The following is a 61,156-nucleotide window of genomic DNA, read 5'->3' as shown; positions in this document are numbered from 1 at the left end:
CGGGACAATCCCGGTTTGGGCGGTGCCATCCCGGTCCCGGTCCGGTTTGGCGCCCAAACCGGGACGGCCCCGCCCACCGTGGCCACCTCAGCCCCCGCGGCGGCTCCAAGGCCTTGCTGAGGCCTGGGAAGGCTCTCCGCGGTTGGAGCTCCAGCTGCGGAGACGCTCCCTCCCGGGCCCCAGCAAGGCCTTCGAGGTGGCTCCGCGGTCGGAGCTCCAGCCGCGGGGTCCTCCAAGGCCTGCGCGAGGCCAGGGAGGAGGAGGAGGCCGCTTCCCACCGTGGCGATCGCCGCGATGAGGAGCGGCCCCTGCCTCTTTCCTGGCCTGGGAGCCTGCTGAGGTTTCCTCCCAGACCGGGAGGAGGAGGAGGCCGCTTCCCACCGCGGCGATTGCCGTGATGAGGAGCAGCCTCCGCCTCTTTCCCGGCCTGGGAGCCGGCCTAGGCTTCCTCCCAGGCCGGGAGGAGGAGGAGGAGGACAAGGTTTAAAAATCTAGGACTTTTTTTAAAAAATTTCCCAGCCAGGAAATTTTTTAAAAAAATGTCCTACATTTTCAAACCTTGTCCTACATTTGTCCCGGTTTGGAAGTCCTCCATTATGGCAACCCTACCTTTCCTCAGTTGTCCTTGAAAGCCGATACAAGAAGATCCCCTTCTCAGATAGATTATGCTCCTGTGATGCTGGCCGAATAGAGACAACAGAGCATGTGTTACTCCAGTGCTCATACTATAGGGACATCCACCTCAACCTTATTTCATCTTTATTGTATAAACATCAAGGAAACACCGGCCAATTTTGCACGTCTTTGTTGCTTTTGGACACCAACTGTGATATAACATATAATGTTTACAAATTTTTATCACAGAATCATAGAATCATAGAGTTGGAAGAGACCACAAGGGCCATCCAGTCCAACCCCCTACCATGCAGGAAATCCAAATCAAAGCATCCCTGACAGATGGCCATCTAGCCTCCATTTGAAGACCTCCAAGGAGGGAGATTCCATGGTTCAAATCTGTCAGGCAATGACCTCCACAGTAGGGTATTGCCAATCCTGCCCTACCACACAAGATTTTAAAATGATATTTTAATTACCGTTTTTAATGTGTTGTTTTTACCTTGCTTTTACACTCTTTTATTCTGTATCCCATTTTTACCTGTGCTGGTCAATGGACCTTATCACACAGAGAAAACTGGGGGAAAACTGGGGGATTAAATAGCAATTATCCCATGCAAAACACACTATCGCAATTAAGATTTTCACACACATCACTATTAAACAGGCAATAAGCAGGCAATAAACAGCAACAAATCATTTTCAGGACTCCCCCTTGAATGATTTGTTGCTGTTTATTGCCTATTTATAGCCTGTTTAATAATGACACCATGTGAAAATCTTAATTGCGATATCGCATTCCCCACCCCCCACCCCGATTTTGCCTGATTTCCCCCTTGTGATAGGATCCTTTGACCGTAATAAAGATGAACTGGACTGAATTGACCTGAACTCTGTTTGCATGGTCTGAAAAATGTTTATTTATCCTAACAAGGCCATGCTGTTTCACTGAAATATTCTTACCAACTGGTACATTTCCAATTTACATTATTTGGACAGGAGGATGAGTTTGCAGTATCTCCATGTTCTACCTGAGAGCCTAAGTGGTCTGGATGGTTTGTTCAGTCTGTCTAAAAAAAAATCTAAAGATGCCAAATCCCATTTCATTTTGGAAGCTAAGCAGGGTGGGGCCTGCTTGGAAGAGAGATTCAAAGGGAATATCAGATACTGTGGGCCATATTGAAAGACTGTATTGAAGAACAGGAAATTACAAACTTCCTCTGACTAAATCTTGCCAAGAATAAACTATGGTAGGGCTTCCAAAAGTTGAGGTTGACTTGAAAGCAAACGGACAACAACAACAATTTGTCAAAGTGAGGGGCTAAACAGACTGGCACTAAACGCTGCATCGGGCTGGATTGCAGGCGTGGCAACCACACACTGGATGCCCTGTCTCCTCCCCAATGCCAGTGTCTTGCCGCCCACCCACCCACATGGCGGGCGGTGTCTCGCCCCTTCTTTGGTGCAGTGTTTAGATGCAAATCAGCTAAAAGCCGCTGCCGCCATGGGAAAGGCTGCTTTTTGCCACTTTAAGAAAGTGTTCTTGCTTAGCTCTTGTTAATTTCACTTGGCTTTGCTAAGAATAATTTCCCCATGGATGGTGTTCCATGGGTCAGATTCCACTGTCTCCTGCTCTGCTGAACTGAACAGCGGCTGGAATCTCCAGCCGGAGATGCTGATTCATATCCCAACATGGTCGCCTGGAAACACAGTCAGGTAGCTCAGTGAAAACCCCACAAAGTGCTTTATCAACAGCCCTGCAGCAAGATATTAATATCATTCCATTTTGTCCTGTCCTTTTTAGAGGTGACCTTGCATTCTATAGACACATGATGATCTCATCACTCATTCTTAAAGAAGTGTAATTCTTTTTATTGAACACACATTTCAATCCATAACACTAAAGGATGACTACAAACTAAACAACTAGAAGCTGTTGGAATTATCTCTTTGTCTGCTACATGGTAGTACATGTCCAAAGTATATCATCATTCTTTAAGACAAGTGAGTGGGTTGAGTTGTGGCCTCCCATATTTTATTGGACTGCATCTCCCATCAGTCCTTGCCAACACAACTAGTAATGAAAAGTAATCAGAGACAAAATCTCACAACATTTGGAGAGCCATGCACTGCTCATTTTGCTTTTTAATAAATGCATTTTAAACTTCCCACATAAGGTGTATTTTTAATATCTACTATTTCATCACACTTGATCACTGGCAATATTGTCTGGTTGTTTTTCACTGACTGTTTTTCACCAGTTCTCTTTAGGGAAGAAAACCTTTGATTCTCCAGTTGTTTTGGACCTCAATGTGAAATTGCCTTACACCAAGAAACGTTACCCACAAACATCACTACAAGCATGCACTATGCATGTATTATCTACAACCATAAATATAAAAATTACATTGCTACTAATACTATTGATATTGATTTTATTATAAAGGCTACCCTCTGCTGGTTCTATTCCAGATGAAGGAATAGCATGATAGTGGAACATGAGAGTAGCTAAAAGCTCACATTCTAGTTTCACTTTTGGGTGGGAAAATCCTAGCATCATCATGCTTATGATGAGGCTTTCTTCCCCTCTGTGTTACTTGAAAACCTGCCCCAAAACGTCTCTCAGCTCTCTCAAGCAATAAGTGAACATGATGGGTCTACAAACAGAAGGAGAGGGAATTGTCCCAGACCTGATTCTGCTGATAGTTTTTTTTTTCCCATTAGTGGAAGAAGAGCTTTGCATCTTGGCTCTTAGATGCAGTCAGCTAGTGTGCTGCTCCATTTCTCTTTTCATATCACTTAGCAGAATCATGGTTTTACATGTGGTTTTACAAAATAATCCTTAGAATTTCTTGGCAAAAATTTCAGAGATCTCAAAATTATACTGCAAATAATTTTATTCTGAACTCAGATTGCATCATGTTGTCTACCATATATTAGCACACAGTGATGGCATATGATTATAAGAGCAATGAAACTGTTCTGGGTTTTAGTCCAAACTTTAAAGGACATGTCCAAGGTATTGGTCCTGCTTTGGTGATAATGCTCAACACCTTACATAGCTCCTTTAAAGTTCAGAATAAAAGATGGAGGGGATACACCATACTGTCATAAAAGCCACCAGCCTCCACTGACACAGAGTGTTCTCAAATTGTTGCAGGGCTAAGCATTACTTCTTCATGTTTTCATAATGATGCCACATTTTTTCTATGTCTCCAACACAATTATATACACGTCCATCTTTGTGTTTGCCACATCCAGGATCCCCTTCTGTATTTTTGTGGCAGCTACCTCAGCAGATTCCTATATGACTTCATGATTTTAAAAAAAAAATCACTCTCATCACCACCAGGATGCAATGAATCATGTTTGGTAGTTTTCCTTGGTAACAAGATGAAGTCACAGGATGAAGCCTGACTCTATTGCGGAAGTGTCTGTAATTTTCTTCCAAAAACTGTGTCATCAATGTTTGCTTCTCCTTCATTCTTTAGATCTCAATTCGTTTTTAGTCTAACATAGCAGCAGGCAACTGTAGTGGGTCCAGGGGGACAATTATCTGCCTCTGGGGTTTTCTAGAGGTATCAAAGGCCCGGTACAGTCGGGCCTCGTGGCACATCTTGACGACATGCTAGGGTTGCCTCGGGATGTCACTTACAGACACCCCATAACCCTAGCACGTATTCCATATGTCAAAATGGCAGCGCCCTGTACAGATGGGGGTATGCTGTTTAAATGATGCATGTGTCTAAGAGGTCAGAAGCCATGACAAACCCTAAGGACTGGAGCGCAGCATTGGTGCAGCTTCTGGCCTCTTAAGATGCATGTGTCGTTTAAACAGCATGCCTCCAAAGTGACTTGAAGCAGCTTTATTTCGGCCTGTCTGTTCAGGCCCAAAGACTGAAAAAAATGCCAATAAATACAATGTGGAAGTTGCTGGAAGTCGTGCAAAATATTTAAAAGATGATTTGCCACTCCTATTTAAAATATGATTTGCATTGTTAAAGACTGCCAGGAGATGCAGTTTCCCCCCTTTGTGTCAGAAAAAAAAGTATGGACCGGGGACTCTGGAGGAGCTGAGGACCTTAAAACATTTTTATTTTAATACCGGTCAAAATCTGAGCAGGCAAAGTAAATACCATGCCAGAATTGCCTGTTTGAGTCAAGATCACCTCAGCAGTGAATTTCCCTTTAGTTCACTGTCCAAAGGAAAACTTGACATTATAATTCCCTCTCTGTTACCTTTAAACCCATAATCTGATCCTGCAGGGATTATAGGAATACTGATCAGCTCCTCCTGACTGTGGAAATATTGCTGGAGCTTGCAGTATTCATTACTGTAGCTTGGGGAGGTCTTGTAATATCCACACGCTGTATCCATTGTCCTGGACTAATATCCGACAATCCATGGCACAAACTGTAACATTTTATTCCCATCCTGAGACAGGTTTCTTTTTAATTCTGAAATTGGAACAAAAAGTTATTGTCATTGTCTTTTTTTTCTATCTCTCTTAAAAATGTAGTTTGGAGTCACTGTTGCACTACAGCACTATAACTTGGGGGGGGGGGGGTTTCAGAGAAAAGAAAATCTCCCCTTCAAACCATAGGATCACCTCAGAAAACCAGGATCTGATTTTTAAAAAGTTTGAAGAAGCCCTTGTGTAGACCCAAGAAATTCCTCCAAACAGCTGGTCAAAAACATGGAATGAATGAACATGGAGGTGATCATAACTGGCACAGCCCAAGAAACTATACTGTGAGAGGTCACATTTCTTTGCACTAATCTAGAAAAGCCCCTTCTTATTCAGAAATATCAAGGCTACTTCTGACCGGTGACAGAATCACATAATAATATCTCTCTGATCACAGGAATGGTTAACAAGTATTCACTAAGATTTTATCTGAAGATAGAACAGAATAAAGAGTGGGAATGATTTTCCTGCTGTTTTGGAAAACCGTTCCAGTTACTACTCAAATGGCAAATCCCATGGTTTTTAAATAAGCAGAACATAGGAGCATTGTCAAGGCTACCCTACTTCCAAAGGCTGAACATGAACTCCAAGGATAACAGGGTGAACCCTAAATAACAAGAATTATGAATCATATATCTATGAAGTGCCCTTTGTCCTGTCTTCCAAGCAACCCCTTTCAACGTTAAAGGGACTCTCAAAAACTCTCGTACAATGCTTTCATGAAACAGGCAAATGAATCAAAAGCTCCACAGCTTTCAAGAGCTGCCACCCACTGGGTGGCCACCTGTGGTAACAAGCAAGAGACTGGGAACAGTTGGTGCCACAAGGGGAGCTGTTTCCAAGACACCAATTCATGTGCCTAAGGAGACTTGAACGTTCAGTCTCTCAGACACTTCAAAACAGGAGATAATTGAAAATATAGGTTGGCACCCTGTCAGTGCTGATGCAGACATGAGTCCCCAGGAGGACCCAGAGGATGACTGTTGCAGTGTCTCCAGTTATAAAAGCATAGCCAGGCACTGCTCAGTCACCATTCAGTGAGGTCCATGTCAGGTGAAGGGTTCTTTTTAAGCAGTAGCTTAAAAGATAGTTTCAGAGTGAGGGGGAGACATGTCATAATTCTACCTGTGCTTAACTTTACAATATGTCTCCTGATCCAGGATCATGGCCTTACTCTTACATGAGTGGGAAGCCATTCATACAGTTGGCTGTGATCAAGACTCCCTGGGCCAAGTAAAGATACAGCTAAGGATCTCACGAACTGCTATACGTATCTGTGGACAGTCCCCCTTGCACCCCTCTTAGCATTGGTGCCACTTGTCTTCTGCATTTCCCTCTTCTGTCTGCCTTGGTTTCTTCCCTACCTCCTCCCTGGAGGGTTTCTGGTCCAGAAAGCAAAAAGGAAGCTGTTGATTTCTGGCAAGTCTTCTCTGCTTCCTCAACCCAAGTGGGGAGATGGGGAGCAACAATGACCACAGGTGAACTATTAGGAACACCACTGCAGCAGCAGTGCTTAAGGACACTGGGAAGGGACATTGGACAAAGCTTAGAAGCCCTGGCATCTACTGTCACCTGGCTGTTTCTTTAAAATGAAGCCTGGCTCATGGGCTCCTGTGTATACTGTGACAAATAGATTGGCATTAGCGATGCTTATAGAAGTAGCTTGTTCTCCATAAGTGAGGGTATAACAGTATGGCACTGGAGTGACACCAAGCCTAGTGATGCCACTGTCTCCATCTCTGCTGGATTGACCCAGATTTTGAGATTCTGCTGCAGCAGAAATATTGAAACTGATATCATAATGTCAGAATCTATAATCCTAGCGTCAGCCTATCCTAGCCACAAATTCTTAGTTCTTTTTCTCTTAAGTTAATTTTTTTAAAGTGCCCAAATGGGATTTCTCTTTCATGTACTCCCATTTCTGCCTGCAGATGAATTGCTCATTCAGAAAACCATTCACAACCATCAAGAAAACATTAGTGGTCTTTTGATAGGCCCCCAGCTACTCATTCAGACCATCCCACCTCACAACAATACAAAGCAACATAATGGAAATGTGATCTTTTTATGAAGACTCTGCTCAGTCCACCTTCATGTGGAGAAATGGCCTGAGTAGGATATAAAACCTTTATATACCCACCATCCTTCTACAGCCTACACATCACTGTGTATATGAAGAGAAGGCAGATCAATTCTTTACAGTAAATAGATGGTTAGATGCTGTTAAACCTAATTGAGAAGCTGCTGGCAAGATTTTTCTTAGAATGAACTTTTTGAACAACTATTCCATCATCCCACCACATCAGGGAAAAATTGCTGGCATAATGAGAAGTGAAAGGCCTGAGATGTTCCATTACAGAGATGCCATTAGACAAGACAAGAATGAAATTGGTTAATTCTTAAAAGCCTTTCAAAATTTTTAAAGGCCAGCGGAAGTAATGATTTCAAGCATGTGCGCTCACAATACCTGTTAACAATAGCTTAGCTTCCCAATACTGTTAAACCAATTACCAAAGTTTGTCCAATGGGGACTAATCTGTTAGTTGACAATATTTGAATCAATGTCTTGGTTTCTACCTTTTCAGTGAGTAAACTATGTGGAGAAGCTTTGGCTATTACTGCAGGGGTTGTTGTTCTTGTGCTATATGCTTTTGACTTATGGTGACCCAGCCTAAAGCGATTCTACAATGGAGTTTCCTTGGCAGAATTTGTTCACAGAGGTTTGCCCTTGCCTTCCTCTAAGTTTGAGAGAGTGCAACTTGCCCAAGATCACTCAGTGGGTTTTCACTGTTGTGAGGGGATTCAAACCCTGGTCTCCCAGTGTCCTAGTTCAACACTCAAATCACGACACCATTCTGGCTTCCAGAGATATTACTAGTCACTTGTACATTGGCTGATGATGCCTCTTATAATATTCACTAAAAGAGCTACAATTTAGGCACCATTATTACACCTACCTTACAAGGCTGCTATACGTGTAAAATCGCACAGTGCCACATGCACTGCCCTGTACTCCTTGAAGAAAAGGTAAGATAAAGATGGAGCTAGTGTGATGTAGTGATCTGAGTGTTGGACTAGGATCTGGGGGATCAGGGTTCAAATTGACAAGTCACCCACAAAAACCCACTGGGTTACCTAGGGTAAATCACACTATCTTAGCCTCAGAGTTAGGCAATGGCATAGAATCCTAGAATCCTAGAGTTGGAAGAGACCACAAGGGCCATCCAGGCCAACCCCCCTGCCATGCAGGAAATCTCAATTAAAGCTTCCCTGACAGATGGCCATCCAGCCTCTGCTTGAAGATCTCCAAGGATGGAGACTCCACCACTCTCTGAGGAAGTGTGTTCCACTGTTGAACAGCCCTTACTGTCAGGAAGTTCCTCCTAGTGTTGAGGTGGAATCTCTTTTCCTGGAGCTTGCATCCATTGTTCTGGGTCCTTTTCCTCTAGAGCAGCAGAAAACAAGCTTGCTCCCTCCTCAATATGACATCCCTTCAAATATTTAAACATCATATTTTATCATAGTATATTATATTATATTACCTCTTAACCTTCTCTTCTCCAGGCTAAACATCCCCAGTTCCCTAAGCTATTCCTCATAGGGCATGGTTTCAAGACCCTTCGCCGTTTTAGTCGCCCTCTTTTGGACACATTCCAGTTTCTCAACATCTTTTTGAATTGTGGGGCCCAGAACTGGACACAGTATTCCAGGTGGGGCCTGACCTGGCAGACTTCCTCTGAATCAATCTTGCCAAGAGAACCCTATGAGATAATTGCTGTTGCTGTTAAGTCAGAGTAGACTTGAAGGCACATAGCAACAACAGTGATGTAGCTATGATGAATCATTTTGTAAATCTACAGAGATGCTATAAGAATTGCCATCAATTAAACATGACATTGAGTTGAGTACTTGCTTGGTGGAGCTTTGTATATATATTGAAATCAGCTCTGTTTTAGAGAAAGCTGATTCCATTCTCTGCTTAGTCATGAACATTTACTGGGTGTCCTTAGGGGAAATCACACACTCTCAGCCCCAGAAAACCCTGTGATAGGTTTTTAGAATCATAGAGTTGGAAGAGACCACAAGGGCCATCCCGTCCAACCCCCTGACATGCAGGAAATCTCAATCAAAGCATCCCTGACAGATGGCCATCCAGCCTCTACTTAAAGACCTCTAAGGAAGGAGACTCCACTACACTCTGAGGGAATCTGTTCCACTGTCAAACAGCCCTTACTTTCAGGAAGTTCCTCCAAATGTGTTGAGGTGGAATCTCTTTTCCTGCAGTTTGCATCCATTGCTCCAGGTCCTAGTCTCTGGAGCAGCAGAAAACAAGCTTGCTCCCTCCTCAATATGACATCCCTTCAAGTATTTAAACAGGGCTATCATCACCTCTTAACCTTCTCTTCTCCAGGCTAAACATCCCCAGTTCCCTAAGTCATTCTTCACAGGGCATGGTTTCCAGGCCCTAGACCATTTTAGTTCCCATCCTTTGGACACGCTCCAGTTCCTCATTGTCCTTTTTGAATTGTGGTGCCCAGTATTCCAGGTGGGACCTGACCAAAGCAGAATAAATTGGCACTATTACTTCCCTTGATCTAGACAGTATACTTTTATTGATGCAGCCAAAAATTGCATTGGCCTTTTTAGCTGCCATATCGCACTGTTGACTCATGTTCAATTTGTGGTCTACTTGGACTCCCAGATCCCTTTCACATGTAGTTTCATTCACCCAGGTGTCGCCCATTCTATATATGTGTGCATTTCATTTTTCCTCCCTAAGTGCAGTACTTACATTTCTCTGTGCTGAAATTCATTTTGTTAGCTTTGGCCCAGCTTTCTAGTCTATTCAGGACGTTTTGAATTTTGATCCTGTCCTCTGGGGTATTAGCTACTCCTCCTAATTTGGTATCATTTTCAAATGTGATAAGTATGCCCCCAATTCTGTCTTCCAAGTCATTGATAAAGATGTTGAATAGCACTGGGCCCAAGCCAGAACTTCATCTGCTTTATCTCTTTGTGCAGCACACTCAACTTGGTCACTGGTGAAGGTAAAACAATGTCCCCCAGGAAAGGACCATGATAACTATTTTGGCCTCCAGGTGGCAACAGTTAGTTGGATGACAAGATACCAAGTTAGCTGGAAGGATGGGCTGCAGACACAAGTGGAGATTATCGCACTGCGTTCTGAGAACGTTCCTATCATCACGTGATGAGAACTTTCCTGGAACAGATATTACTGCATTAGTAAACTAGAATGTGATCAGAACGTGATCAGAACTGCATTTTACCGCACAGCGAAACCGTTCTCAGAACAGTTTGCTGTATTACGTTTTGTGGGCTGTGTTCTGATGACGTCGCCACTCAGAGGTTGGACGGCTCGGGAGAGGCGCTGCTCCCAGGAAAGAGGAAAAAGGGAGGCTTGGCTTACTGAAATCCCTCACCTCCCTTCCCCATAGGAATCAATCCAAAAACGGAGGTTAAAAAAGAGCAGAGAGCCCTTATGGGTCTTCATCTGAGGAGGCAGAGGTTGCTTGGCTATGGGGATGTCCTGCCATCTCTCCCTCTCCCCTCTTTCCCCATAGAAATCAATCCAAAAACGGAGCTTAAAGAGCAGTGAGCCCTATGGGTCTTCATCTGGGGAGGCAGAGCTTGCTTGGCTATGGGGATGTCCTGCCATCTCTCCCTCTCCCCTCTTTCCCCATAGAAATCAATCCAAAAACGGAGTTTAAAATCTCTCCCAGATGCAGACCCAAAGGGCTTGCCTCTGCTCCTTTTAAACTCAGTTTTTGGATTGATTTCTATGGGGAAGGGAGGTGGGGGATTTCAGTAAGCCTAGGGACTCTGGCTGGGAGAGTGCTTCTCAGCCTCACTGAGAAGTCTTCCCTCCGAAGATTCTCTTGGGAGGAAAGGAAGGCAAGCATCCCCCCCTCCCATCTTGTCTTCCCTCCGAAGGGAGTCCGAGGATTCTCTTGGGAGGGAAGGAAGGCAAGCATCCCCCCCTCCCATCTTGTCTTCCCTCCGAAGGGAGTCAGAGGATTCTCTTGGGAGGAAAGGAAGGCAAGCATCCCCCCCTCCCATCTTGTCTTCCCTCCGAAGGGAGTCAGAGGATTCTCTTGGGAGGGAAGGAAGGCAAGCCCCTATAAAACGCTGGGGCTTCATATGCTGGCATATGTTTGAAGAAAATAGGATAAAACTTATGTAACTTGATGGGCCAAGGGCAGAGTCCCCTCCTTGGCAGCCTGGGCTTTAAGGGAGCTCCACGGAGGTCCCTTCAAGCGGAGGGAAAGGGAGGGGACTGGACCAAGGGGAGAGCCCCTGCAGCCATTGCAGCTCTTTAAACCGGTTAGAAAAGAAGAGTCCTCTGCTGTCATCCCATTTCCTCCTGTGTGTGTGCATGTAATGTGTGCCTTCAGGTTGTGAGCTTCCCTCCCCGCTTTAACTCTTGTCTGGCTCTTTGCTATGGAATTCTGGGAGTTGTTTGCTTGCTTTTGTGTGGTGCTCCAAACAGAGGAGCTTTTGTGGGTTCCTTCCTGGAGGGAAGGAGGAGAAGGTCCTGGGCATCCCTGCCATCCTTGCCTCCTGCAGGCTGCCAGCACAGGAGCCCCGCTGGACATGACACTAGAGCCCCCCCCGCAGAAGCAGCCAGACCGTCTCCCTCTTGCTCTCAGCTCTGGCCCCCCTGTTTCCCTCTCTCTTTCTCTCTCTTTCCCTGCTTTCCTCTTCTCTCACTTGTCCCAACTTTCCTCCCTTCCCTCCCTCCTTCTTTCCCCCCTCACACACACACACCTTCCCTCACTGCAGTCGCTCGCCTGCCTGCCTCCCTCCCTGCCTGTCATTCTTTCAGCCAATCAGGAGACGGAGGAATGCGAGAACGGATTTGAGAACACATAAGAATATCGCACACACCTCTGTTGGAACGTTCTCATCCCGTTCCAGCTCTCTGGGAACACATTCATATCTGTACCCTCCTGGAACACATTTGGAACACATTTAAGCGTTCTGAGAACCCGATTGGAACACATACGGAACACATACGTGCGGTATACTCAAATGCGTTCCGTTCTCATCACGGGATGAGAACGTTCTCAGAACCCAGTGCGATAATCTCCAAGTGTTTCCTAAGGTATCTCATGGGGCAGACTGACAATTGTTCCTCAGGGGCTGAAACTATATTCATGCCATATTATTACTATATGTGCATAGCTTCTTGGAGACTTGCAGTGATCCAGCAGCCCATGGGTCACAGACCAGCACCTGTCCAAGGACTGCCACTTTGCATAGCACTGTTTTTGGAGTTTATCACACAAAGGAGATCGGGAGTTTATCCCCTGAATATCCCAGGAAAATAGTGTAATTACGTAAAATGATTTCACATGACGTTGCACAAAACCCACCCTTAAAGTGGTCGCCAAGAAGCATTAAGGCACCTCTTTTTACTTTCAGGATTTTAGCTTCTGACTGCTTCCAATGTCGCTTTATTTGCGCATTTGCGCATGATGATCATTTGTGCAATGTCTTGCCATTTTTGCTTTATTTACGGGATGCTTTACATGCGCTTTAATCTCTCTTTAATGCCGAAATTAGCCCCAGTGTGATAAACTCCTTAGACAGACTCCCAGCTAACAACCTGTTCCAACAATGATCAGGGCCAGAGCCTTGAAACTGAAGCCTGGCTGTTCCCTCCCTGGTTGATTCTCAAGGGGTGCTTGCTTGAATCTGGACTGTTCCTGCAGCTCTAGGTGATATCTTCTGGTGATGTCTAGGTGATATCACCTTTGCAAGGAATCTGGGGGGGATTAAGAGACATAACAACAGTCTTTGCGCAGAGCACTCTATCATCCCTTGTCCTATATGTTGGCCATGCCTTTACAGTACTAGGAATTGAATATAATCCTCCTTGGAGTCTGTGTAGATCATGCTTTCTAGGAGCAGGGGCAAGCATTTAAAAGGTTGGCAACCTTATTGGTGGTGATTAGTAAATAGGCATATATGTGACTGAGAAAATATAATGGCTTAAAGAAATTACAGAGGGACTGAGAGATGGCTGGAATACAGAGACTGAAAAAATGTATTTTTGCTGTAAACAGGAATGCTGCATAACCGGAGCATGGCCTAAAGGTAAGTGGAGGCTTAGACAAATGATACAACAAACATCCTGGTACATATTGTATCAGATCAGTTTATTTAGATGATTCCAAAAGCAAGAGATCTAAATTATTTCCCATATTGATATGGATTCCCTATTCTTGCTCCATCGGTTCTCACAGCTCTTTATTACTTATCAGTTCATGCAAGTTTCTCTAGATGACACAATCAACATGTAGCTTTTGACATGGCAATCACATATGCTGCTGCACTCAGACTGTGAAGAAATCTTGCCTTTCACAACACCCACTGTTTCAGAAGTAAAAAATATGCTTCCCATCATTGTGTGCTGGAATGTGTCTGTATTCCTGAGAAACGACACCTAATTTCCAAGAAAATAATTTGAAGAAATAGCAAATCATTCTTCTCAGGTTTTTATATTATATCATCTCTGCCTTTTCTTTAGCCTTCAAATTGGGTTTAGGCTTCCATTCAGTTCATTAATTATTTAGACATGGGTTGTCATGACCCACAATGCAGATGCAAATTTCCTTTGGAGACTCCAGATATGGAGAATGAGGACACACTGTGACAGTTTTGTAGATTAAAAGCCTGTTGCTTAGTGTGTGCGTGCATGTGTGTGTATAAATCTATGTCAAAGCTATGATACAGAGAACCTCATAAATGTATTTGGCCAAGGCAAATTTCTAGCCAGTCATCAATGAGAGGAATGGAAGAAAAAATGTTACATTCCATAAATAGCCTCAGGTAACCAATATAATGCAGTTTACAGTTATTGCAAAGGCGTCTGCTACAGTTAACTACAGCAACATAGGATTTAATAAATCCATCATGAAATTAGTGGACATTAAGAACTTTAACATAGTTACATTAATTCAATTAGATACCTGCTTAACCTGCTTGTAAAAGATAATGAACAAGGAGTAGTTTTTTGTGGGGTCTGGGGGCTATGTGGTTGTGTTTTGGAAGAAATTATTCTTGATGTTTCACCTGCATCTGTGGCTGGCATCTCTAAAGAATGGTGGCATAGAGGTTTGTGGGGTATATATACTGCGTGACCCTTGGTTGAGAAGAAGTGATTTACATGTTAATCTGTGTGTTGGTCTGTTAGCAGTGTTAGTGGCATTTTGAATGGAAGAGTGGTATGCTATCTGTTATCAACCCTGGAATTGTTTTTTTTAAAGTAACAAACAATAATGAATGGCATAAGTAGTAATATTGCAGTGTTGCTGTTTTTTTAATAAAAAGTAATCCATGAGTAACAATTCTCTGAAGATGCCAGCCACAGATGCTGGTGATATGTCAGGAATAAACTCTTCTAGAACATGGCCACATGCCCGAAAAACCCACAAAAAACCTATGGATGCCAGCCATGAAAGCCTTCGACTTCACAGTAACAACTAACTTTTATTAGTTCCCCTTTTCTCTCCCAGAAGTCTTGGGATGAGGCTTTCATAAACTGCCAAGCATGATAATGACATCATATAGAAAAACAAACAAATAAACAAACTAACAATAATAAAAAGGGAATTGTCAGACAGAATAGCCCCCATCCCCTGTAACCACTTCAAATATACAGGTATCATTAGATCTCTCACTGCTGCAGGGAAAGAGTATTATTATTATTATTATTATTATTATTATTATTAACCTTTATTTATAAAGCGCTGTAAATTTACACATTTAATTTGTAATTTGATTTCTTTCAGCAAATTCCTTCCACAGTCTTGTCAATCCCCACAATTGAGAATCCTGGACTGAAAGCCCTACCCAAAGTATGCAATAGTTTTTAATATGTTGTAAGACACCCTGAGTCCCGTTATTGGGGGGAAAGGCAGGATATAATAAATAAAACAATTATAATCGTAAACAGGAGGAGGGATGCTGGGAGTTGCAGTTCAACAATATCTAGCAGATCATACCATTTCCACTCCTGGTGTATACAATACAATACAATACAATGCAGTACAAGAAAGGCAAGAACCCCTGCTGAAAGAGCAGGTGTTAACACTGTCCAATATTTAACAGATGAAATAAAGGACTGCCTACTGTACTTGTAAGAGCCCGTGTGTTGTAGTGGTTTGAACATTGGACTACGACTCTGGAGACCAAAGTTAAAATCCCCAATCAGACATGGAAACCCACTGAGTGACCATGGTTTGATTACAGCTTGGCCAAGAAACCCACTGGGTGACCTTGGGCAAGTCACACACTCTCAGCATCAAAGGAAGTCAAAGGTAAATCCGATCATAGCAAATCTTGCTCTGAAAACCTTAGGGTTGCCATAAACTTCAAATTACTTGGAGGCACACAACAGCAACAACTGTTCTTTTAGCACCCTTTCGCAGGCCCACCCTGCCACTAGACCAGAGATTGGAATCTTACCATTAGTCTCAAGCAGAGTAAACCAACTGAATAAATGGGATTTGTGTAAGTGTTGACTGACCATTCATCAGGTCTACTTGGGACTACCAATAAGATTGGGACTAGCAAATGCTGGGATATTTTGAAAGGGCAGCAATTTTTTTAATTATTTAATTTGCTGTTTTACTTCTAAGGCTGGGAAATGTGCTTGGTCTCATGTACCAAAATAACCTGTCTTGCTTTGCGTTCTGTGCACATTGAGTGACATATATAATTTGCTGTTCTGTCTCAGCCATCAAAATGTTTTGGGCCTGCTTGTATTATTTATTCATTTATGTTCCACTTTTCCTCCCAAAACTGAGGGGGGGAGAGGCAAGGTACCAGAAAAAGTTTTTGTCAAGATGCGTTTAAATTATCCATAGAAATAAAAGCATTGAAAACAAATCTGTAAAATCTAAAGCTGCTTCGATTGTCCCTGACAGAGAAATGGGGTATAAATAAAGCTTTTATTTTATTTTTTATTATAAAAGGTTAAACTCACTAAAAGAGCACAAGTTCATACACGCTAAAAAGGTAGGAACCCACTCCCTAGTTTATTCAGTTTCAGGTATTTAGCTAACACAGGACTGCCGAATGCCAACCCATTAACATGGTGATGGTCAACATGACCATGAATTCTTCTTCCACATGGCAATTATTAATGGCACTGTCACCATGAAAGAAACTCAAATGGGCCTAAACTGTGATGTGTGATTGCATGTCAGTCAGCAGAGATCTGGTTCTTTTCTTTTAAGTAACCATTCTCTGTTTTCCAAGCTGACAAGAAGTTGGGTCCAGGGGTGCAAAATGTGTTTGTCAGAAAGTGTGACAAAGTTGTAAGCCTTTTCTTCTAGTACCAGTTCTGTGTGTTATTTTCCTCTGGGAAATTTACAGAGCGGTTTTCTTTTCTGATTTATTATGTATGTTTTCATTGCATAACATTTTTTATAAGTGGATTTGGTTTTTAACTCAATAATAAGCTGCCTCTCCCTATGGGAAAAGCAACAGCCCTACATATGCGTAAATTTCACTCAGCAGCCTTTGAAAGTAATGATTACTTGCCACAAGTGTGGGAAAGAAAGGCTGGAATTGGATTGTGTTGGGTGGGGAAAACTATTGCCTCTTCCTCCCCTTCAGACAAATTGGAAGCAGGTGATAAGGGAGGGAGCAGAGATAGAGAGAAGAAAGGCAACATGCAAGGAGATTTAAAAAGGGAGCAAAATATCAATAGCTAAGTGATGACTTAGGGAACAAAGCAAATGTTGCAGCAGGTGATGTAGATAGGACTAGCTGGGAGTAGAAGGTGGTAGCTGCAACCCTATCATGTTGAAGTTTGGGATAACCTCAGTGGAAGTTTTCTGTTTTGGCTGATGATGGCAGGTCTTTGGATCATACTGTCTTTTTGCTACTTTTGCCAACTATGCGTGGGTAAGTCGTTGCTCTTGATTTTGTTTGCCCTAGCTGGTAATGCTTTTTGACTACACAGTTGCCTTCTTGAAAACTTTGTCTCTGTATGGGACATCTACCTTTTCCAGAATTTAAAACGGATACTATTTTCTTCCTGAAAGAACCAATTTTACAGTTGGCACTTCTTTGGCGCAGTCTAAACTGTGTGTGTTTTAAGAAGCTAGCCTAACTGAATTCTATGAGACTTTTCACATAAATAAACTTGGAAGTGGTCATTTCTCTACAGCCCAGAGAACTAACTTAGGCGGTTGGCTTAGATTGTAAACCACTTAAATATGAAGTCGAAGGCTTTCATGGCCAGCATCCATAGTTTTTTGTGGGTTTTTCAGGCTATGTGGCCATGTTCTCGAAGAGCTTATTTTTGACGTTTCACCAGCATCTGTGGCTGGCATCTTCAGAGAATGCTGACATGGAAGAGTGGGGTCTGTGTGACCTTGTGTAGGGAGGAGTGATTTCCATGTTATCTGTGTATTGTTCTGTTGTTGAATGGCAAGGCCTCAGGGTGGGAGGATATGCAAAGAGGATTAGTGTCTGTTTAATTAGTGATCATTGTCTGCTGGGAAAATCCCTGACCCTGGGCGGTTTATTTCATTTGCATTTTGCAAATCTCTTCCATTTTGTTAATCTCTTCCATGCCAGCATTCTCTGAAGATGCCAGCAAATCTCTTCCATGCCAGCATTCTCTGAAGATGCCAGCCACAGCTGCTGGCGAAACGTGGTCATATAGCCCAAAAAACCTACAAAAAAACCTATGCTTAGAGACTGCTGACTTCACTGATAAGCAGTATAGAAATGTAAATGTTATTGCTATTGCTTGGCTTCCCCCTCCTGCAGAAGCATTTGCTATATGCTCCAAGATTATCAAGTACTTATTGATGGGATATAAGAGGGTGACTTGGTTAGTGTTAACCTAGTCAGTACCTCGTTCCAATGCTCTAACTAACATTCTGTTCTCTTCTAGCAGCATGCTCTCCTTTTTCACTGCATTTATTTTCTGTTGGGCCATAATATGTTTCACTTAGTAGGACATACTTCAAGTACGTGCGCTTACACATTTTCATCTTACTAGTCTTTTGGGCCCATCCAGACAAACTGGAAAAACCAGAAAGTCCCAGGTTTTGTTCCCATTCTTTCTGTTTGTTTGCTTAGATCTACATGACATTTTCCACAACCCAAATTATTTCCAAGGAGCTCCCAGGATTACTTTCCCACTCCCCAGTATTTCCTGAAATGTACCTCTCCATGGCTATACCAAACTAACTAATACGGCTGCTGCCAAGAAACAGCAATTTTTGTTATGACTCAGATTCAACTCAAGTGAGAGAAAGAAGAATGCTAATAATAGAAGAATGTGATCATAAGGTTGAGAGCCACTGTTGCACTCTGGAGACTAACCTTTGATTCCCAGCTCAGCCATGAAACCTACAGGGTGACCTTGGGCATGTCACACTCTTTCAGCCTCAGAGGAAGGCAATGGCAAACATCTTCTGAACAATCTTGCCAAGAAGACCCTATGATAGGTTCACCTTAGGATCACCATAAGTTGGAAGTGACTTGAAACACCCAACAGCAAACAACAAGCTTAACTACTGTAAAGCACTTTAATAATTTGACTAAACTCTTGAATAACAATTAAAAAGGGCTCAGTGGAAATTGGTGAAAGTCAATTTCTGAAACATTGCCTTAGTCTAGATGTGATGTGTGATCAGTGGGAGGAAGAGGAGAAAGAACACAGAAAAGGGAAACAGGGTATTTCAAGGAAGAATTTGGGTGCAAAACCATTAATATGCAGGTAAAATTAAATCAAAAAGAGCTGGAAAGTCTTGATACTTCCAGGGACTTTTTTTTCCTTTCTGGATAAGCTCATTGTTGCTTTACATAGTGATACTCCTACATGTTTGATAAACTTGGATAAACAAAATCTGTTCGGTACTGTAGCTAGTATTTTTTTTTTTTTTTTGCAAGATAGTAATATTTGCTAGTGATTTCTAACACCATAACAATAATTGTAATAATGCTTGCCTTGAGGCCTTGTGCAATTGTCCACAGGAGCGATAAGTAGCATAAGCTGCTATTGGTTGGTTATGATGCCTTAGCTTAGTACCAGTATTCCCTTCTGTGGTGGCCACAGTTGTGTGTCTATAATAGTTATGTAGAAGAGCTGTAATGGTGAGAGAAATGATCTCCCTAGTTCACAATGGGCAGCCGCTACTGTACTGCTGGATTCCTAGGTTTGTTCAGCATCCCTCTAATTTGGTGAACCCTATCAACCTTCATAGGACTGAGCTACAGCTATATTCTGATTACCAAACCATATTGCACACAGTAGCTCCTAAAACAACAGCGCCATGGGCTATAAACCAATATGAATTTGGATGTTCTAACATTGTGATAGAAGTAAACTTAAGGAGCAACAAAGAATGAGAAAAAGAACTTCACATTGATACGGTGCACATGAATATTCAAAGTGGTTCACATATATTTTGTTATCCTCCAAAACAGATCATTATTACTATTCTAATAATTGCAGGGGCAGAGCTGAGAGACATGACTGGTCCTGGCAGAGAGGATTTATAGCTGGGGGTTTCCTTGTCTCTTGGGGTCTAGTAAAATATACTACAAGTATTATACCTGATCATATCTGGAGATAGAAATGTAGACGGTCAGAGCATTGCTAGGTGATGATTTTGGTAGCAAAATTATCTAATACACTTTAGGACAGCTGGATCATCATAGTACATGTATATGGCAAAAAGTAAGTCACAAGTTTCCAAATGCATGTTTGGATTAAACGGGGGTGAGGTCAGAAAAGGCTGATAATTGCTAGCTAGAGCTAGTGGTTGCAAGTTTTTATTTAAACTTTGATTGGCAATAACTGCTACTGTAGTTCCAATATATGGGAGAACTGTTAACTGCTAAAATTTGATTGTGTAAATGCTGGTTAACGACAAGTGCTGCAGACATATTCTCATCATCTTTGATTTTAAAAAAAACCCTCTGCTTTGGTGCTTCTCTGTAAGGCTATTTTCTTTCTTTAAAGTGTGAATGGATGCATTTCAGAATGCATGGCAGGATACAAACCGCCGCTTTGCGGCGCTTCCCTGCCACCGCCGTTTGCTCCGTGCGGGAGCTGCAGCAGCCAAACCGCGCGGCTCCCGCGCGGAGCAAAAAAGAAGCTCCATTTCGGAGCTTCTTTTTGCGGCGCCTCTATGACGTCGCGAGGCGCCGCTGGCGCATTCGCGACGTCATAGGAGCCGCGACACGTCTGGACGCTATGGGTCCAGTACGTAAAGATGGCGGCGCCCATGTGGAAGGGGCGCCGCCATCTTGTACGTATAGGATACGTACTAGGGTTAGGGGGGTGCGGAAGCACCGCCCCTTCCTAACCCTAGTACGTATCCTATACGTACTATATGGCGGTTTGTATCCCGCCCATATGAACTTTTCCTTTACTACCTATGAACAGGTGTGGCTTCTGTCACAGAAGCTGAGAAAAACTCCACCTACCAAAGTTATCATTTCTAGCTAGCTGTTGAGGATAACAGGAATCTTGTCCTTAGCTGCATCTGGCTAGTCTAATGTGTGTTTTTTAAAAATATTCAAGATACTCCACAATCCTACTTAAAATGTTAAAAGTAGTTTGGGGAGGTTGGTTTTACTTCTCAGCTGTGGGGCAGGAAGAAGATCAGGAATATTGGTAGTTCTTCTCTAAATCAGTTCTTGTATCAAATGTATCAAACTACTTTTTAAGAAACCTTTGAGCTTTTAAGAACCTTTTGGGGGAAGCTGTGGTGACAGAGAATACCTATGCAGGGGATCGGGAGAGAATCATAGGCGCGTTACAGACCGCCAAAAACAGGCGGTCTGCCAGCACCGTCATTTGCGGTGGCGAGGAGCCCCAGCGGCCAAACCACGAGGCTCCTCAGCGCTGCAAAAAAGAAGCCCCAAAATGGTGCTTCTTCTTACGGTGAGCTAATGATGCCACAAGGCACCAATGGTGCACTCGCGATGTCATTAGTGCCGTGCGGATGCTATGTGTCCGCTATGTAAAGATGGCGGCGCCTGTGTAGAACAGGGGCCACCATTTTGTACGTCCCCAGGACGTACTAGGGTTAGGGGCGTGCGTAAATCACGCCCTTTCCTAACCCTAGTACATCCTGGAGACATATTTACACCCGTGCGGAACGGGCCATTGTGAGTTTTGATGTATCTGTTTAAAACTGAGTGAAAATAATGACAAATGGAGATTTTAAAATGTATTTAAAAACTCACCAGAAAGTGTTCTCTGCCATATATAGATAGACACACACACACAGGAATGTTGTCTCCCATAATGTATGAAATAATTCAGCGAAAGCATTTCTATAAGACTAGTTATGTGTGCTGCCCTTCCATCCTGACCTTATATTGTCTCCATAAATTAAGAAAACACATTTCATCTTGCTTGTGTGGATGAGTCTCTCTTGTTTGTTTTAAAATTGTGATCAAATTATCGTAAAGATCTGTTTTTTCCTCCACTAGCCCAAACTGTAAGACCACAAATTGCAAACCCAAAATTTGCCACAAACAATCCCACCCTGTCAACAGTGGCTTTAGAGAAACCTTTCTGTGCATTTGATGACTTGATGTCAAAAGGAGCATCCTATGAAGTCTACCTCTATGTCACAGTTGTTTCTGGTGAGTGGCTGTTCTTTCCATTGCTCATCCTGTCTTTCATGTCTATGAACTAGTTCCATATACCATATATCCATATATTCAGAGGTTCAGAGATAAAGGTGTGATGTGTGTTTACAGATGCACAAGGTGCTACTGAAGATACAATCATAATGACAAATATGCACTCCCAAACTCTCCTTGAATTAAGTCCTAAGCATATGCTGCATTTGCTTATTCAATCCACTGTCTGAACATGTTTGCTACCCTAGAGTCACATTTTATTTTGGAATTCATGTAGCCCTAAACCAGTGGTTCCCAACCTGTGGGTCGGGGCCCCTTTGGGGATCGAACGACCCTTTCACAGGGGTTGCCTAAGACCATCGGAAAACACATATTTGCATGTAGCAATGAAAATAATTGTATGGTTGGGGGTCGCCACAACATGAGGAACTGTATTAAAGGGCCGCGGCATTAGAAAGGTTGGGAACCACTGCCCTAAACTAACAAGGTAACCATTTTATATCAGTGTCCCCAAGCTTCATGCAAAAGCCAAGTACAGATTTTGTTGAACAGATAAATTTGTTATAGTGATGTGAGTTATATTTTTGCAAACAAGAAGATCTGACAGCTTCTCAGAAAACAATCTTTTTACCACATGTGAACATGCCAGGTTTGTGGTCATACCCTTGATACTGTGCCCACAAACACTTCTGTGGAAATGGGGGATTTTAATAACCTGCAATATATAAGAATTACCATGTGGTCACAAAACACCCCAGATTAATTCTTATCCAGACAGATTGAATGTTTTGAGATATTGCTGATAAACAGGCTTGAGGACATGATGATCTTCTTTTGTTTCCATTCATGTCCTCCTATAATGCTTCCTCCTCACCTCCAAGACATCAGAAGAGATTCCCACTGAGACCATACATGTGTCCCAAACTACCCAACCAGCTATCCCAAGGCCACAAGAGACTATTGAACTAGAAATAGCTCCTGAGTTTTACTGGTTCTTATTGTTTCCACATTGACTCATTCTACAGGGAAGGAGGGCTGTTTGTAGTTATTTCTTTGATCTGCAGTAGGGCTTTTTCAAGAGTTGTTTTTAAAAACTGGGATGTGATTTGCTGTGTTCCTATGATTTAAAGGGCAAATTTTCCCCTCTGGATTAAAAAAAATGGTTACAGTGCAAACATGATGTTTTACTGATGCAGTGAAACACTATTGCTTTATAACTCTTTCGTTTATCTGTGAGTCTCCTTGAGTCCCTTTCTGAGAGAAAGGGGGCATATACATTAATTAAATAAAAATAAACTCTTCAAATATTTTAAGAGATAAAATAGGAGAAGAGGAGGGAACATACAGCTTCAATATATCTTGGAATAAAAAAGGTGCCTATGCCAGAAAATAGTCTTAAGAGTACATCTATGCTGTAGAAATGATGCATTTTGACACCACCTGAAGTGCTGTAGCTCCAATCTATGGAATCCTTCCATTCCCTTGTAAAGAAGTCCAAGCACACATTTTACTATTGGAGTTGGTTTGGCTTATGATATTCCCCTCCGGTATATCAGCAGCATCAGAGGTCAACAGTCAGCTCATTTCCCAGTGGAACAAGCCTCTCTGTCAGATGGCTATGGTGGTCAAGGCTAGATTAATGGGGTTGGTACCCCAGCTTGTGTGACCAAGAAGTGGAATCTCAGAAGCAGCAGTCCACTGCTTCACCCTCTCTAGAGCTGGAAAATGGGACCAGAGAGGGTGCTAAGTACTACCAAAGCTTTTTTTGGGGAAAGATCTTCAGTCGTCCCCCTAGATGCATTTCTCTTCAATAGATTCAAAATAAGATTGTGTTTGTGTGGCTCCAGCAGCCGCCTTGGGTCCCTTGCCACCTCAAAGATCTGCTCTAGTTACAGAACTAATAATCCAGCCTTGGTGAAAGCATTTTTTTTTAAATTACCCAAATGGTACAATAGGTAACTGTTTACAAACCTGGTAAATGTCTCTTGTCTAGCAATAAGCAAGTCATACTGGTGAGTGACCCAGGGTAAACACTGTCATGTAAACATGTGTTAATTTCTGTTGCAGCAAGAACTTCAAGACCCTATGTCACAGACAATAGTAGTAAACCTCTAAATGCTACTTTCCAACAAACCAATGGAGGACAAAGTGGGTCTTACAGAGCTGCTGTATTTAATGTTCCCAACTGTGCATCACTTCCCAATTTGTCTGATGCTGCTGATGCAACCAAAGCACCTGCTGTCCTGACCCAGTATTTAATCCGAGTTGGTGATAATACAGCTTGTCTTTATGACCCAAATTACCTAGAGGCCTGCAATCCTCCTCTTTCTGAAGATACAGCCTACAGGTATGAATTTCTTGGAACACTTTCTAAATCCACCTTTAAACATGCAGGTACTGAGGACTTATACATATACCAGCCTAATTTCACATGGATAAGGACCTCTGATATGCATCTAATTTTAGGCAAATTTATTCTCTTGCCACTATTAAATTGGAGGGTGTCCTGTCTTATATGTGTATGTATAAGACAGGACAGTCTCCATTTTAATACTGGTAGGAGAATAAACCTGCCTAAAATTGGATGCATATCAGAGGTCTTTATCCATGTGAAATTAGGCTGGTAGTGTCGAAGGGCAGAGGGACCTTAGTGGTGATAGTGCCACATGTGGAATATATGTTATTTTGGCAAGTGAAGATGGGATCAAGATTTCTACAATTCAGAAAACAGGTTAAAACTTATTTGCCTTATTTACCAAAGCAATGAATAGTTCTTCTTACTGTGACCTTGTAAAAGTATATTTTCTTAAATTGAGATTTGGTATCTCTTGGCTCTCCAAACATTATTTAACTGCAGCTTCCAGCATTCCTCAATATTTAGGGTTGCCAAGGCTGGACCATCCCATCCTCAAGATTTCCAGGCTGAAACCTGAGACCTAAGAACAGCCCATTCTTTTCCCATGAAATACGCTGACTCTTGCTACTTCTGCTCAGAGATCTAGAGTCCCTGTTGAAAAGCATGATTGTAGGAAAGAAAGGAGCTGTGGTGGGAGAGACTGCTTAAGCATCCTCCTTCTTGCCTCCTGCTTCATCCTCTTCTATGCCTGCTTTATCTCCAGTTGTAGAGGAGCAGTCCAGATTCTTCTTCCTGGATATAACTTGACAAAAATAAACAAAGCAATAAAATAAAACAGGAACCCTCTCCTTTCTGTAGCAGGCAGCGTTCTTAATCCAGTCAGCATGATTTGGAGTCATTGTTCAAATACAGGAAAACAAGAGGTTTTCACAAGAAATTCAATAGCTTGTTGAGAGACCATTTTAAAGCTCCAGAATAGTCAGGAAGAAACACAGGCCTCTTGAGCTGAATTAGAAGTAGCATGGGCCAAGCATTCATTTTTAGTCAGAACTAGTTAGCTCAGCTGTTCCTTTGGACTTGCTACAGTCAGAGCTAAGCTGCACTGCAGCTGAAATCTTATAGAAAACTATATACAAGGTCTGATTAACTATTCAAAGCAAGATAGCAACAGGGACAATAATTAAGATTAAAACAGAATAACATGCTGTAGCACAAGAATGAGAATCGTGTGTTCCTCCAGATGTTGTGGAAATACAACACCCAGTAACCCTAGCCAGCATAGCCAATGCAGAAAGGGTCATGAGACCTCAAGTCCTGGCTGTGGGTCTCATGTTCTGGTTTCTCTCCTGTAGGCACCAAGGTGAAGGGCAGAATCTTAGGGTGAGAGCACTGTCTTGAAAATTAAAAAATAAACTATATATTGTCCCTTCTCTCAAGTCGTTATATTTCCTACTTGCACTCATCTTCTTCGTTCTGTAGGCCACTCCTTCTTATCTTCTTTCTCCTTCTCTATCCAGCTATATTTTGTCTCCATCCCTCTATTTCTCTTTCTTATCCTCCTTTGAGCTACCTCTATCATCTTCCAATCCTTCCATTTCATCTCTCTCTCTAGTTCTTTGGCCCATTTTGAAAGAAAACATTGAACCCATGACTAGAATATGTTAGATTCTCAGCTTTGTAAACTTGTAAGCACCATTAAACTCAGCAGGGCTTGTTTCTACACAGACATTCATAGGGCTTAATCAGCCCCTTTTACACTGTATTCCTGCATCCTAAAATAAAATGGTAACTTACTGGCATAGGAGCAGCTGCCACTGCATTTCTTCCTGGGGCTGATTGTCGTGTTCAACAGGAAAGAGGAATCCCTTAAAGTAAACAAGGTTTGGCTACCAGTCCTGAAAGATAGCAAGATAAAGACAAATGCAAATGAGAAATCTCCCAGGGACAGAGGTTTCCCAGCAGACAATGAGCACTAATCAAGCAGACATTAGTCCTCTTGTGCAGACCCTCACACCCTGAGGACTGCCATTAGCAACCAACAATACACATGCAAATCATTCCTGCCTTTCCAGATCACACAATATATATAGCCTTTCCAGGCAAACATTCTCTGAAGATGCCAGCCACAGATGCTGGTGAAACATCAGGAAGAAACTCTGCTAGAACATGGCCACATAGCCCGAAAAACCCACAAAAAACTAATGACACCACATGACTGCCAATTGCGCTACTGCTGTGGGAATGACTTTCCACACCTGCAAATCAGTGCAATTGGCCTTTCATTCATGGCTTTCCCCCATGAATGAAAAGGCACAAGTCAGGGGCGCGTGGCTATGAGAGGTAAGTGGTGTTGTGCTGTCAATAATGTTTCCAGTGCCTTCCCAGGGACTTAAAAGCTGTGTGTGATAAAGCCCATAGATAGGGTTGCCTTGTTGGTTTCTTTTTTTGATGTCTTGATGGTCCACTGTCATTATTATCAGTAGCATTTTTAATTATAATTATCATTTTGGGGGTGAGGGAAGATTCCTAGAGAAGATAAGCAGTGTATGGCACTTTGATGGAAGCTCCCTATTAACAGCAAAGAAAAATACTTTTTTTGGAAAGATTTATTTGCTTGGACCATAACTCCCATGTATTGTTAAAAACAATGCTTGAAAATAATGTATTAAACAGAGCTGGAATAAGTTTGTTTGTTCAGTGCAGAAGTTGGGAAATATTTTCTCATTTGTGAAACTCCTGATCTAGCAATTCTTTCATTCTTTCTTTCAGGTTTAAATATGTCCTGGTTGACCAAACAACGGGTGTTGTACAACATCAAACTCTTTGGTCTCACCCAATCAAAACCAGAAAGTGTAAGTATCTTAGAGTGGCTGCAAAAATTTGTAGCTTTTACAGATCCACATTCTGTGTCCTCCAGTTCAAAAAGGAATCTTCCTGCATTAACGTCTTCCTTCCCCGTGCCACTGAGATAGCTGGAAGGAACATAAGACTCACATTGCTCTACATCTTTCCCCAGTGAAGCAGTCCTCCACCATTGATACCTGGCCAGGTCGGAGAAGTGGCGGAATGATAGTCATCACCACCATCCTGAGTGTGCTGATGTTTGTCCTAGTGATTGGATTTCTTGCTGCTGTGCTTTTGGCTGCTGCAATGTGAGTTTCTTCTGTTGTCTTTGTCTCCATTCAGCATCAACAAACACATCTTATGATTAAAATAGCCAAAGTGGGGTTGCAAACTGTGCAATTGGCCCTTGGGATCCCCTGTGTCCCTTGAACCACCAACATCAACTAAAAAATAGCCAAAGGGGTTTTTGGTGTTGTTTTTTTTTAGAAGGGTTGAAAATACTCTTTAGGGCTTGCTTAGCATGTAAATGCTGTTTTGGGGACATCCATCCTGAAACAGTAAAAAATGAGCCACAGGTGAAACATCATTTCTGATTGCTGCTAACTCTGCCAGTGAGGCCCACTGCTATTTGGGAGGTGCCAAATTATCTCTCTGATCCTTGGCATGTGTTGGCCCCTGACCTAAAAGATGTTTTTACCCATTTCATGGAGTCATGAGACTTGATCTAAGTCTTGATTTGTTCTGAAAGAGAGGTCTTGATAAAATAGAAATAGTATAGTTGACATGGCAAAAATGACTGTTATCTTTTAACTCCTTGAATACAACTTTCTGTGCTGGATAATTAGGTACAGTACTTGATGTGCTAAACAGAAGCTGAATAGTTCACCAGCCCACTCCATCCCCCACACAGGTTGTAGCAGAGAAAGAAATTAAACTTAGTCATTATTATAAGGTATATAAAAATAGTTTTACTTATGAATAGTTGTGCATAATCAACACAGCTCCATCTCCTTGAAGAAAGATAAGAAAATAAATTAGTGCATGGAATCGGGAAAACTGGAGTATCTCACCTAGAGATTACTTTATTGCACATGGAATAGAAGAGAGACAGAAAGAGGGAGAGGTGAGGGCAGGTGAAACCCCAAATAACAAAGGAAGGCTATGTGGTGCAGGGAGAGCGCAGATGTGGACAAACACACAAAATAAACAGCAAGTTGCTGTAGCTACAAATATGTCATGCCTACTCTCAAGACTGACATGCAATCTAGCTTCCAGTGAGTATAGGCAAACAAATCTAGCTAACACTAACATTCTGGAAGTGACTGTAAGAACATAGACATTCTCCTATCACTTATTTGTGCCCTGCCCCTGACCTCCCTCATAGAGTCCTCTTCTGAACAGCTTCCACTAGGGGCTTACAAACAAATAACAGGCTGATTTCCATGCAATGTTTGCCCACTTCACTTGTTCCCCATTTGCTGGGATATCAGACCACTGCAAGGAAAGGGGCCCTTTGGTCCTGCAGTGTTCATGAGTTTCATAATCCCTTACTGTTACTCATGTTGATTAGGGCTTCTGGAAGTAGAAATTCAAAATATCTGCAGGGCCATCATGAGTGCCCTCTCCCTCTAGTTTACTCTGTCTACCTGTAGCACTGAACTCCATGTGATTTTTGTTTTAGCGTGTTGCAATTTGTAAATAGAGGGCTCTGTATAATGTAAGTGTAATAGTAAAGTCTAATAACATCTAAAATCCACCAAACAGGCATAACTTTATTGGATCAACCAAAATGCACAATATATATGTTGCAAGCTTTTGGAGACGCACTGGCATCTTGATCAGGCAAGGTATTAAAAACCATGCAGGAGGGGGAAAATGATTGAATATGTTTAGTCATAGGCCTGCATTTTGTTGTTGTTGTTCTCAGTTCAAAAGGTATGGAGGGATTATTAATACTTTAATTCAGATGGTATGGAGGGGTTATTAAAAAGCCTGCATCAACAAAATCCCTCCATACCATCTGAACTGAGAAGAACAAAATGCAGGCCTATGACTAACACCTTGAATCATTTTTTCTCTTGTATGGTTTTTAACACCTTGCCTGATGAAGAAACCAGTGAGGCTTCAAAAATTTGCAACATGTATATTGTGCATTTTGGTTGGTCTGATAAAGGTATATCTGGTATTTTGGATGTTATGGAACTTTGCAATATGACTAACATGGCTACCCCTGGATAAGTCTAATAGCTTACACAGTTGAGAACACTTTGAAATGTGAGTCTGTGGAACATATCTTCATTTTTTCTTCTAGTAACTCATATATCTAGTCATCCTCTATGCCCCTTTAAGCAGATGTTATGTGTAACATAAGTTTTTGCTGTTAATTGCCCTGGAGTCAGCCCCAACTCATGGTGACCCTATGGATGAGACATCTCCAAAACTCCCATTCTCCATTGCTCTGCTCAGGTCCTGCAGATTCAGGCCCGTGACCTCGCTGTTTGGGTCTACCCATCTGGCATGTGGTCTTCCTCTCTTTCTACTGCTTTCTACCTTCTTTAACATTATAATCTTTTTTAGAGAGCCATGCCTTCTCATGATGTGGCCAAAATATGATAGCTACAGTTTCATCATCTTGCCTTCCATGGGAGAGTTCAGGCTTAATATGTTCAAGGACCCATTTGTTTGTCTTTTTGGCTGTCCAAGGTATCCTTAGCATTTTTCTCAAGCACCACGTCTCAAATGAGTTTATTTTCTTTCTGTTGGCTGTCTTCACTGTCCAGCTCTTTCATCTGTACATGGTGATGGGGAATATAATGGCTTGGACAATTCTAACTTTAGTGCTCACTTTAGTGCTCACTCATCCGGCAGAGCTATTCAGAGTGGTTAGGAATTTAACTCATTTACCCCCCACCCTGAATCCTTTGTTAGAATCTACAACAGCCTGCTGTGACGCTTTTAATAATCACTTCACACACAAAATCTCTCAGATAAGAACCAACTTGGATGCTGGCTTTAAAACTGAGTTGTTAGGAGAGGTATCCAGCGTCTCCACCTATACTGTTATTCTGGATCAATTTGAGTTTGTCAGTACCAAGGATGTGGACAAGTTTCTTGGTTGCATGAAAAAGATGACTTGCTCTCTCGATCCTTGCCCATCTTGGCTGGCCATCCAGGGGAGTGATACCATCAGGTTACTATTGAAGAACATAATCAATGCATCTTTTAGGGAAGGCTACCTCCCACCCTGCCTTAAGGAGGTACTGGTTAAACCACCTCTAAAGAAACCTTCCCTTGACCCCCTGGACAGAAACAACTATAGGCCTGTTTCATTGTTACCATTTTTGGGCAAAGTAATTGAGAGAGCAGTCGCCATTCAACTCCAAGCAGTCTTGGAAGAAATGGATTTTCTAGATCCATTTCAAACTGGATTTAGGACGGGCTACGGAGTTGAGACAGCCCTGGTCGCCTTAGTCAGTGATCTCGGTCTGGGCACCAACAGGGGAAGTGTGATCCTACTGGTGCCCTTGGACCTCTCAGCGGCCTTCGATACCATTGACCACTGTATCCCTTCTGGAATGCATGGGAGAGTTGGGTATTGGAGGCACTGCTTTGCTGTGGTTCCGGTCCTACCTCTCGGGTAGATTCCAGACGGTGTCGCTTGGGGACAGTTATTCGACCAAGAGGAAGCTTAGGTCAGGTGTCCCTCAAGGTGTGATTCTGTCCCCAATGCTGTTCAACATTTACATAAAGCCACTGGGTGAGATCATCTAGAGACATAGGGTGGGGTGTTATCAGCACGCTGATGACACCCAAATATATTTCTCTATGTCTTAGACTGACGCAGTGACTAAGGATGGCATCTCTCCTCTAAATGCCCATCTTAATGCGGTAATGGACTGAATGAGGGAAAACAAATTCAAGTTGAATCCAGGTAAGACAGAAGTACTTGTAATAAGGATCCCCAATCCAGGAATGGAGTTATGCCAGCCAGTTCTGGATGGGGTCACACTTCCTCTGAAGGACTCTGTTCACAGTCCGGGGGTGCCCCTAGACTCGTCCCTTCATCTGACAGCTCAGGTGAATGCGATGGTCAGGAGCACTTGCTATCAGCTTTGGCTGATATGCCAGCTGTGCCCTTTCCTGGAGAAGGGAGACCTTGAAACAGTGGTACATGCGCTGGTAACCTCTCGGTTTGATTTTTGTAATGTGCTTTACATAGGGCTACCCTTGTGTCAAGTTCGGAAACTTCAACTGGGACAGAATATGGCAGCCAGGTTGGTTACTGGCACACCGAGATCTGCCCACATCACACTAGTTTTAAAATCCCTTCACTGGATGCCTATTAGCTTCCGGGCAAGATACAAGGTGTTGGTTTTAACATTTAAAGCCCTACATGGCTTGGGTCCTGACTTCTTGCGGGAGCACCTTCTCCCATATAATCCACCCCGCACTCTTCGTTCCACTGGGAAGAATCTGCTCCAGCCTAAGAGGATTAGACTTACTGCAGTGACCCAGAGATCCTTTTCATCAGCCGCTCCTAGACTCTGGATGAGATCTGTCAGATTACCACTTTGGAAACCTTCAAGAAGGCTATTAAGATGGATCTCTTCTGGCAGGCCTTTCCAGACTAGAATACCCTTGCTGACCTGCCTCTCCTCCCTGCTTCATCCTCCATCTTTTATCTTTTACCCTACCCGGACTCCGGCTGAAAATTTTTATTTCATTTTAATGTATTGTATACTAATGTTTAAACTCTTTTTTCAGTTTAATCTCTTTTTAAGACTGGATTATGTTTTTATGTGAGGGTGGAGGGTGGGGGATTTTGGGGGATTTTGGAATTTTTAATCTATCTCTTTTAATTGTACCGTATTTTACTGCTTTAGTCTGCTTGGATTCCCTGAGATTAAGCGGAATATAAATTATTATTATTATTATTATTATTATTATTATTATTATTTCTTTCATGGCTGCCCTTCCCATTTCTAGTCTTCTTCTAGTTTCTTGATTGCCGTTCTGATCAATGTCTGAGCCAAGGAAATCTTTAATTATTTTAATTTCCCAATTGTCTAGGTTAAGTTTATTTACATTCTCCTTGGTCATTATTTTTGTTTTCTTTATGTTCCACAGTAAACCTGCCTTTGCACTTTCTTCAGACCTTATCAGACTAGATAATATTCCGGGCAGAAATGGGATTTAAAAGTAGAAAAAAACCTGCAAATACGGGATGTTTTTCAGACTACGTCTCTTCCAAAGGGCAATAACACAAAAATAAGGTGAATGGAAAGTCAACAAAAATGGCACCTTTTTACTTTCGGGAACTTCTGAAAATAAAAAGGTGCCGTTTTTGTTGACTTTCCTTTCATTTTATTTTCGCATTGTTACTCATTGGTGCAAACACATCTGAAAAACATCCCACATCTGCATGCAGGTTGAACAGATAAGGTGATAAAATGCCGCCTTGCCTGGTCCCTTTGCCAATTAGGACCATTCCATTTCTCCATTTTCTGTTCCAACTATAGCCTCTTATCCTAAATACAGATTTCTCACCCTCTTGTCTTTAAGAGCATCCCATAGCTTTTCATGATCTATGTAGTCAATGGCTTGGCTATATTCTGTGAAGCACATGCTGATTTTCTTCTGGAATTCCTTGGTTCACTCCATTAACCATCATAAGTTTGCAATGTTCTCCCTAGTGCATTTTCTTTTTCTGAACCTCACTTGCACCTCTGGATTTTCTTCTCAGTATATGACTGGAGTCCGTGCTGCAGAAGTTTGAGCATAATTCTGCTTGCATGGGAAATTAATGCTATGGTCCTATAGTTGCTGCAATCTTGTGTGTCTCCTTTTTTGTGAATTGGGATATATATTGATCATTTCCAGTGTTGGTCACCTTTTTTGGGGGGGATATTTGTTGGCATATTTGAGTTATCAGTAGTGTTGATTCTGTCTGTGTTGACTGTAGCAATTCTATTGGAATATCATCTATTGCTGGTGATTTATTTTCCTCAACATTTCTTATTGCGGCTTCCACCTTGATCTCTAGGATTTGGGGTTCATCTTGGCATGGTTCTTCATTCCATGTGTCATTCATTTTCTCTCTTTTATATAGCTCTTCTGTGTACTGCTTCCATTATCTTTTTATTTGTTCTTCATCTTGGAGTATATTCCTCTTCTGATCAGAAAGCATCTACGCTCTTGGTTTTGAACCAAGACGGGTATATTTGTCAAAGGTGGCTTTACAAATATGTGTCCTGTTCATATGCTCTAGATGAGTTTTGCTTGAATATTGGGAAGAGGGCTGCTTTACACATGTGTGCTTGACATTTTATATCTACCAGTCCTCCCCTTCCTGCAAGCAATGTTTTTCAGTGAAGTTGGTGGATAGTTTCAGCTGCGAGCAAAATGATCAATGGTGTGCATGCATAGCATAAGCCATTCATGTAGCCTTTCTTTCTGTTTGCTTCCTCCCCACCTCCAGGACATCAGAAGAGATTCCCACTGAGACCAGATATGTGTCCCAAACTACCCAACAAGCTATCTCAAGACCACAAGAGACTATTGAACTAGAAACCTAACTGCATCTTCTGCCCGTCAAAAATGTTCCTCATGTCTGAAAGGCAGCATCCAAACTAAAAAAGGCTGGTGCATGAGTAGCAGGTAGTGGAAGAAAACACATCACTGAGCCTTTGCATTGCCTAGCTCTCTGTCACTCTACTTTCTTGTGACACATTTCAGATAATAAAAGCCACTTTGTCTTACATTTGCCTATGGTTCAAATTTAAGACAAAACCATAGTTGCCCACTGTGCATTTCCCCGAAACTGTGATTTCAGAGAAAGTGTTGTGTTTAAAGAGAAGGAGCCAAACTCATTCTTATTAATGAGTTTCACAGTGTCATAACAGTGTACTGTGATCTATTTAAAATAAAATGTATATGTTTTTCGACCCTTCCCTGTGGATAAGGAGGAAATGAAGTGTGTGATCTCACCTTTTGTAAAGGGAATGCATGATTTTCTCTTATGTCAGGACTGTGCCCATATACTGTACTGAATAATTTTCCTGAACTTGTTGACTGTTTCTCAACTTTGGCTTTCTGAAGAATGTACCAGAATAAGATGGTAAAACACTAAGCTAATCTATTTAGTTTGTTAGAATGTAACTTGGGATGCATCTACACTGTAGAAATAATGCAGTTTCATGCCACTTAAATTGCCATGGCTCCATCCTACAGAATCCTGGGATTTGTAGTTTTGTGAGACACCAGCGTTCTTTGGCAAACATGCTAAACACCTTTTAAACCTACAAATCCCAGGATTCCATAGGATGGAGCTACAACACTTAGTGGTATTATTTCTACAGTGTGGATGCACCCTTAGTTCTGTAAGGTATAGTGCACTTTCAGGTATTATATTAAAAAAACCTGTAACTTCTAGAAAATATATTGTGCGTAACTTCTAGAAAATAAATCAGCAGTCCAATGTAGTCTAGTGTGCTAAGCTGCTTGGCTCCAATTGGTCTTAAAGAAAGCAAAAAAATGCTCTCTCATGGAAAGAGTATATTCTTCTTATGTCAGCAGTACTGGCAGTCTGCAGACTACAATTCTCAAGTACTTGCTCCAGAATGAAATAATATCAGAACTTGAATCATGACAGATATTTGGCCCTTTCAGAGTACACAGTTATAGTGCTATGATTCAGCTTTAACTGCCTTAGTCACATCCTACACAATGTTGAGATATGCAGTTAGGAGAGGGATATTTAGAATTCCCAGCCAAAGAGCCCTAGCATTTCAGCAGCCTACAAATCCCAGGATTCCATAGAGGACGGGAATTGTTCAGGGAAAGAGGCCAAAATGTGCTGGTCTCATAGTAAAGCTAATGGAATCACCCTGTATTTTCCTTCTTTCCTTTTGCTATAGCCTGGGCCCCTTTCAGGCTATAGAATGATTCTACTTTATCTGCTATGGAATCCTGGGACTTGCAGTTTATTGAGATTTATGTATAGTTCTCAGCCAGGGAGCTTCTCTATTCTTTAATGCCTCAGGAAACTACAAATCCCAGGATTCCATAGAAAGTTGCCCATGACAGTTTAAGTGAGACATCATAAGTGACATAGTCTAATTTTTTTACTATGAAAGGGCTTCTTTTCAACATCTGCAGCAAACTATGGTTGTATGGTGCCCTATACATACAACAGTATGTATATGGTTGTATGTATGTATGCTGAATACAAGCTGAAACAGAAGCCAGCAACAGGAAGCAAAGACCTGGGCTAGAAAGGATGATCTGGATGTGCTGGCTTTCTGTTTCCAGTGGCTGTTATGTAAGTTTATAATCAGAAGGTATCTAAGAGCAGGCTACAATCTGTACTATTCCTTCTGTTGATGGGTGAGAAGCCTGTATCCCACATATCTGCATGTACAGCCCGTGAGAAACCACCATTGGTTCTTGTGATTGCTCAGGGCTTGTGTATGTGGCATACTAACCAACGTGTGCTTGTCTCATTGCCAACACAGTTCTCATGCATTCATGAAGTCTCTGTGAGAAATAGTCTCTTGAAGTCATGCATTTCCATGAACCAGAATCCTGACATTTTCCTTTAATTTGTAAGGGGAAGGCGCATAATGGTGGCTTGCTCTATTCCTACCATGCATTTTATACCAATGCTGAAATATTCAGAGACTGAAAATGAACTAAACTACCATAAAATCAATATTTCAAGAGGCAAATGCTTCCAACCAATATACTATTCCAGATTAAACATTTTGTTTAGTTTATTTACAGCATTTTATACAGTTCATTAACCAATTGTCTGGGTTGATAACAAGGAAAGAAAGTATATACTTTAAAACAAAACCCTAACACATAGATAAAAAGCAAGTTAAATTGAGTTAGGTATTCAGCAATACCTAACACCTGAAAACCATCAAAGCACAACTGTGTTCTCCCAATTTTCTCTATTGTTTTGCATGAACACCATAGCATACCCATGAGTTAGTGTGGTGTAATGGCCTGAGTGTTGGACTGTGGCTCTGGAGACCATGGTTTGAATCCTCACTGAGCCATGAAAAAACACTGGGGGACCTTGGGCAGTCACACACTCTCAGCCTCAGAGGAAAGCAATGGCAACCCTCCTCTGAAGAAAGCTTGCCAACCCCCCTCCCCCCCAAATGGGATAGATCTGCCTAAAAGTCAGAAACATGAAGGCACACAACAGCAACATTTTAAAAAGGCTCCCAAAGGTGAAATTAGGACATCTTCAGATGTTTTGGACTACAGTTTTTAGATACTTCAGCCAAAGACTCTCCACCCATTTTAAGGGTCTGAGAAGTGTTTTTAAAACAATTGAGGTAACCTGGTCCCAAGCCATTTGAGTCTTGAGATGTTAATATCAACTCTTGACTTGGGCCTAGAAACAGACATGACATTTTGACTAACAGATGTTTCTGGAACGTTTTAAATGCAGCCCTACATAAAATGCATTATGACAAAGTGGATAATGGAAGGTAGGATGTCTCTGTCCAGATAGAACAAGAATGGGGAACGGGGTGGCTTTGGAGCTGCATGCTTGGGTTCCCAAGGCTGTCTTAGCAGCCCTCAGCCCCTCTAGATTCTCCATGACACCTCCTTTCTAGCCAAAAGAGAGAATTAATCGCCTCTACAGGAAAACCTTCGAGAGGAAACTGATCAGGTAAGTACATTGCCTTTCTGATGCTATTCAATGTGATGAAATACTTCTTTTTTAAAAAAAAAAAAAAAATAGAAGTGGACTTCAAGCCTTTTTGATGGGAGACATTTCTGACGGACTCTATGGCCCCTAGGAATCCCAGGGGTAGAAAATTGGCTCTGGGCCTATTGTAATTGCCCACCCCCGAGACAAAGTCTAAACTGATAAAAAGGCACTAAACACTAGTGAGGCCACTTGTGCTGCACTGGTCTCAAAAACGTCCCTAATCCATAGATTTGAGTCTTTAGAGAAAGTGCAGTCACCTGCAAAACAGGTTGAAAATGACTCTGACAGGTAGTCAATCCACCCACTAACATCTTGATTTAGATTAGTGATTGGTCAGTTGGCTCTCATCTAGTTATGTTACTGTATCTAAACACCGATTCAGAACATCCACTGCTATCTCATCTGAGTTTAAGGAAAAGACAGTGTTCAATATCATCCATACAAAGGTGACACAACACCTCAGCCCACACTTCCAGATTGTTGGAGATGATGCAGCTTAGACTCAAAATGCACGTTTTTGTAAAAGTAAGGCAAAAATAGGCCAGTAAGGCCTGATACAGACAGGCCAAAATAAAGCTGCTTCGAGACACTTTGGAGGTTTGCTGTTTAAATGATACATGTGTTCCAAGAATCCAGAAGCCGCACCAAAGCCACACTCCAGTCCTTAGGATTCTTAGGACGCATACATCATTGAAACACCATACCTCCAAAGTGATCAGAAGCAGCTTTATTTTGGCCTGTCTGTATAGGGCCTAAATTTTCCTGATGCTCCCACAGAAATGCTCAAACTGTGCTGACCCTTCTTCTGGCCTAGACTAATATTCTTAGAATCGCTGATGCCATCCTCCCCCTCATCACTAAATTTCACTAAATTTTATGAGGTGGAGGGGCCTTTTTTTAGCTTTGCTCAAAGGATCAGGGATCAGCATGGTTCCTTGACCCTTTTGGCTAGTTAATTAAATCTGTTTCCTCTATCTTAGTGTAGTTTCCCTAATAAAGATAACATTTCTTAGTGGTTTTTTTTAAAGTAGACCTCATGTGATTTCTTTACAGAGAAACAGGTAATGCTGTGGTCAGGCTGGGACTAATGGAATTCTATTAACTCTGGAGTCCAAGTACTGATGGAAGCTAAGTTACAATTATTCTAAAATTGTCATGAACAGTTGTCACAACATGTTACTGAGGGTTCAACTATCTCTTCTTGCTTGATTACAGTAGGTTGAGAACCTCTCAGAAAAGCTCAGATAGCGAAAATATGGTATGGTTGGCAGAAAATAACTCTCTCTTTACCAGCATCACTGCCACAGAATACTGGTTAACAATAAAATTTGTCTAGATCTGACACAAGGCTTACTCTATTTGCATTTGACATCTTTCCTCTTGCTTCATTGCTCTCAGCTCAGGTGAGTACCAAAAAGCTACCTGGGCTCTGTTCAGATGGAAAAGGCATTGGATACAAGTTGTATCCCAAAGCCTGAGTCATTTCTGCTTTCCATAAAGTGGCCCAAGCATTGACATACCAACAAGACCCCCCTTCAATACACCAAGTCCTTAGAAATCCTTGAAAATCCATTAATATTAGGTGAATCCCACAGTACGATGCAGTCCAAGTTCATCACTTGTACATTTCAAAGGGTGAGTTTAATGTGGTGCTGGAATCATTAGAGCTTGAAAGGTTTATCTGTAACTGGAATGGATTGTTGTCTTATGCTGCATTCTTATAAATACTTTCCCCAGCAAACTCAACAGGATGGTGCAATAAGTGCACAATACATAAAAATGACTAAAGAATTTAAGACATGTTACAACCCTAAACTTTCAACAGATGGTAATACAACTTACATTATCAAGATTCTCTTGTGGTGGAAAATGGGTAAATTCCATATGAATTCCACTTGCTTTCTCATACCAATTCACACACCCTTCCTCATCTCAAACAGATGAGAAAGTTACGAAATGTGGTCAGGGATCATAGCAGGAAACACCCTATACTTAAATATGATGTACAGTACTTAAAGATTATTGGTCATCAAAGCATCCAGCTAAACTTGTTTTTGGTCCTTATCAGTTCAGAAAATGGAATGAAGGGTGGGTCAATGGTGGAGTGACAGAACTGGACAGGATTCACTTGCGGCTGGAAATATTGTGGTAGGATAGTAGAGTAGAAGGTCATCTGACTCCTTTCATACTAGTTATCAGGTCAATATATACAAGTACAAAGTACGGCATCAAAGAAGATCATGTTTAGACCAAGGAGATTACTACATGCAGCTTTTAAACCACGATTACACCTGGGGAAAAAAAATAGCTTTTCCAATACTTCTCATATGACAGTGCCTTCAACCTGTAGCTGCTGTCTCCCCCAAATGTTGTGAGGCTGTCCCTTTTCATTGATGAGGGAAACCCATCAATGAGTTGTCAACAGCACAAATGCCCAGATGTGAACTATCGTTCCTGGAGCAGTTGCGTTATTGGCAGTCAAGTGGTGTCAGTCTTCCTCTTCCCATTTCCCATTGCTATTCCTAAGCAGCCCAATTACCTTCCCACCCCATTTCTTTTCTTTATTTCTTTAACTTTTTTTTAACTGTCTGCTGTAGCACAGCTCCAGAATTGCATGACTTAAAATTGGAAATATCTAAATGAGGCATGAGGCAGGGAGGTGGGGTTAAAAAGGACTCAGGAAGAGAGTGCAATGGCGGCGGCAGCCCCATTCGTGCAATTCTGAAGATGTGTGATACTGGGGCTGTGAATGCAGTATGTTTCATTATTATTATTATTATTATTATTATTATAGTTTATTTCTATAACACTGTAAATGTACACAGTGCTTTACATACAAATAATCAAATCAATAAAAATATAAAACCTGCCAATGGTGTACAATCCACAATCATTCTTCTTTTCCCCCCAGCGTGATTGCTGTGAGAATGAGGCTGATACAGTAGAACCCCAAGAGGCCCTATGTGCCTTAATCTAGTACTGATTTTGTTATTTTCAGATATGCCAATTTTTAAAAAAGCAGTATATGAACTGAGTTATATACAACTTTTTATTCCATTTTAATTTTGTATCTTGTCCTTCTCTCCTAAGAGATCCAAATTATGTTACATGGGACTCCCCTAGTTTGTTCTCAGAACAACTTGAAGTGGAGAGCAACAAGATAGGAGATGTAGCTAATGAGTCAGGGGATATATAAGACAATAATGGAAATCAAGGGAAATATGCACTACTTCTAAGGAGAACCTGACTAAAGCCCAACAGCTCTTCAGCAGCATAAAGACTGGAGACTGTAGCAAAGAGCAGAACTGGGGTGAGATTTGGTGGAGCAGCAGATAGGAGAAGCTTGGCCAGATTCATGGAATGGAGATTGTGGTAGACACTGCTGACTGGAGGAGGAGGAGGAGGAGGAGGAGGAGGCAGAAGTGGCGGTTGAGGCATAGGTAAACTGGATGAAGGCTAGATTTCAGGTGGTGTAGGTCAGGGGACTCTTTCACATGGGAGGCAAGTGTAATTAAAACGTGATTAAATCATTGTAATAATGCAATTGGTAGAAAGATTATCACACTCCTATATGCTTCTCCCACTTGTGTCCCGTGCGTAAACTGTAATGGACATGTTATTGGGTAGTAACAGGCGTTTCCATTATTATCCTATGATGCATCCATTACAGTTTATGCATGGGCCACGAACGGGAGAATCATGTGAAGGTATGATAATTTCCCCCCCAATTGAGCTATTTCCACGATTTAATCATGTTTTAATTATGCTTGCATCCCATGTGAAAGAGTTTACGCACAGGACACAAACAGGAGAAGCGTGTGGGGGTGTGATAATCTTCTCCCCAGTCATGCGATTACCACAATTTAACCACGTTTTAATTATTCTTGCCGCCTCTGTGTGAAAGAGCCCAGGGAAAAATATGATCAAAATTTGACAAAGACCCTTCATTGACCCAGCAGATAATTGATCACCAATTAGCAGACATTAATCCTCGTTTGCATTAGCCTCCCAGGCTGAGACCAGCCATCAACACAGAACAATACACATGCAAATCACTCCTGCATTCCCAGGCTCACACAGTATATATACACCCAATTTTTCCAGGCAAAGCATTCTCTGAAGATGCCAGCCACAGATGCTGGAGAAACGTCAGAAAGAAACTCTGCTAGAACATGGCCACATAGCCCGAAAACCCCACAAAAAAACCTTCATTGTGCCTACTGTGAAGCAGTGAAGTTGGCCAAAAGAACTTATTATGTGTCTTCTATTTGCCATTCAGAGTTTTTCTGAATGGTGAAGAGCCTCTTGGGGTCAGGCTCAGTGAGACCAAGTTTAGAACCCTTGTTGGCTTGCTGTGGTGAATTTGCCAGGCACTTTGAGCAGAAAATTGCTCATTTTCTTCAGAACTTATTGCAGAGTTTAGGGAGGTATCCATTTCCCCAATCTGGTCAATTTTCTTCTGATTGGTTTTACAGTACATGTTGCAGCCTGAGGGTGTTGACAAGACACTTGAACTGGTGCTCTCACCATTTGTAGTCTTGACCCTTGCCCATCTTGGTTGTTACGATCTAGAAGTTGACTCGTTGGGTGGATCTGGGAGAGGTGCCTGCTGCCTTGAAGGAGGCTGTAGTGTGCCCTTTTCTGACAAGGACCTCCCTGGACCGAGAGGTATGAAAGTACAATTGACCTATTATTAATATCTCATATTTGGGCAAGATGCTTGAATGTGGCCAGAAAGCTTCAGAGAGATTCTTAGATGAAACAGATTATCTGGACTCATTTCAGTGTAATTTCAGGCCAGGGTTCTGTACTGAGACAGCTTAAGTTGCTCTGACTAGGGGAAAGACAGGAGGAGTACTATCATGTTGATCTTCCTAGAACTCTCAGTGGCTTATGATACCTTTGGTCTTGGTTCTTATTGGATCAGCTCTGGTTGATGGAAGTAGGAGGCACTGTGTTACAATGGTTCTGTTCCTGTCTGCAAGGTCTGTTCCAGAGAGTGACATTCGGGGAGGGAGGGCTGTTCAGTTTCATGGCTGTTCTGCTGTGGAGTATCACAGGGTTCTATGCTATCTCACATGCTTTTCAACATCTATATGAAGCAACAGGGGAAGGTCATTAGGAATTTTGGGGTTGGGTGCCATCAGTATGCTGATGATGCTCAGTTCATCTCCTGAGTTGGCTTGGACTGTGAAGGTGCTGGAGCAGTGCCTGAATGCTGTAATGGCTTGGATGAGGGCCAATAAACTGAAACTGAATCCCAATAAGACAGAGGGTCTCTGGATTGTTAGTTCTGGGGACCAAGAATTAAGAAGGTTACCTGCACCAGATGGGATTGCACTGCACCTGAAGGAGCAGATACTGTGCATCCTTGCTATCCACAGGGGATCCATTCTGGATCTCCCCACAGAAATTAAAAAATCTGGGACCTTGTCCCATTCTTCTCAATAGGCACACACTCCTGTTTACACCGCTGAGTGGGCACATGCCTATTGAGAAAGCCACAGCTTGCTATCCATGGAAGCTCAAACCATGGATGGCAAGCTTGCACTTGGCACGGGTCAACTGTACAAAGTCTGGGAGTATTTCTAGATCCATCCTCATTACTGGAGCCCAGATAGTCTTGGTGGCTTGAAATGTTTGGGGCCAGATTCAGCTAGTCTGCTAGTTATGGTCATTCCTAGACAGAGATAACTTAGCCACAGTAGTCCATACACTGGTACCTTCCACGTTGGACTACTGCATACACTCTATGTGGGGCTGCTCTTGAAGATGACTCAGGAACTGCAGGTATTGCAAATGCAGCAGATACACTGCTCACTAAAACTCCATACAGACACCACATAACACCAGTTCTAAAGCAATTACACGGCCTGCCAATAAGCTTCATGTCTGAACTCAAGTGCTGTGATGCTGATGATAACATTTAAAATTCTAAATGGAATGGGACTGTAATAGGAACCCCGGTGGCACAGTGGTTAAATGCCTATACTGCATCCACTCACTCAAAACCATAAGTTTGTGAGTTCAATACCAGCAAAAGGGCTCAAGCTTGACTCAGGCTTGCATCCTTCTGAGGTCGCTAAAATGAATACCCAGATTGTTGGGGGCAATTAGCTTACAGTTGTAAACTACTTAGACACTGTTAATTCAGTATGAAGTGATATATATATATATATATATATATATATCTCAAGCTGTTTGTTTGTTTGTAATACTTGAGGGATGGCATCTATCAGAGATCTATCAGACAGGTCTATCAGAGAGGTCCTCTTCTGTGTCCCACCAGTAGGAGAAATACATTGTGGGAAGACATGAGAGAATGCCTTCCCTGCAGTGGCTCTCCCGTTGTGGAATTTCCTCCCTCTGGAAGCTCAGTTGGCATCAATGTTTGGGATCATTTTAGCACCAAGCCAAAACCTGGCTTTGGGCATAACTGATTTTACCTAGGTTGCACATGTCCTATAGTGGTGGTTCTTCTGTGCCTTCAAATCATTTCCATTTTATAGGAACCCTAAAGTGAAGGTATCATGGGGTTTTCTTGGCAAGATTTGTTGAGAGGGAGTTTGCCTTTGCCTTCCTCGGAGGCTGAGAAAGTGTGACTTGCTCACGGTTACCTGGGGGTTTCCATGGCTGAGAGGAGATTAGAACCCTTGTCTCCAGAGTTGTAGTCCAACACTCAAACCACTACACCACACTGGCACTGTCATATGGTTACATTATTCAAACTTCTCTTTATCCAGTTTTCAATCGTATGATTTTTAATTGCTAATCGATTTCACATGTTTTTAATCTTTTGAAATTATTATTTATTGTTTTACATTTATTTTATTGCAAGTTGCCCTGAAATCTTTAGATATAGGGTAAATATAAATATTGTAATATGAATAAATAGAGGCAGGAGAACACAAGGAATGAAAGTAGATTGGAAGGTTGTGGGGGAGCCTGGAAGAATCTGGATTTTACTTATTTTTTCATGCCTCAGAAAACCATTTTGCTGTTTTAACCAGCAAGGTGCATGGCAGCTTTGAGGGAGTGATGTCCTGAGCCAGAAGAAGGCCTGGTAACTGGTATGTCTTGCTAAGACAATGTATGGATTGCATATGCCACAATATGAGAGTCATTTCAAAACCAATAGTCAAAATTTCCAGTATTCAGCCCAGCTATTGACATTAACTGGAAGAGAAACACTCTGACCTTTAAGGTATTTGCTGGCAGACCTGTGCCTATGTGAGAGGAATAATAAAACTATTGGGTAGTGGTTATACATCCTTTATCTTGGCTCTGAGAAGGTCAAGCATGCTAAGTGTTGAGGGCTGACTAATTTTAAAGTCTATTTTCTTAAACTGTGCTTTAAGACATAAAGAAACCCGAGGGGGGATTCTGCCTGTTGCTCTTAGGAGATAAAAAACAGCTAGAATCAAATCCTTTCTAAGACAACAGGAAGAAAAATCCTATATTTTGATTATACTAAAAATATACGATATGGAACTACTACTGATGTAACAACAGTATAGCTGCTATATTGTTACATAAGTAGAAAAGGCTCCGTATCCTATACTTGCTCACTCTGGAAATGAAAAAAATGAGCCCTCCTTATCTTGACATCCTCAACATTGGTTTGAAACATTTTGGGCCATTTTTGACAACTTATTTGGGACTAGACACCATCTATACATTATGTTACACAGGATGTCTTTTAAATTACCACACAATATAAATTTTATATCTTTGGACCACATTTCCCCCTTTAGATCCATGTCTTTGGACATCATGTCCCAAATTTTGGGCCTACCTTATCATGTACTATTTTACAGGCTGTTACCCATGCTGCTCCATATAAATTCTGGTATAAATGATAGCCCTTAATGACCCCTAGATGAACTCTAACAGCCTGTCCACCATTGCCAGCAAGGCATGAGGACATGTACACACACCCCTGAGGGGCACCCACATCATCATATCTAGGGAGTCGCATAAGAGGATTATCATATGACCAGGAAGAGCAAATGTTTGCCTTGCCTGAGGCTCTTGCCCCCTCCCAGGGTCTGTTGTCCGAGCAGCTTAAGACCACTAAGACAATCAGACAGGGACATCCAGGTGAATAGAAAGTAATTAAACACCTTTGTTCTCACCATCAAGCACCTTTGCCAGAAGCAAGATTTTGCCTATAAATATCATCAGATTTGCTTGTTCACGGGGCCAGTCTGGACTTCAGGGGGAAGCTCTGTCCCCTTGAACCCTGACCTGGCTCCTGACTCTTGACTCCTGGCCAGTCATTCCATGGCTGAGCCTCATGCCATCAGCATCATATTCCATTTGGATTCCTGGAGGGAGTCTACATTCTGGTACGTATCACCCCAGTGATGCCTAAAATCCTATTCCATGCTAACCTCTGCTTTTCCTGAGCCTTATATGTGTGTGTGTATGCTAGTGAATCGTATGTGTTTTTCCCCTTATAAATAAATTGGTTATTAATTCTAGAAGTCTGTCTCAGCTCCATTTATTGGAATCCCCTGGTCTACTCTGTATACACAACGGGAGACGATTCTGTAAGGGCCGTCGTAGCAGGCCCTCCTCTTGCAATATTTGAGCTAATAACAATAATAATAAAATTCTCCTAAACGGACCCTTGGCTACAATGCTCCTGTTCTGTCTCTAGTTTCAGGAGTCGTTTATACACTTTTTAAATTACTCTTTTATCCCCCTTTTTGTTGATGCATTTTGTTTTCAGGAGTGATGGTACTGACTATGAATACAGATAATAACTCTTTAAACTGGAGGACTACACTCAACACTTTTCCCTACTTGCTTTTTGCAGTGTGTGTGTGTGTGTGTGTGAGTTTTTAGTACAGGAAAAGTATCTCTTTCAGATTTGTGTAAATTGTTCTCCATTGTCATAGAATCTCAGCAGTGAAAGGGTCCACAAGGGTCTCCTAGTCCATCTGCCTGCCATGCAGGAGTACAAGCTAAAGCACTCCTGGAAGATGTCCATCCAACCTCTCTTTAAAGATGTCCAACAAGGAAAGTTCCCACCCCACAAGGCAGTCTGTTCTACAGCTGAACAGCTGTTACAGTAAATATGTTCTTCCTAATGTTTAGGTGGAATCCCTTTTCTTGTCATTTGAACCCACTGCTTCTTGTTCTAGTTTCCGGAGCAGCAGAAAACAAGCTCACTCCATCTTCTAAATGACATCCCTTCAGATACTGCCCTAAAGAGTGCCAGAACATCACATATAGAAAAACAAGATAAAAAAGACACCCATCACCAAATACTCAACTATCCCAACTCAGGGAAAACCTGTTTTCAGTCACACAGAAACTAGTTTTACAAGACTTTCTGGAAGGAAGCTGTTTTCCTTCAACACCAAATGTCAGTCCTCTCAGAATCAAAGGCTACACTACGCTATCCCATAGAATTTGTGCCCAACCTTTCAAAACTTCATATTTTCCAAACCGCAGTTCAATGATTTCAACCGATTAAATATTCTTACAGCCATCTGCTCACCACACACTACCATTTCCATCTGACTTTCCCATGAGGTACCTGTGTGAAAGGAGAAAATATCATTCTTAAAGCAAGAGTAACACGGAGCTGAAGATGTCTTAAATATTAACACCTTTTTGTTTGGCACTAGCTGGAGTGTATCTGCTTTTGCTCAGATCCATACCTAATGTTTCAGAAGAGGTACATCCCCCCGCCCCCACACACTGTTTTCTTACTGCTTCACTTTCTTTTACCTTAGGGATCCTAAAACAAAAACTCACAGAAATCTTCAAGTTTTCCTGCCTGTTTTAAATCTCAAGAATATCAGTAGCAGTGCCTTGGCCCTTTCCTGTTTTCTTTCCTGACAAATATTAGCAACAGTGCCTCAGTGCCACATCCCTGTTTTCTAGCTAAATTGTATTTAGCATTGTATCCGGTACACAAAATAAATGCATGGGACATTATTTTCCTCTGCTTCGTTTTAATCTCAGAAATACTACACAGTTATGACACTATTATTCCACTTTAACTAGAAGAATAGAATAGAATCATAGATTCTACCATAGAACTACCATGGCAACATCAACCTAGGGTTTGTCATTTGGTGAGGCACAAAAGTTCTTGGTCTGAGAATAATCCCCTCTCTAAACTGCAAATCCCAGGATACCATAACAAGAGTTAAAGTGAAATAGTAGCACTATAATTGTGTAGTGTGAATGAGTCCCCTGTCTTTATTTTTCTGCCCTGTTTTTGAGCTACAAGAATCTTAGCAGCATTGCTATAGCCCCCTCCTCGTTTTCTCCTTTCAAAGAACCTTAGCATCAGTTCATTAGAGAACCTTCTTCTGGTTTCCAGCCCTTTAAAAATCATTTCCCAAAACCTCATGGTTTTGGTTTCCTTCTTGGAATTTTGACCTGAATCTGGCCACAACAACTTGAGCAACAACCAAAATGACATGTTCAGATTTTGAAACATCTACCTATGAGTTATTTTTTTTGCTTCTTCCTTCTCTAGAATGTTGACTTTTTGGCATGGAAATCAGCACTGCAACCTGGACAACAACCAAAAACACTTTGTTGGATTTTGAGATGTCTGCTCCTCTTCTTTCTTTCTTTCTTTCTTTCATTCTTTTGTTTTGTGTTGTTATAGTGAGCCCCTCACTTGAAACTTGACGCTACAACTTGGATGACAACCAAAAATACTCTGTGAAATTTTAAGATGTCTACTATGACATCCCAATGAATTATGGCTGCCACAGACATGCATATATTGGCCTAAATCTTATTGCTAGTCTCAACTAAAGTGGTGCCATTGAATCAACTGGATTTAGCTATGGAGTTTATCACACGAAGGAGATCAGGAGTTTATCCCATGAATATCCTGTAAAAATCACATAATTACACGAAATAATTTCACACAACGTCGCACAAAACCCACCATTAAAGTCGTCACAAAGAAGCATTAAGGCACATATTTTTACTTCAGAGACAATGCATTTCCGATATCACTTTATTTGCACAATTGCATGTGATAATCATTTGCGCAATTGCTCGCCATTTTCGCTTTATTTGCGGGATGCTTTAAATGTGCTTTAATATATCTTTAATGCTGAAATTAGTCCAAGTGTGATAAACTCCTATATGTTGAGCAATTAATTGAATGGTTCTATCCTAGTCAGGAATTAAGGATTCCAGTCTTTTTTGTCTTTTATATTTTGTAGTGAGTCTGGGAGAAAAAAAGGAAAATAAAACTGTTTCATTTTTATAGTGCCAAGAGACTCTTGGATGTTGTTCTTTTGTGTGTGTGTGTGGGGGTGTGTGTGTGTGTGTCATAACCAGTTTAAATCTACAGAGGTCTTTCTATCAGCAATATGTCTTATTTCCTATACCTGGTATTTTATTTATATTCTACTTTTTTCTTGAATGGGACTCAAAGCAGCTTACAATGTAGATTAAAACAATGCAGGTAAAACAATATGTACAAGAGTTTAAAAACTGAGTACACTGAGGATACATTTTTTTTAAAAAATGGAACAATTGGTGCCATCAGCATCACCTGGAAAGGAAGGTTACAGTGTTAACAGTAAGCACTGGGGGTGGGGGTAATAAAGGCTTACGTCCTTGTACAAATAATATAAAGATCACACCCACCCACCCATATAAGTACGTTTACATTTTTAAAATTATTTTTTTAATTACTGTTTTTGTGGCGATGTGCTTTTAAGACAACTCTGATTTACGATGAGTCTATCAATGAGTTTTCCTGGCAATATTTATTCAGAGGTTGATCATTGCCTTCTGAGAGAGAGTGACTTGTCCAAGATCACCAAGCCCAAGAGGGCTTCTGTTACCAAGCAGGGATTTAAACCCTGGTCTCAAGTATCATTGTCCAACACTTAAACCACAACACCATGCTGGCTCAATTTTATGTTTTCACATTACTTTTAAGGGCTAAAAATGATTTATGGAGTGTTTGAAGAGGATTTTTTAAAAGGCATTTTTCTTTCCTTCTTTTAAATGGACATTATTAATTAAACCTCTTGCTTTTGTGAGTTTTGCAGGGAGTACAATACAAATTGCCTTTTAAAAGTACTGTAAGGTGCGGTACAGACCGCCCAAAAAGCGTTGTACCAGCAGGTATTAGGCTTAGGGAGCACGCACCATGTACACACTCCCTAACTCTAGTATGTGCCGGCGGCGGCATAATGATGGCGCCCTGTGTACATGGGCACCGCTATTATGACATCACAGCCGCGTCATGTCCAAATGGCGCGGCGGGTGCGTGACATGTTCATGCTGCCCCAAGCCACTTATGGCAGGGTACAGATGGCAGAAAAGGGGAGGTCCATAGCTGCCCCTTTTTTTTGCTGAGTTGGAGGCAGGGCAGCCTCACCGGCAGCCCCTGCGGCTCCAACCCGGTGCTTTTCCAGGCCACGGAGAAGTGGCAAAAGGCTTCATGCCCCAGGACACCCTGACAGCCTCTTGACTCTTTTCTCTCTGGTGCTGTTCCCACAGCCATTTTGTGGCTGTGGGAACAAGGCACGAGCCAGAAGGAGCTCCATTTCGGAGCTCCTTCTCACACCGCAGTTAGGCCATCATAAGCTGCCTGGGGCGGCAAAAATATGTCATGCCCGCGCCATGCCGTTTGGATGTGGCATGGCCATGACATCATAATGGGGGTGCCCGTGTACACAGGACGCCACCATTATGCCACCACCGGCACGTACTAGGGTTAGGGAGTGTGTACACGATGTGCGCTCCCTAACCCTAATACCAGCTCTTTCTCTTCTGGCTGCGGCTGTCGAGGTGTCCTGGGGTATGAAGCCCCAAGGACACGCCTTTTCCAGGCCATGGGCATGCATAGTGGCTAATTCAGATGGCTGATGTATTGTCCTAGCAAAATAGGCGCAATACAGACCGTCCAAAAACGGCGGTCTGCAGGCCTCATTTTAACTTGCAGCTGCCAAACATCGTACGGTTGCTGCACAGTCCGGAACCCTAGTATCGCCACCACCACACCCCTTTTGGCCTGTTTGTCTCGGGCCATAGTTACGAATGTTCTAAACTCCTGTAACACGAAGTATGTTTTCAGCTGCAATATAAGAATATAAGTTGTGGATGTTTCACAACAGATGTCACTGAATTCCAAATTGCAAAAATACAGCTAATTCTAACTACATAAACTACCTACTATGTTTTGCAGGCAAGGCTGAATATTAAATGAGAATTTATTTCTGAGTAGACATGCATCACTCTATTATTATTATTACAATATAGGTTGACTGGAATATTTTTCTGAAAGAATGAATACTGTAAGGAATATTTTAAAAAATGTTTCATCCCAGGTCCTATAAAACATTTTTATTTACATTCCTGTCAGCCCATTGAGAGGTTAGCATAACTATTCCTTATACCTTAAGGCCTGTTTTGTTGCATTGTAGTTCAACACACCTTGCAACCCTGCACTGGGTATGCACGGCTGGATTATCTTGTTTTCCTTGTTTCAGAGCCCCATTTCTTGTTTGCAGCAATAAGGCCCTCCCTTCTCCCCCTCCCCCCAAAAGAAGAAAACATGTGGCCCATGTAACTGTCCTTTCAGTTCGCAAATTAAGTAGACCTGGTCACTATACACAGAAGGCAGGATATCCACTGAGCCGTTGGCACTTTCACATCATGAAGCCGAGTTTGTTCTTGTGTTTGGTTGGCAGTTTAGGATTAGGATGGTCTGTTCCATTGGAAAACCTTGAAAAATTCAGTAAGTATCACTTTTTCTTACTTTGGCTGGAATGTGCTGGCAGTTGTTTGAAACTATACACACTAATGCACTTGGGCTTTAGTGACTGGTGTGTAGCAATCTAATCCAAAGAACCAAGAACATAAACCTTATAGAATCTTAGAGACAGAAACTAACATTCAATTTCATCTCAGACATGATTGTTACTTATGAGTTATGTTATCTGTGGAGAGGGTTTATTGGACAAAAATACTATTTCTAGATCAAAAATTACTGTCTATACTAGTCTTTTACAACCTGCTCCCCTCCAAATCTTTGTACTACAATGCCATCGTGCAAATCATTGGCCTTACTCAATGGGGCAGATGGGAGTTTTAGTCCAAAACATCACGAAGTGACCATGCTGGATAAACCATTTCAATCCAGTTTTAGGTCTGTTCATGGGACAGAGAAAGCTTTGGTTGCCTAGGTGGATGACCTGCACCAGTTGCTAGACATGGGGAGTGTGTCCTTGTTGGTTCTGCCATATCTCTTGGCAGCTTTTGGAACCATCACCCATAGTTATCCTTCTAGGGTGATGTTGCTGGGACTTGGGGACACTGTTTTACAGAGGCTTCATTCCTTCCTGGAGTGGCAAACCCAGAAGGTAGTACTGGGGGACTCCTGCTGACTCCCTAGCCATTTGCCTGTAGAATAACAAATATAACAAATAATTCCAGAAAATTTCATTGCCTATGTCTAAGAAACAAATGGAGCTTTGAAAGCTAGAATGAATGATGACTGAACAATAACAAATGGTCAGAGAGCCTCATGATATGAATAACAAGCTAGAAAGAAAATCTGTATGTTAATGCAAGAATGGAAAAAGCATATTTTTTGTAAAATGTATTCAGATATATAAATAGATCACAGTTGATATGTTTCAGACAGCATTGCTTGGGAAAATAAGTTATATTTTACCTGTCATGATTGTGAGAACTACATCTTAGCTGCTGGAATGCCAACAACAATCATTCAGTGATTCTTCCCCTGTTTTTTTTTTTGGCAAAACTGTTTCTGAAGAATTGGAAGAGAAACATGTCAAAGCACTCTTGTCTGAAAAAGAGAGGCATTATATATGCCTGCCTAAGGTGAGGGGAAACATATTATCAGGCCTACTAGACAGTTCTTAGAGTTTTATAACTTGTTTGCTGGCACTGAAAAACATCACTGAATAGAGTTACGCTTTCTCTGAAGATGCCAGCCACAGATACTGGCAAAACATCAGGAATAAACTCTTCCAAAACATGGCCACATAGCCTGAAAACCCCACAAAAAAACTAGAGTTATGCTTAGTTATGGGGAAAAGGATAGATTTTCAGGTTCTGGACTCTTTTTGTCATAAGGAGACATTCAAAATTTGGTTTGGGTTGGATTCTTTTTGTCTACATCGAGAGTATGATTGTCTCCTTTTTGTCTCCTGGTTCCTATACTTCTGCAAACTATTGATTAATGTCACATTGCCCTATAAATTGAAGACCTCCATGCTTTAGAACTTTCTTTCTGGGAAAATGCTACACGTGCTCATTTCTATCCATCTTTAACTCTTAAAGAACTATCCATTTCAGCAGAATTTCCTGTGGGTTATTGTGACATCTCCCACAGAAGGGCAGCCTATGCATTTCAGGCCATTTTAATTGTTGGTTTAATTTGTTCCCTTGATTTTATAATTTTGGCAATACTGTGAGCACTATGCAATTGTATAAATCAGATGGAGTATACTTTTTGGAAAAATGAACAAGAGGATAAATTATTAATATACCAATCAGTGTGATGAACTAGATCCATAAACTGACTGTACCCACTTCTTCATCCATAACTGGATCCTCAAGGCTGCGTGTTGTTTCCAGAATTCAAAGTGAGGGCACCTGGGTGGTTGAAGAATAGAAGAGATGGTTAGCAAATTGCTTAATGTGAGGATACTGTCATTATATAATTTAGATACTAGGTAGTATTGATTTAATTTTATGAAGATAGCTAGCTGCCTGACTAGCATGTTCTCTAAGGACTCTTCTACACAGGCCCTGTTCTTGCAGTAGGTACACAAGTAATAATAAAATGGGAACATGTCGCTTTCCAGGCAGGCATCACCATAACTCTTTCAATTGTGTGACTGGGATGTTGCCCCCATTGTGTTCTCTTCCTGACCTGTCCCTTAATTTTTCCTTATGTCCTACCTAGAATGCCTTTAAGATTTTCCCCAGTTCCCCTCCCTTTTTTCCATACTGTTCAGGAGCTTTGCCGTCACAATTTAGGTATTTAAAGGTTTAAAAAAGAGAGGAAATAAATAGGAAAAAATAAAGAATGGTAATCAGGGTGCTTTGGAATAGCGAGGGGGAAGAGAGGACACTGACATCATGTGATGGACAATCGCACAACTGGTCCAGGGGCGACATTTCGCACCTGGGGACTTGTGTGATTGCCAGGTCATTCATAGATTTCCTTCATGAATGAAAAGGAATGGGTCAGGAATAGGGTAACTGTGGACTGGAAGCAGCATTGTGTAATGAGCTGATTCCTTCCCAGTAAAATCACTGTTTAAAAGCTTCATGTAGTCTTTCACAGTACTTAACCATTTGTTCTCCTACCACCTCTTCCTTGCTGGCTGCTGGTCATGTAATCCGGACTGGAGGAGAGGATACTTGTGGGAACACTGGAGAGAAAGATTTGGGAAACAGGCAATGGTTAACCCTTTGATTGGAATTTCTCATCTACAAATACCCTGCATCCCAGTTTCTGAATACTGTTGACCGTCCAGATGTGAAATATTTCTTTCCAAAGGCAATGTATTTTACCAAAACTATATACAATATGGTTAAGAAAATTGCCTTCTGGAATAGAACAAGTGAGCCAACTTTTGTAAGCAGTTTAAATGGCAAGAGTTGAGTACAGACAAAGACACAAGGCAAAGAAAAAGCAGAACACTTGGAAAGACTGGCTATCCTTCAACACAGCTTTCTTTTTATAACATGAAATTAATGTTTATGTGTTTGTTTTTTCTTTCTCATTGATTGGTTGTTGACAGAATTAAGAAGTTTCTTAAAAAGTCAAAATTAGAACACTATTTTAAATAAAGCACTAAGGGCCCTAGAGGTTAATAGCTATATCTCACATGCCAAACAAAATGTTGGATATTTGACTGATATTATGTATGCTTTATATACTCATGATCAGCACCATGTTCCCTTTCACACCTAATTGAAGTAGTTATTATCCCTTATACTGTACGATGTTCATACAAAAATCACGTTTAGACCAACTTGGGGCCTAATGCAGACACATGTAACCAAGGAGTTTATTGCATGCATGTTTAAACCAACTGCACCCTAATGGAATGGAGCTGGGACACAGGATGCAGGCGGGAATTATCACACATAATTTGCTGCCGATTCCACTGCCCAAGTACAGCCCGACTGCATCCTGGCTCTGAGGCGCACTTCGAGGCCGCTTTTCAAAGCCGGGACCTTTCTGACTTTGAAAAGTGGCTTCCAAAGCACGCCTGGCAGCCAGGATGCAGCCGGGCTGTACCCAGCTGGCAGAATTGGTGGCAAATTACATGTGATAATTCCTACCTGCATCCCGCTTCCTGGCTGCATCTCGTTAGGGTGCAGTCAGGTTAAATGTGTGTGCGATAAACATAGTGGCTGCATCTGCACTGCAGAACCAATCCATTTTGACATCACTTTAACTGTCATGGCTTAATGCTATGGAATCTTGGGGATTGTAGTTTGTTGTTGCATCAGAGCTCTCAGGCAGAGAAGGCTAAATTTCTTACAAAACTACTGTTCCCAGAATTCCATCGCACTGAACGATGGCAGTTAAGGTGGTATCAAACTGGATTCTTTCCATAGTGTGGATGCAGCCAGTGACTGCTCCTTAAATTAAGATATCAGACCTGAGAAGGGAAAATTTAAAGGGATCTGGTGGTGCAGTGGTTAAATGCCTGTACTGCAGCCACTCACTCAAAATCGTAAGGTTGTGAGTTCAATACCAGTGAAAGGGCTCAAGCTTGACTCAGACTTGCATCCTTCTGAGGTCGCTAAAACTGAGTATTCAGCTTGTTGGGGGCAATTAGCTTACAGTTGTAAACCGCTTAGACACTGCTAGTTCAGTATGAAGTGGTATATAAATGAAGCTGTTTGTTGTGCCCATTGCCACCACAGAGTTCCAAACATGTATGTGAAAGTGAATACTGGAAGCTTTCAAGGAAGGGTGTCGGGTGGAGTGCACTTGGACAGGAAAAGTGGTAGCCATGGAATGTTTAAGAACTCTTCACCTCCTGCCCCTTTCTGGCCACTTTCTGAATTTTCTTTTTCTTTAATAAAAAAGGATATAGAGTATTTATTTATGTCTGAATGCAGTTACATTAAAACTGGCAGAATAGATTGATATTTAATGTCATTGATGTTTGTCTCTGCTGGCTCTGGGATTTGGGGGAATTTAGGCTCAGCTCTCACTGTGCAGGCAGCAAGGAGGTATGCTTGTGCAGTGCCCAACATACTCTGACTGGCCCATATAGAACAGAATAGAACTTGTCAATGTTACTTTTGGGGGGTATGTAATTGCCCAAATCTTCCAACCAATGTGATACACAGCCCTTGAATCCTCTGTAAACTGTTGATATTCCTTGGCAGGTAAAACATTGAGGAAAAGACCAGCTGACAGTAGGAAGTGTGAAAGCATATTGGCCCAGTGCAACTTTACTGAAGGAATCCAGCTTCCTTGAGTATTTAGAACTGTTTTGTCACATGTGTGTATATTGGTCAGTCTCTCATCATTTTTAGGCTAGCAGCTGAACATGTGAACTGGTTCTGCTTTTCTGCCTTTTACCAGGAAGAAAATGAGCGTTTCAGATACCTTATAAAATTTCAAATGGTTCATTGTAGTGGTTAATTCACACATGAAAGCCACCCCTTGATCATAAAATAGCAAATATATATTCGCCTTTGTCGTCTCACTGGGATTGTGTAGCACAGTTAGACATGCGAGGTAAAATTTGACATATGTGACACTGTATGGCAGGACCCAGCAAGATTTCATGCAACAGAGGTAATCAGTCTGAACACTGTAAACTTGGATTTTCAAGCGTGATACAATGGGAAATTCACAATAATTCTTCTCCTGCTATGGAGATATAGGGAAACTCCAGTGGACAGTCTTTTCGATGTTCTTTGCATTGGCCTCAGTGATGTGTCAGTTTCAAACCTGAGGTTATTATTAAAGAAGAGATTTCAAAAGCTGCACTTTGCTAAACAACCTTCATTACTTTGCTAGGCTTTTTAGGAAATATGAGACATCATATGATTGCTAAGCCCAAATATATACCCTGACGTTCCTCTTTAATTCTTTTTTCAGACCTGGATTTCTTTCCTAACAACAGCATGCTTTTGACAAGCTACATGAGTACCTACTTTATTGTTAACGTTCCAAAGTGTGTTTCCTTCAAAAAGTTTTCTCCAGTCAAAGTCAGAATAGCAGTGGCCCAGGTTCCTGACTCAACTACTTTACCAGGTATGGGGCATGCATATATATGTACATATGTAACTTGGTGGGCTATAAAAGGATTCGAATCCCAACTAGGCCATGGAAACCTATAGGGTGACCTTGAGCAAGTCACACTCTCTCAGTGAAAAGGCAAAAAACTCTTCGAACAAATCTTGCCAAGAAAATTCTGTGTTAGGGTCTCCCTAAGATGGAAACAACTTGAAAGCACACAACAACAACAACAACAACAACAACAACGTGATAAAAGATTCCAAGAAATCTTTTAAGGCTAATCAAAATTGTTTCACTTTATTGTGTTAAACCTAAATTATGTGAAAGTCTCTCCAGAGTTTCTTCATTCCAAATACTTTAACATTTTTTCCCCAAAATTCAACTCTGGCCAGAATTCAATAGTAACTTAAATATGTGTGGAATTTACCAACACCTCCCTTATAAGTACTGTATTCATTGGTAGCATTTCTAACACCAATACATATGCCTTCCAGTTATCCATGATACTCATCATTTTAGTAATACATAGACAGCTGTAACTGTTACGATTTCTCTTAATTTCCACCCTGTTTTAATAGGTAAGGGGACATGGTGGCTCAAGTGTTTAAGACGCTGACTCTGTCGATTGCAATATCAGCAGGTTGGCAGTTCAAAGCAGTTTGAGCTTCCATCACTAGTCCCAGTTTCTGCCACCGTAGCAATTCAAAACCATGCAAATGCAAGGAGATAAATAGATACCACTTTGGTGGGAAGATAAACAGTGTTCTATGCAATCATACTGGCCACATGATCACAGAGTAGTCTCTGACAACACTGGCTCTTCAGCTTAGTAACAGATATGAGCACCAACCCCTACGGTCGGATGTGACTTGACAACCTTGTCAATGGTGAATACCTTTATCTTTTTTACTTTCTAAAGGGTAAACACAATTGCCTATATTTAAGGCTAGGGAAACTTTTAAATCCTCTTTCTTCTTGATTTACACAAAGCTGTCAAGATGGGCATTTTAGTACTGAATGCCTGAAAGACAAGGAATAAATCTATTGATATATTTGTTTAGGTGTTCATCTTAAATAATTTTTATATCTCAAGTAAAAACCAGGATTTTAAAACTGCTATCCAGTGTAAAAAAGAAGATCATGATGAGAAAATAGCAAAGTCACCAGCATATGGGACTTGGACTGGAAATGCTTTCCTTATCTTCCATCCATCAGTCTGGCAACAGGATTTTGTAGACAAGCAAAACTTGTTGGTCAAGGACTCAAGATAAAATCACTATTTACCATTTTTGCTTCACTCAATCTCCACCTCATTGTTTCTTCAGGCCTTCCAGGAATGTTTCCTTTTGCTCTAAAATGGCTAACAGAATAAGAGCATTTTGATAATTTTGCAGAGGTTCCCTCCTAGTAGAGAATTAAGAGACTGAACAGTGGTATCACTAAGGGCAGTGGCATCACTAGGATTGGCATCACCCAGTGTCCTCCTCCCATATCACACCATACAGAGTCCTAAGTAATGTTTTTATACCAATGTTACTCATAAATTCTAATTCTCGTATATTACTGAATGTAACTGCAATAGTTGTGACATAAACAGCAAGCAAAATTAAAATCATAATTTGCGTTAGAATATCATATGCGCAGCCTAAATGTATTTACATGTACATAGTTTCATTTGGTTAAAATGAAAATTTCACAGTACAGACTAGAACCAGCCAGCAGGAACCCTCTTTAACGGAAATTCTACTTTGTATAGTAGTTAGCATTCTGAGCAATCTAGTACCTATCTCTGTTTGCTGCCTTGATGGTTCTTTTCTTTCCTTTTTAAATAAAGGTTCTTGAAATGACTTTATCTGGCACTGCTTTGTGGATCAGGAAGTTTGGATTTCCATATCATTGCACTTCTAGCCTATTTGAGTTTTTGTATAAGAGTCAATACAAATGTGTACAGATAGCACATGGTATTATCATAGCTTGTTCCACCTTAGCCTTGAGAGGAAAGACGTTCCCAGATTCACCATGGAATAATCCATGGTGGTGTGGCTGTTTTTCTTAACAAAACAAAACAAAACCATCCCAAATATAAGAGAGATAGACAGGCTGAAATGTCATGATGGAGACTAAACTAAAAGCCCTTCTTCAAGACGTGTTAGCTTTCTGTGGCCATAAACATTATTCTTGACAGCATATTAAAAAAAATCTAGCACCTCTCTTCTGATAGATAAACCAGAGCTGTACTTGAAGACTAATACTGCCTTTTGTTTTCTTTTAAAAAACAACAACACTTATTTATTTATTTATTTATTTATGAAGGTGTGACAGATACAGAAGACATTGCAAATATCCGCAAAACACCTCAGGCCAATACATATTTTGCTGATGAATTTAAGAGTGTCTCCTGTAGAGTAAGCAGGGATCTTCTGGTAGTGGATATGGATGACAGCCAATATGAGATGATCACAGTTTTAGGCTACCAGGTGGGAGCAGAATTTTGCCGTCAAACTAAAGGCCCCTTCTGCAACCAAGCCCTAAAGCCATCCACATATTACAGGTAAGTACAGAATCCAGTTGAGATGTGTGCCAAGGCCTTAGGGCCCATAATAAATCCCTTTGCCAAGGCAATGTTTCCTCCATGCTGTTCTGCATCTATTTTGCCCATAATGGAAATAGGTGGCAGTCTTTGGAGAATAGAGTTGTTAAAAGGACTACCTATTGTTGATTTTGGACAAAGTTACTCTTTTAGATTCTGAGAGTTTTAATCCAAAAACATCATTTTCACAAACTGTTTCTGTTGCTCCTTGAAGGAGAGGTGTGTGACTATGCAGACAGGGAGGCAAAAGTAACTGAGCCATCATTACAAAAGGTTACAAAAGCTCCAGAGAGTTTTCCAGGCATTTAAAAAGGCAACTGTCCCTCCAAAGGAGCACTGAAGTTTTGTACAGCTTTTGGGTCAGAATTTTGGATTTCAAACATGTTTAACTGAAGCCTATTTTAGGAACTGAAGAAACAGGGGTGAGCGTTGTGAGTGACCAACATGTTAAAGCATACCCTAAAGATTATAGCAGAGCTGTGTATAGTACTATTTTCATACTTGCTTTTAAAGTGTATATAATTTCCCCCCTCACCTTTCCATCCTATCTCAAGGGTGAATTTCTTTTTTCTGGATGACAAGGCTACAATAAGAGCTCATACAGATTGGTCAACAGCAATACAGACTAGAAATGGTGAGTTTCATACTAGATTAAGAAATCATAACATAGAATTTTACAGAGTGTTTTATAAATTTTGTTGTACTGGTTGTACTAGTTGTATCGTCTAGTGTATTGTATTTCTATTTCTATATATTTCATTTTATTTTCAAATTCTATATAACTTTTGTATAGAGTTTTATATAGAGTTCTACTTAGTTTTGTGGTACTCTGAGACGGCCCATGGGCTAATCAATAAATATTGATATTAAGAAATCGTAACACAAAAATAATATTAATCAGATAAAAGATAATTGCTTGATTTTATGAAATAAAGATTAATATACCATGTTCATTGATGTCACAGGAGGCTGTCCCTTCTAACATCACCTAGGTCTGCCTTCTGTGACATCACAAAGGAACACCCAAGGTCTCAGATTTTGACCTAAAATCTCAGGGATTAGGATAATCCTGCCTGATCTGACAACCCTAACATACACACTGACCTTGATTTCTTCCTACCACTGTGTCTGATCTTTTATTTTAGGATATTATTCCTGATCTTGTTATGTAAGGTATACACTCATTGCTATTCGAGACAGGTTATTTACCTTATTATAAACCCTGTCATACCTGACACCTAGTACCTAGTAACATACCTAGTAAGATAGGGTCCTGTTCATTCAGCTGATACGGTACTGTCTACAGTGACTGGCAATGGCTCTTAGGAGTTAGAAAAATGATTCCTTCCTGCACTTGGAAATGTTACTTCCCAACTCTAACCATGGAACAGTTAGTAGAAATTCCTTTAAGTGGCATAAAAGCTGGGTCTATTTTTTATGAACATTAGTTTACTTTTCCTTAATTTTAAATACTTAATACTTGGCTGTATTAATACTTAATACAGAGGCTGGATGGCCATCTGTCAGGTATGGTTTGATGGAGATTTCTTGCATGGCAAGGGGCTGGACTAGATGGCCCTTGTGGTCTCTTCCAACTCTATTATTCTATGATTCTATGATTCTTGGTTCATGTTTGTGAATGTGTGTGTCAGTAAGTGCTGCATTATGAGGCATTAGCATTATATATGTTGATATAACTCCAGGTTGTGCCAATGCTTGTGCGTGTGTGTATGTATGTTTACACATACTGGCATAAAGAGGTATGCACTTGTAAGCAGTCCTGCATCCACTCACAATTTAACTGGAAAGCCCAAAAGCCTGCCTGCGGCATGGTCATAGTTGTACCCCTGACAGCTTGGAACATCCACCAGAATAGCCCATTGTGCCCACCAGAATATCACCCAGAACAGTTGCATAAATATGCCTCTAGAGCTATACACTCTGCCTGCCTTGAACAGGATCTCAGCTGAAGCTATCTTGTTTGGTTATTACACAGCATGGTTTTATCACCTCATCAGGACTATAAAATATGTTTTGTTCATTTGCAAACCTGCCATTTCTTGCTTTTATTCTTATAGTGATTTTTGTTTGCATTTCAGTGACAAATCATGAATCCGCTGACGTGATGTTTGGGGGGCGAGCTGGAGGAATGATAGTAATCACCATTCTGGTTTCAGTTGGTGGGGGTGTCCTAGTGATTGCCTTAATCGTAGCAGTAGCTCTTTCAAATAAGAAATAGGAAGCAGGGCGAGTCAGTGTTACATGTATCCTGGATCAGCAATGAGTGAATGAACTGGAGAATTTAGTAAATTAAATAACATACTTTAAAGAACAGTCATTAAAAGAACAAATATGTTGAAGGTTAAGAAACTATCAGATGGAATTGTGTATATAGATAGATCATTGATCCCATAATAACTTTCCAGACTGATTTATGTTTGTCACTAATGCAAGGACTCTTCACACCTTATGCTTTGGAAGTGTTTCTCTTAAAATATTAAGGAGGAATGTGACAAATATGTTGGATGGCTCTCTGTCAAGTACTGTATATATACACTGTTGATAAACCTGGGATTGCTGCCATGTAATGTAAAAATTATACAGTAGTGATGAATTTGAACCAAAAAAACAGTTCCAAATGCTT

The 61,156-nt window shown here is 41.4% G+C and overlaps 2 protein-coding genes across 2 annotated transcripts; both read left to right on the top strand.

Moving 5' to 3' along the window:
- Nucleotides 1–16,963: 16,963 nt before the first annotated feature.
- Nucleotides 16,964–33,512, top strand: UPK3A (uroplakin 3A). Its single transcript, XM_089526920.1, has 6 exons — nt 16,964–17,021; nt 21,582–21,737; nt 23,805–24,084; nt 26,863–26,945; nt 27,110–27,245; nt 33,416–33,512. Exons 1-6 carry the CDS (start codon nt 16,964–16,966, stop codon nt 33,510–33,512), a joined length of 810 nt encoding a protein of 269 aa, XP_089383046.1.
- Nucleotides 33,513–50,297: 16,785 nt separating this feature from the next.
- LOC149312588 (uncharacterized) lies at nt 50,298–60,751 on the top strand. Its single transcript, XM_089526919.1, has 5 exons — nt 50,298–50,408; nt 55,782–55,937; nt 58,236–58,473; nt 59,067–59,146; nt 60,612–60,751. Exons 1-5 carry the CDS (start codon nt 50,327–50,329, stop codon nt 60,749–60,751), a joined length of 696 nt encoding a protein of 231 aa, XP_089383045.1. The 5' UTR covers nt 50,298–50,326.
- Nucleotides 60,752–61,156: the final 405 nt, after the last annotated feature.

This window comes from Sceloporus occidentalis, unplaced genomic scaffold (assembly GCF_023333645.1).
Source record: "Sceloporus occidentalis isolate IW3139 unplaced genomic scaffold, rSceOcc1.0.p SCAF_5, whole genome shotgun sequence".
In the NCBI taxonomy this organism is placed as follows: Eukaryota; Metazoa; Chordata; class Lepidosauria; order Squamata; family Phrynosomatidae; genus Sceloporus; species Sceloporus occidentalis.
The sequence above is the reverse complement of the archived record's forward strand: the minus strand, read 5'-3'. Positions and strand labels throughout refer to the sequence as shown.

Excerpts from the sequence above, each read along its gene's own strand:
- UPK3A (XM_089526920.1), top strand. The coding sequence starts at position 16,964 with ATGATGGCAGGTCTTTGGATCATACTGTCTTTTTGCTACTTTTGCCAA. Across the intron at positions 24,085-26,862 it reads TCTGAAGATACAGCCTACAG|GTTTAAATATGTCCTGGTTG; the intron begins GTATGAATTTCT and ends TCTTTCTTTCAG. Across the intron at positions 27,246-33,415 it reads GTGCTTTTGGCTGCTGCAAT|GACATCAGAAGAGATTCCCA; the intron begins GTGAGTTTCTTC and ends CCCCACCTCCAG.
- LOC149312588 (XM_089526919.1), top strand. The coding sequence starts at position 50,327 with ATGAAGCCGAGTTTGTTCTTGTGTTTGGTTGGCAGTTTAGGATTAGGA. Across the intron at positions 50,409-55,781 it reads GGAAAACCTTGAAAAATTCA|ACCTGGATTTCTTTCCTAAC; the intron begins GTAAGTATCACT and ends TTCTTTTTTCAG. Across the intron at positions 55,938-58,235 it reads TGACTCAACTACTTTACCAG|GTGTGACAGATACAGAAGAC; the intron begins GTATGGGGCATG and ends TTATTTATGAAG.